This window comes from Rhinopithecus bieti, unplaced genomic scaffold (genome assembly GCF_001698545.2).
Source record: "Rhinopithecus bieti isolate Rb0 unplaced genomic scaffold, ASM169854v2 scaffold_19200, whole genome shotgun sequence".
Taxonomy (NCBI): Eukaryota; Metazoa; Chordata; class Mammalia; order Primates; family Cercopithecidae; genus Rhinopithecus; species Rhinopithecus bieti.
Window position 1 is genome coordinate 363,285 of NW_016809419.1, and position 57,505 is coordinate 420,789.

The 57,505-nt window shown below is 43.5% G+C and overlaps 2 protein-coding genes and 1 pseudogene across 3 annotated transcripts; 1 reads left to right on the top strand and 2 right to left on the bottom strand.

Moving 5' to 3' along the window:
• Window positions 1–22,211: 22,211 nt before the first annotated feature.
• Window positions 22,212–32,631, bottom strand: LOC108540291 (HLA class II histocompatibility antigen, DP beta 1 chain). Its single transcript, XM_017889277.1, has 6 exons — window positions 32,421–32,631; window positions 28,072–28,335; window positions 23,763–24,044; window positions 23,121–23,231; window positions 22,767–22,790; window positions 22,212–22,473 (listed from the first exon to the last, which is right to left on the bottom strand). The coding sequence occupies exons 1-5, from the start codon at window positions 32,518–32,520 to the stop codon at window positions 22,771–22,773; spliced, it is 777 nt and encodes a 258-aa protein (XP_017744766.1). The 5' UTR covers window positions 32,521–32,631; the 3' UTR covers window positions 22,212–22,473; window positions 22,767–22,770.
• On the bottom strand, window positions 28,345–30,059 carry LOC108540293 (60S ribosomal protein L32 pseudogene; annotated as a pseudogene).
• A 153-nt stretch (window positions 32,632–32,784) lies between the features above and the next one.
• Window positions 32,785–44,270, top strand: LOC108540294 (HLA class II histocompatibility antigen, DP alpha 1 chain). 2 transcript variants are annotated; one of them, XR_001888635.1, is made up of 6 exons: window positions 32,785–32,800; window positions 35,247–35,447; window positions 39,393–39,638; window positions 39,966–40,247; window positions 40,460–40,664; window positions 43,924–44,269. XR_001888635.1 is itself a non-coding variant. In XM_017889278.1 (6 exons), coding segments are annotated over exons 1-5 (885 nt in total). In that variant the 5' UTR covers window positions 32,785–32,799; the 3' UTR covers window positions 40,615–40,626; window positions 43,924–44,270. The 2 variants fall into 2 exon arrangements, 1 of the variants encoding a protein (XP_017744767.1); XM_017889278.1 differs by having other exon boundaries at window positions 40,460–40,626; window positions 43,924–44,270.
• Window positions 44,271–57,505: the final 13,235 nt, after the last annotated feature.

The following is a 57,505-nucleotide window of genomic DNA, read 5'->3' on the forward strand; positions in this document are numbered from 1 at the left end:
CTGGAGTGCAGTGGCGTGATCTCGGTTCACTGCAAGCTCCACCTCCCGGGTTTACGCCATTCTCCTGCCTCAGCCTCCCGAGTAGCTGGGACTACAGGTGCCCGCCACCATGCCGGCTAATTTTTTGTATTTTTAGTAGAGATGGGGTTTCACCGTGTTAGTCAGAATGGTCTCGATCTCCTGACCTCGTGATCTGCCCACCTCGGCCTCCAAGAGTGCTGGGATTACAGGCGTGAGCCACCATGCCCCGCTGTGTCTTCTTATTTTACCCTCTTTTCTGATGATGATTCCTTTAAACTGAGAAGGAAGCTAAGTATCCTTGTGAAAAAACATTCTCCCTGTCAGTGTGGTCAAGCACAGACCGGGTCCCTACATGTCAGGGCTGCAAACCCACAGGGAAATCCGTGAATTGGAAGGTGACAGCGGATGAGCCACGTGGTGCCTTCTCACTCTCATGCATTTATCATTCTAAACCTAGAAACTCTCGTGTACACATTCACTGTTTCCTTTAATGATGAGAGTCGCTGGTATCCTCTGATCTTTGCTACTTATTGCCAACTAATAAAGCCTAAGAAACCAAATAAATTAAATCCCACAGGTATTTCAAACTCAGGGTCACTGGGGATGCAGCTCCCTAGTTTGACTAAGCGCTGCCTATCTGCTATCCAGAATGCTTGTGTTCATCTCTGTTTTCTTTGGCAGTGCCTGAAATGTTCTGGAACTCCTGAATGCACATCAACACTGGACATTCTCCATGTTTCTATTTTGCCAATGTCATGTACTTTAAGGAATATGTTGCTTTATTTTGCATTTTTAAATTGCTTAAATTTAGGACTATCTTGTATGCTGGTTTGCCACTTTGGAGTTCCTTTTCAGTTAATTGCTGGTTCCCTATTTTACCCATTTTTGCACTGTGGGCTTCTAGTTTTTTCTTATTGATTTGCGGGAGATCCTTGTATAATCTGGCTAGCAGTCTCTTGACAGTTTTAGGTACTGGAAATGATTTCTCCTAATCTCACTTCTGGCAACCTTCTTCTTGGTTGCCTTTATTGAAGACAAATCCTTAATATTTTGTAATCAAGTTCTATGAATATTTTTGTGTGTGATTTTTAAAAAAGATATCTTCCCCATTCTGTGGTATCAAAAATACTTGTGAAATATCTCCAATAGTTTTAAATTTCACATTTCCTTCTTTAGTTCATCTGGGATTCACCTTTGTGTTTGATGGGGGTCATGTTTTATTTTTCCCCATTTAGAGGGCCTGTGTTCCCACAACTAACGTGGTGGTTCCCACAACCTCCCTTTCCCTATGAGTTGGTGGTGTCCCCTTTGCTATACTGAAGGCTCCCATTAAAGATGGGTCTGTGTCTGAGCTCTGTCTTGTTCCATTTCTGTTTGTCTCTTTTTGTGCCAGTGTCCTAGCATTTTGATTACTGTGACACCATAGTGTGTGTCAAGAGGACATAGGACATATTCTGTCTCCCTTTTAATTTTTCTTTGTTGGTATACTTTTATCATTCTATCTATAATAATTTATAAAGATTTTTAAAAGATATGAAGAGGAAGTACTGAAAGCATGGCTGGGACTAGGGTGATGTGAGGGACACAGTTATCTTAGGTGCAAAATTGAGGGGGATACCAAAAGAACTCAGTAATAAAAGTAAATTGTATTTTAATGAAATACATTGAAAAATCAAAATTAATGCAAAATACATGATTAGTAAAACATCAAAAGAGGAGTATTTGACAAAAATGAAGAAGCAGCAAAGATGCAGGAGAATTAGGTGAATATGTTGTACATAAGCCAAGGAAAGGAATCTTTCCAGGAAGGAGGAAGTACTGAGTAGTGTCAGATGTTCAACAGAAGTCATTTTAGAAAATTTACCTTGGTTTTATTTTACTTTAGTTTGTTTTGAGATGGAGTCTTGCTCTCTTTCCTAGACTGGAGTGCAGTGGCTCGATCTCAGCTCACTGCAACCCCTGCCTCCCGGGTTCAGACGATTCTCCTGCCTCAGCCTCCTGAGTAGCTGGGATTACAGGCATGTGCCACCCTGCCCGGCTACTTTTTATATTTTTAGTAGAGATGGGGTTTCATCATGTTAGCCAGGCTGGTCTTGAAGTCCTGACCTTCAGTGACCCGCCCACCTCAGTCTCCCAAAGTACTGAGATTATAGGTGTCAGCCATTGCATCCAGCCTACCTTGGTTTTTAAAATCCTTTAAGAGAACAGTTTTATACAATGTGTTCAATTATCTTGCCATCGTTGCCATCATTCCACAGTTGAGCTTCTTCTCTGGCCTCAGGATTTGTATCCTTCCACTTATCGGGATATGTTGGAGACGTGATGCATGTGGGATGCCCCCAAAGTCAGCTGAGGTTTGGGAGTGAAATTTAGTGACTTCAGGGAACTCCCTGACTCCTAACTACTGTTCATGTGGAGGACCAGGGCAGGCACAGAGATGACTGCCTACCCTCTGCCTGTGACCTGAACAGGACAGAGAAATGGGAGGATTAGGTATAAAGAGGGTAGGGAAGAGGGATCTGAGCTTACAGTACTGACCCCAGGGAGGAGAGTAACTGTGTATGTCTCGCTGCAGGTGTCAAAATATGTGAAAGGAAGAAGACTTAGGAGAGATCTGAATTCCAGCTGTCCTGCAGACTCCATATCAGCTTCCCGTCTCAATTCATGTGCTCTCTACTGCCATGGTTGATGGAATTGCTGACCCTTCAAGTTTTCTTATCTACACACTTCCCTCCTCCTGCACACTGTTTAGCATCGTCACACACTTCTCCAGTCTCCTCTCTTCCCAGTCTCACCCCTTCCCAGTTCCCAGAGCTGAGCTGTCCTGCTGTGGAGTTCTTAGCAGCCCTGTATGACAAGTACAAGTTATGCTCCCTAGTGATAAAATACCTCCTACTTATTCTCTCCTGAAGGCATGTCCTTTCCCCTGACCCTAATGGGCTCTCCCAGGCGCACCCCTGGTGGATGTGCTCCTGGGCCTGAGGTACTCCCTTCTTCCTGATTGTGTCTGGAGGGCAGGAGGTATCTGTCCACGTACCGAGCATCTGAACCTGCCCAGTTCAGCACACCCAACCTCTAGCTTTTCCCGGGCATGGTGACGTTGTCGGGGAGATCAAACGGTGGGATCTGGGATCAGACACCAGGAAGAAAGGAGTTGTGACTCCGTTTGTCTCTCACTCTGTGTGTATCTCCCTTGGGTATCAGGAGGCTTTCCCAAAGAAAAGCCTTACTGTTGTCCAGACCTACCCTGGTCTGTAAGCTCCCCTCCTGACTCTCAACAGTGCCTGGGGCATCTGACAGCCATGCTGGAGCTGGACTGACCAATCTGCTTCTTGTCTGAGGACCAGACTGGACGACCTCAACCTCCTGCTCAGCCAGTCCTCCGAAGCCTCAGCTCAGCAGTTGGCAAGTACATCTATTTGCTCCTCTGCTCTGCCTGGTCCACACTTTTGGGAGAAAGTACCCCACAACCTGTACTCCCTAAACTGCAAAACCCTGTCTCTTTTTTTTTTTTTTTTTGGCATGCTGCACCTACCCACTGCCCAAACCTGTCACTTCTAGTCCATTGTATGGGCTTTAGTGTCCATACCTCTCTGCATGTGGTGCTAGCCTGTACTTTGAGCAAGCTGCTTAACATTTTTGACTCTCAATTTCTGCATCTGTCAGTAAACTGGACAGGAAATAGAATCAGCACAATCAAGTGAGAAAGTGATGGCATTGTGCCTGGTGCACTGTAAGCACTCAATAAATGGCAGCCATTGTGATTACTGCCCTCATCATCATTGTCTTCCACTCTCATCAACTGCTTTCCAATCCTGTTGACTTCCCCACTTTAGTCAGTCACTTGAACCTCTCACCCCATGAGCAGGTGGCACCATGTGGCTATGGCTGTGAAGGGCGAGTCTGTCACTCTCATTGTTAACTCCAAGAAGTGAGTCACCTGGCCTCTCCCGCAAAGTGCTCAAGGAGTGTTGGACACCCGTGAAAAGGTAAACTTTGGTGCCTGTATCCTGGATGAAGAAGTCTTTGAGGTAACCACAGCAATCATAGACAGGAGTGATTTCTGGTCCCCTATCTTGTGCCCACTCGCCTTCTTGCACCAGTACTCCATCTTCCTATTCCCTAAGCCTTTAGTTTTTTCTGGTGAATTTTTTTTTTTCTATTTCCTCTCTTTAGGGCTAATGTTCTCTGCAGGAGAACTAGATGCCCACTTATGTGGCCAGACAGTCCACCGCCATGTGTTCGGTCCTTATGTCTTCATTAGTTCCCTCATCCATTCATCCCTTCAATGCATCTCTCTCCTCACCCACCCATTCATTCACTCTCTCACCAGCCCAACTATGCACACATCCACCACCCACTCCCCCATCCATTCACTCATCTATACATCACACACCCACGTACTCATGCATGAAGGCTTATATCCACCTGCCCATCCTTCCCCTGCTTAACCACTCTCTCCTTCATTAAACCCATCTATCTATCTATGCTTTCATCCACCTATCCTCTTCATCTCGTCTTCCGTCTGTTCACTCATCTGTGCATTCACCCACCCCATCTACCCATGCATGCGAGAATGCATGTATCCATCAGCCACCCATGTATCCATTATCCTTCCAATAACTAAACCACTCTCTCCCTCAGTGCACTCACCCACCCATCTACTCACCCACTCACTTCCCATCCCACCATTCATTCACCCACAGATTCAATTCCACCCATCTAATTATTCATTCATCTGCTTCCATATACTCTGTACCTCCCATTTATCTACCTGCCAATCCTTGCATGCATAATTCCATTTGCAGAAGTCCTGTTTTACCTGTTTTGTGCCTTTCTTTTCACTCTTGGTCATGGTAACCATGTTATTGTTGAAGATTCACTGTCTGGATCCTCTTTTCTTGGCTACTTCTTGTCTGTACAGCCACTTCCTGTTTGTCCAGCTTGTTTTGTGACCATCTTGGCCATGTTTAATTTTCCTTGGCTCTGTCATCATTTTTGCTTCTAAGGTTTTGTCATTTTGTTCTGTGTCTTTTAGTTGTTCTTATATCCTCCAGTGTTCCCTGTCAGTGAGACTGCTTCCTGTCTACTCCAATCCATCTTCTGCCTGCCTTGCAGTTATGGCTGCCTCCTCTACCCTGCTGCCTCGTCCCACACCTCCCTTCTCTTGTCTCCCCTGATCCTTTGCTGCCTTTCCCTTATGTTACCGTCTGGGTATTTGTGGTTGATAAGGAATTTGGGAGAGTTTTGAAATGGATCATTGCTGTTTTGTCAGGATGAAGGTAGAGAGGGGCATTCTGAAGATCTTTGTTTGAGGGAGTTGGGGTGGTGGTGAATATCTCCCATTCTGCCTGGGTTTATCTTGGCTCTGGCCTTAGATTTTGGAAGAGGTATCTGAGTGTAGGTGTGCAAAGGAAGGAACTGGTGGGCTTGGAGTGTACATGAGGGCCAGAGGAAGGCAAAACATCCTTGCTGGGAGACGAACTGTGGGAGATACTACAGGGGGCTGCTTCGAAGTTTATAAAAATAAGCCCAAGAACCATGTTTTTCCAAAGTCCAGTGCTGAGGCCTGAGTTTGGGATTTCAGTGGTGACTGCCCTCCAAATTTAGTCAGAGTGTGGATGCTTAACCTCTGGGCAGTTTTTAAACTTGTGATCCCTTTGAAATTCCAAATAAAATTCTGTGCATAATGGCATATACTTTTTCTTTCCTGGAGAAAGACTCACAGCTTTGATCAGATCCTCCTATGGGTTCATGTCCTTCTTCTCCCCCAAATAAAAATGTAGCCACAATCTTAGAGAAATTCTTATTTGATGGGTTGGGTTAAGGGTACATAGTTTCTTAAGGTTCTAGGGATTCCTGGAGTCAGAACGGGATGGAGTCCTCTAGAAGCGGGTTTGGGAAGCGTAGGGGTTTGAAATCCCTGAAAGGGTCTGGAGACCTTCCTGAAAGAGGCTCTCAGGGAGATGGAGAGGGTGTGTTGGCTTAAGGTGCTAGGGAGTGGGGTCAGGGAACCCAGAGGTCTTCTTGGCAGGCCTGGGAGCTGTGTGAACAGAGGGTTTTAGGGGAGGGCAGTGGGGCTTGCGGGTAGGGCTGAAGTGGTCTCGAGAGTACCTAAGAATAAAGGTTGGAGTAAGGCTGAGGGCAGGACTGGTGTCCTCACTCCTTACAGATCCCACAGGGTGTTACATGTGTGTCTCCCTCAGGCTGCCTATGAACCCTGGGAACTGAAGGGAGAGAAAGGAGAGCCTGTGGTGCTGGAAGCTGTAAGTCATGCTGGTCACAGAGGTGAGGTGGTGGAAGAAAGAGAAGCAAGTGGGGTTGAGTGTGCTGGCCCTGTCACCTCTGACCTTTGACTCCACAAGATAGGCTCATGGAGGTGCATCCTGGCCCAGAAGGCCCTGTGGTGAGTCTAGCAGTGACCTGGTGGCCATTGTATTGTCAGAGACCCTTTCTACATGTTATCTGAGCCTTCATCACATATGCCCAGGCCTCTCCTCAGAACTCTGGAGCATCCTTCCAATCAACGCTTCCCAGATTCCCATCTTTCATACAGACCACCCCTCAGTCACAGGCCCACAGACCTCTCTTCTGTCTGAACGCCCACACCTGACCTCATACTCATCAATCCCTTGTTTCTCAGGGATTGATTGGTTCCCTTGACATCGAGGGTAACCCATGCCCAATTGGAGATCCTGGAGAGAGGGTAAGGGGGTGTCCTGTGTGTCAGTTGGGGACGGAATGCAGAGGAGCCACTGGTGCCCAACTGGGCTGCCATGCCCAGTAATTCCTTGTTAGCTGACTGACTGATAAAAGAGAGGATGGTTGTGCTTCCCAGCACCCAGAAAAGAAGGCAGACTCTGGTTTGGGAGGGGAGTAATCTGTTTCTCTCCCTCAATTTTCCCCATGGGGGTGCAAAGCTCAGGAAAGATCTAGAGGAGTCTACACTTATTCTGTTGAAGAGGATATTGAAAAATCTTGCTACCATCTTGACGTCCCCCTATCTGTCACCACATCTTTTGCATTCTCTCCCCACTCCAGGGCCCCTATGGCCGAGCAGGACTTCCTGAATTAGCTGGGGCTCCTGGCCCTTATGGCACATTCCCCATGCTCCCAGTGAATTTTCTTCTGGGTTTTGGAATGGGCTGATGGTGAGGACAGGGAATTGTGTTGTGTCACCAAGAAGAAGAAGATCAGGAAAGCTATGGAGGAGTCTCTAAAGATTATCAACCAAAAGTTAGTCTTTGGGGTCGGGGAGATGAGGCCTCTTTAGATGACCTAGAACCAAACATGGATCTTCCAGAACCAAATGGATCATCTAGAACCAGGCAGAGCATCCTATATTTCAGGGATTCTTAGAACCAAAGGAGAGTCTTTTTGGATGCAGGGGCTAGAAAGCAGGGAGGAAGGTAGAAGTTGAGTTCCTGGAATCCTCTAAGTGGTTACCTGGAAGCCATGGGAAATGCTGGATGGGACAGAAGGTGGGGGAAGGAGCAGAAACGCTGGAGGAAGACTCTGGCTTGGAGGGTCTCATGGTTTTCCTGGAAGAGAACCTGGACCTTCTCTCCTTGCCCTCAGTTCTGGCTTGGCAGTGGTGGAGGTGACAAGGGCCCTGTGGTGGCGGCACAGGAGGCTCAGGCCCAGGCAATCCTGCAGCAGGTGAGGGTGAGTGGGGTTGTGAATCTTTGTGTGGGAGGGCTATGCTGGGAAAGGGAAGGCTCTGGGGGCACTGCAAGGGTTGGTTGAAGGGTGAGGCAGGGGAAACCTGGATTGGTTTGGAGTTTATAGGAAGGTTGGGGAGAATCCAGGGCAGTGGACTAGTATCAGCAGAGGGAGGGTGAATTTGGAGGGTGCTGTGGCTGAAAGTTCCCACTGCTTCTCCCTCAGCTCTGCTGTCCCCCTGCTGCCCTAGCTCCCCCTGCTGCCCTGGCTGGCACTCAGTGGACCCCCTGGCCCCATGGAATACACAGGGTGCCTTGGACCCTTGGTGAGTGAACGGGGTGCTCAAGTGGAGGATGCTTTATTTGTGTGTGGGGTGTGGATAGTTCCAGAAAGGGGCTTCTTTTGGGGAACACCCTGAGGTCACTGTTGGGTGTGTCCTTCATCATGGCTATCTTCTCTTTTGTCTCCCAAGGAGAGACCTTGGAGCCCTGGCCTCAAAGGAGAGTCTGGAGACCTAGGACCTCAAGTGACCACCCTCCTCCACTGTGCCCCTATATCTGCTCCCCAGCTCAGTCTCCCCCACTCCCCTACCTACGCCTCCTAACTCCACCCCATGTCTCCTCTCACCAGGGACCCAGAGGACCTCAGGGCCTAATAGGCCCTGCTGGCAAAGGCTGGTTGAAGGGTAAGTACTCCAGAGGTGGATGGGTGTTGTTGGGAGACGGGACCTGCAGTGTGGAGGACTGTGCCCCTGCTTGCTCTGACACTTCCCTTGCACTCCTAGGGCCAGGCAGGCGCTAATGGAGCTTGAGAAATGCCTAGACAACCTGGAATGAAGGTAACAGGCTTGGGCCCCTCCCTGAGGTCTGTAGCCTACAGCTCACCCTGGGACTCATTTGTTGCCTGGAGATGACCTAGTTCCCCATGCTCTCCCAGGATCAGCCCCACCCCACGCAGGGTGCAATAGTGGGGGGTGGGCTTGGATAGGGCTGTGTCCTCACTCTCGCTGCCCCTCCTCCTTCTAGGGTGATCGAGGTGTTGATGGACGCCCAGGGCTCCCTGGAGAGAAGGGATATATGGTGAGTACAGTAGGGGATGGGTATTGTGATTGGGGTGGATCTTCTGTGGGAGAGAGGGGAGTTGTGGAAGGGAGGCTGGAGGCTTGGCAGGAGCTCAGTGAATGTAATGGGTCGGCTAAGTGCAGACGGTCAGTGTCTGCCTGTGTTGGGGGCTCTGAAGCCCCTCTTATCAGTTCAATCATTTTGCAGGGTGATACTGGTGCCCAGGGTCTTCTTGGGCAGCCTGGTGAGGATGGAGAGAGGGTAATGTAGTGGTAAGTGTAGGGGTGGGTGCAGGGGAGGTCTAGAAGGCACAGCAGCTTCACCATGTCCTCTTCCTCCAGGGAGATGATGGGGAGATTGGGCCTTGAGGGCTGCCTGGAGAGTTAGTGAATGTCCAGGGGGTGGAACTGGGGGAGAGCTCTGGGGAAACCAGGAGAGGGACATGGACACTAAAGGGATACATTTTTATCCATTCATTCTGTGTTCTCTCCTCATGCTGAATGTAGAAAACTCGAGGTCTCGTTGGCCCCAAAGGCCCACCTGGCATTCCTAGACCCATGGAGGCCACTCCCTGGCTTTTGACCCTGACATGACCCTTTGACCTGTCCAACTCTCCCCCTTTCTAGCTGCCTTCCTCCTTTCTCTTCCCTCTCCTCACCTTTCTCCTCCCCATGAACTCCCACTCTCTGGCCCCATCCTGCCCTGCTTCAACCTTCATCTTCACATTCCCTGGGAGGGCCATGTGGTGCAGTGCCCCAAGGGATCTGAGTGTAGGGGAAAAATACTCAAGGAAAACAAAATGAAACCCCAGGAACCCCCATGTAGAAATGAGTTAACATATCTGTCCTAACATGACTGTTATGCTTTGAAAGACCTGCTTACAATAATCTCCCTGGCTGGCATCTGGGAACTTGGATTTCAGGAGGGTTTCCACCATTCCCAGAACTGATAAGAATGCTTCATTCATTTTAATGTTAATGCTGTCAGTTGTGCCTGGGTTTCAAGAGGGAGAAGGTATAGAAATGGGTGTCTGCTCCCCCAGCTTCTCATCATTGCCTGAACTAGTTTTTCAGGTGGTTTTTTGTTTGTTTTAATTCCCTTTGGCCAAGATGGGGATCCATTTGGCTGGGGTGGGGGACTTAGAATTTTATTTATTTATTTATTTATTTAAGCTTAGAGTCCCCCTTTTTCTCAAGGTATGCCAGTGGCAGTATTGATTGTCAAACTTTTAATTTGTCCCATATCGATGCCAGGGTGGTGTGTTACCTGCCCCACGTCTGTAATGTCCCTTCTTGAAACTCCTATGGCCAAGGGACCTTAAGTTAAAAGACTTATAGGCAATTAAACATTGTGGGTCGGAGGGGGAATGGAGGTGGGTAGGCACTCATTAACCTTCAAATCCCTTTTAAGAAACATGAGAGCCAAAAAACAAAGCTAAGAGGCAAGGTTACAATATTGATTTATTTATAAATTCTATGCATTGAGCTACTGTAATCTTGGCTTGTGGCAATTAGTTACATAAAACACAAGCGTTTTGTTCAGCTGTTGAGGCATCTATGTGCCTGTCCTTGATTTGGAGGGTTGGAATTAATCTTAGCCCTCAAGACAAAGCTTTACAATCTAACTTGATACCCTGTGGGTTTGGAGAGATTGAATAATTTCAGATTTTGGAGGTGAACATAAGGAATTAACAGTGTCTTAAACAAAAAGGTCATGAGCCTTACCTAGTTCTAAGAACGAGGGAAAAGGAGGCCTATAGGTAGCCAAACATTTAAATTAATCTTAATGTTTATGAATACAGGCCTGTCCTTGTGTCTCATGAAAGGAGTTTACTTTGATTGTCACCTTTGCCCAGGTCTAAAGATGAGGCTTTGGCTAACGGGTTTGGTATCAGATACTGGCAGGATTCAGTGCCTTCTTGAGATAAGATATGTGTCCCCACGTGTCAAAGCCCTGTACCTTAATAGCACAAGGATTAGCTAACGGCACTTGATAAGAACCTATTTCAAGGGGCTGGAGGTGGTGATACTGGGGTCCACGGTCTGACTGGAAGCTGTAAAAGGATTCTAAAACCTTAGAGTGATTACTTTTATAACTTTCATAAGCCCAACAGTAAGACTAAGCCAGAGACTTAATTTAGGATGTAATTCAGAGGTCAACTGTGAAAGATGTTAAAGACTGTCTTTCTATCTCCCTCTCTCTCTCAATCTATCTATCTATATACATATACATGTATATATTTATTTATTCATTTTTTGAGATGGAGTTTCACTCTTGTTGCCCAGACTGAAGTGCAGTGAACAGATATTGGCTCACTGCAGCCTCTGTCTCCCAGGTTCAAATTATTCTCCTGCCTCAACCTCCTGAGTAACTGGGATTACAGGTGCCCATCACCATGCCTGGCTACTTTTTGTATCTGTAGTACAGTTGGGGTTTCACCATGTTGGCCCAGTTAGTCTTCAGCCCCTGACTTCAGGAGACCCACCCGTCTGTCCTCTCAAAGTGTGAGATTACAGGTGTGAGCCACAGCGCCTGGCCTAAGACTCAAAATATTTGATCAAAACAGAAGCACAGGTCATTGTAAAATAATAGTTATTCATTTAAGCAAGAGGGATCATGAAAAAGAGTTTAAAGGCAATACAGATGGTTACATGGATGTAAAACCTTAACTCTTATAAATTTTATTTTCTCATAACCAAAACTTAATAAAATGACATAAATTTGTCATAAAATGACAAATTTTATTTGCCATCCCTGTTCTGCTCAACCATGTCTGACTCCACTTCTGGTTGGGCTGGTGGGTTTCCCTAACCTGCTTTTTCACCCAAGACTCATTTCTGTTGTTCCTGAAGAGTGGTTTGAATTTTTTCTTTTGAAAACAACTGGCTTTCCTCCAGTTGGCTAATTGACAAAGCAAGTATATTTTACACAGGGATGCCTCAAACTGGGTTTTCTATGAGTATGTGGAAATACTACACACTGTACAAATGTCTGAACATCCTAGGATAGAGCTCGAAAGCCTCTGATGTGAAATAAATTATCCACTTTTTAGAACAGATTGTATTATGAACACGTAAGTACTACAGGATAGAAGGAAGGCTGTGTGGGCAGCACAGGAAGGATGTCCTCTGACCAGCTTTGTGGCCTTGGACAAGTTTAGCAACCTCTCATTTGTTTCGTAACCTCTCATTGTTCAACTATGAAAAGGAAAGTTATTATAATCATTGTTTTTCCTTGAAGGACTGCTGAGGAAATGAGTAAGATGTGAATGAATCCATGAGCACAGTGTCCTTCCTCACAACACTGTTTTCGGGAAGGCATTTATTGAGTCCATTTTAGAAATTAAAAGACTGAGGCTCAAAGACATTCATAAATATATCATTTCCCCATGTCCTAGTGTGGAAGAATGAAGAGCCAGGACTCAGCATCCTCTGAGATTCTCTTTCTCTCTTAAAGTGTAGCGGTCAATGTTTTCAAATAGTAGTCTGCAATGTAGCGTTTTTCTTTTCTTTCTCTATCTTTCTCTCTTTCTTTTTTTCATTCTTTCTTTCAACAGCGTCTTGCTCTGTCACCCAGGCTGGAGTGCAATGGCTTGATCACAGCTCACTGCAACCTTGAACTCCCAGACTCAATCCATCCTCCTGCCTCATCCTCTTGGATAGCTGGGACTACAGGTGTCTGCTGCCACATTTAACTAATTACAAAAGAATATTCTCTTAGAGATGGAGTCTCCCTATGTTTCCTAGGCCAGTCTCAAACTCCTGGCCTCAAGCAATCCTCCTGTCTTGGCCTCTCAAAGCATTGACATTACAGGGATGGACCAACATGCCCAACCCATTAGTAACTTTCTCCCATTTCATTCAATCCTCAACCCACTGCATTCTCCCTTTCCTTCCCTGCATCTCTGGTACTGCTCTCAGGGTGGCAACTAATGACCTTTATACAACCCAAAGCAGCAGTCCCTGCTCTGTCTCTATCTCATGTGTCATTTGTATATTTGAGATGCGTCCTCTCCTCTTTCCTGGAACTTTTCTCCTGTCTATTGTCTTTTATGAACCCACTTCCTCTTCATTTTCCTCCTTTCTAGTCCTTTTCAGCCTCTCATGTCTGTCTTTGCCAGGATGTGGGACTACACACTCAGACCCTTGCTATTCTGACTTTATGTACTTTTCTTGGGTGACCTCATTCACATTTAGAACTTCACCTACCAGAAGCCTCCTTCTAGTCTATGTCACTAACCTAGTGTAGCCTGGAATCCATCCACTTATTTCACTGCCCTCAAATCAACTCCGTTTGGCCCCACAGAAGTTCCAATTCAGCATGTCCCAAACAGAACATTTTATCTTTTCTTGATCACTTCATCCTTCATCACCTTTGCAGTCACTGATGCCACAGTTCTCCATGTTGCCTGGTTATTCTAGACTCCGTCATATCCCTACTTCTGGCACATGATTTAGTGATTCCTGTGGCTTCTCGTTTCATTACTGCCATTCAAACTGATCTGCTGTCCTCCTTACCCCATGTTCCTGCCCCTGCCTACAGCCTCATGACTTCCCACCTGATGGCTGAAGAGTCCTATTGGTCTTGCTTTCAAACCAGCCTCCTCCAACCCATCCTTCTTGCTGCCCTCTCCAAACACAAATCTCATCATGTTACTGTCCTGCTTGAGATGCTTCACAACTTCCCATGTCCTGCGGGATAAAAGGCAAACACCTGCTGTCAGCACGCAAGAGAGGTTACAGTGCAGTTCTCCTTGCAACTTCATGTCTCTCTGCTCCTGAACCTGCTTCTCCTGCTGGAAATGCCATTTCCCCTTTCTCTGCTTTGCTAACCTCAGGTGAACACTGTCCCTAGGAACTTTCCCTAAATCTCATTTTGATTTTAATGCCCTCTTCATGCTCCTGAGTAGCACCTGTGTATACATGTGATACTCAGTGGTGATCAAACCACACAAGTAGCAATTCTTTTTTCTTTGTCTCTTTGGTTTGGGATTTCAAACAGCTTCAGGGCAAGGTCCATGTCTTCTGAATTACATCCTTAGGGCCTGGAGAGTAAAAGTTCACAATACCATTTATTTGACTGAATGAAAATCAACATTCGAAGAGGATAGTTTTCTTCAAAATGCACAGACCTTTAGTATTCAGATTTTGTGAGTATAATAAAAATAAAATAACCTAAGCCTAGTGTGTAAGCCATGTTTTTATTTTTCTTTTTTTCTTGGACTTTTTTTCAGTGGCTGAGTAATTCTCTAGACCCTAAACTCAGTGGGAGACTCTCATCGTCCATGTGTGACACTGAACCTGCTGTCACTGGATGCATCCAAGGAGAGGCCTGGCCCTCCCCATGCTGAGCTGGGAGGGGCAATCCTCGCTTAGGGACCATCAACAATTCTGTGTCATTTCACTTCACTTCCTCTTCTATTCTCATGCCCAAATTCTCTCATTTTTTTCTTTTTTTACTGTAATAAGAATACACTTTGGGCCTGGCACGGTGGCTCACGCCTATAATTCCAGCCCTTTGGGAGGCCGAGGCAGGTGGATCATGAGGTCAGGAGATTGAGACCACACTGACTAACACAGTGAAACCCCTCCTCTACTAAAAATACAAAAAAAAAATAGCCGGATGTGGTGGTGGGCGCCTGTAGTCCCAGCTACTCGGGAGGCTGAGGCAGGAGAATGGCATGAACCCAGGAGGCGGAGCTTGCAGTGAGCCCAGATCGCACCACTGCACCCAACCCTGGGCAACAGGGCGAGATTCCATCTAAAAAAAAAAAAAAGAATACACTTTGTTTTCAACCTTTTGCTGCTTCTTATACATCAGGTAAAACTAAGATACTATCCTGTAGGTATTTCAAATACAACAACTTTTATTTTTAGGTGAAACTACACTTGAAAACATATATTAAACAAGAAAATTTGGTGAATGTTATGTGAACAATAATACTTTTTACATTTATTATGCTTAAAATGAAAGTGTTGTGGACAAAATTACACAAGGCACTGCTTCTATTCTAAAAGTAAGAAGGTAACTAGAAGTCGATAAATAGCACTAAGACTGTGGAGGTCTTTTCATGTCCTTCACTACTTTTTCTTCCTCTGAAAAAATTTTCTTCCATCCTCCCACTTCCCTGCCTTGCTCTGTGGCTATATCAGTAATTTTTCATGGCTGGTAGTGTAGGAGTTCTGAGATCCCATGGGAGTGGGGTAGGAGGACAAGTCAGTATTGTTTCTACCAGGAGTTGGTGACTTGAGCAAGTTTCTTTACCTCTGTGGTCAGTTCCCTAATATGTAAAATAATTTCTTCTACATAAGGGTTTGAGGAGTCAATGAGTAAGATGAACACATGGTAGATGTTCAACTAATATTTTCTGATTGTGTTCAATATTATCATTATTATATGGGTGTGACAGATGTGTAAGTCTTCGGGGACAAGGGAAACCACCTAAATCATCCATGGGTCATTTCTGTCTCTGTTTCTTCCCACTGCTTTTCTTCTCATTCATTTTGCATTTCTCATTTTCTGTGTTATTCCTTCGTGTTTCTAATAACATTCCTGTTCCTTGCTTGCTTCCTGCGTTCTGTGTAGCTTCCTACATATTCACCCATTCTCCATCGTCTTCCCCTTCATGCAGCAGACCAGGTGTATGTAGTTTGTAGTTTGTGTAGAAACAAAGTCCTTCTGGGGAGTATATGTATGAATTGGATAAGGATGATGAGTTCTATGTGGACCTGGATAAGGAGATGGTCTGGCATCTGCCAGAGTTTATTTGACTGTGATGCGCAGAGGGGTGTTGATGACATTGTCATGGCAAGGAAGAACTTGAACACTCAGATCCAAGGGTCCAAACAGGCATGGGTAACAAATGGCACTGCCTGTAGCTGCCTATTGCTCCATAGTCCAACTGCAGGGATGGGAGGGCCGCTCTGCCACACAGAGAACAAGAGACCCATATGCCCACTCATGAAGGAGCCCACCCCACGAGTAAGTAGTGTTGGATACACACAGCTGGGTGCTTAGGGCAGCAGAGGAGGAGGCGTTTTCTTCTTACTCAAGAGAAAGGCTGGGCTGAGGGGTCCAGGTCAGGAGCACGAGAAGCTGTAACCCTGTCCAGGAGTCCTGCGGGAGCAGGAGGATGGGCCTGGGAGAGGTGGCCCCTAATCTAGTGTATAGGGGTGGTGGAACCTTTGAGACTCAGCCAATGGCAGTAGGCTCCTTGGGTCCTATCCCCTTTCAGAGCCTCCCGACGTGACTGTGTTTCCCAAGGAGCCTGTGGAACTGGGTCAGTCCAACACCCTTATTTGCCACGTTGACAGGTTCTTTCCGCCGGCGCTGAACATCACGTGTTTGCGCAATGGGGAGCTGATCATTGAGGATATTGCTGAGACCATCTTCCTGCCCACCAAGGAACTCAGATTCTACAGGTTCCCCTACCTGACCCTCCTTCCCACGGCCGAGGACATCTGTAGCCGCCAGGGGGAGCATTGGGGCCTGCACCAGCCGCTTCTCAGGCACTGGGGTATGGAGCGCCCTCCCTCTGCCATCACGGCTTTAGCACCACCTTTATTTCCTGGACCCATCACCCCTCAGCACCTGCTTTCCTCAATCCCATGTTTTATGATCACCTATCCAAACTTTACCATCTCATGGTTTCGAATACCCAGCACCTCCAACACCCAAGGTCAGTCTCTGCTCTCTGCACCTTGTAACTCTGTCTTCCCTTGGTGCACCAGAGGCCCAGGGACTGATTCAGGTGCCTGAGACTGTGGAGACGCTGGTCTGTGCCCTGGGCCTGGTGGTGGGCCTGGCGGGGGTCCTCAATGGCACCATCGTCTCAAAGACCAAGCGATCTGACAGCATCCCTGAGTCCAGGGGCTCCTCTGAGTCATCCCAGAGGTGTATTGGGGACGCAGTGGAAAAGACGAGGTAACAAGTTGCGGTGAAGAATGGGAAAGAGAAACACTTCAGCAGAGGTTCTTCGAGCACTGATGTTTTAGAGTCACTAGGCTGGATAAAAACATTAACAAAAGTAATGAAAAATAACAAATGTAATGAGAAATGATGTTCGTTGAGTTGCTTATAATGTTCCAGGCATGAGTGTTTCTCATGTGTTCACTTATTTACATGTGGATGTTGGTTCTTGTTTATTTTATGTTACAGAGGGGGAATAAGACACCAGGAGAGGTGAAGGTCACACAGTTTTGAAGTGCAGAGCTTGGATCTGAACCCAGGCTTTGGGCCTGCAGTGGCTGCAGTCTTGTCCAGTATATAGATTGTATCATCTGCAGCCACTATCTGTCTTCCTACATTTTTCACAGCCCTGATTTTCTTCTGTGTGCACAGTGATGTTCAGAACCTCCAATTCTATGTTAAACATTTCCAGCAACAAAGGACATCTTATCTTTTGCACAATCTCAAAGGGAATGCACCTAATTTCTTCATAAATATATATGCTACAGATTTTTGGTTCAGTTTCTTTACCATGTCATGGAAATTGATTACATTCTGTCTATGTCTTGAGCTAAATTCAGTTTAAATTAATATGAATTTTGTGGAGTCCACTAATGTGTTAACAACTTTATATATTTTCTGACACTGAAGAATCATTGCATTCCTAAAATAAATCTAAATTGGTCAAAACTCATTGTTTTTATAATGTATTGTTGAATTCGGTGACGTGAGTAAAATTAATCCATAATTCCCTTCTCTTGGACTATTCTTAGCTGGCTCTGGATATATGAATCAACCAATCTCATAAAATGATTTCAAAAACTCTGTTCCATTCTATGTTCTAAAAGCAGACATGTAAGAGCCATGATCTGCTCTTGGAAATGTGGGAGGACGCCCCCAACTGGAATATTATCAGGACAGGGCCCTTTGGAAGGCGATTCTTTGCTTGCCATGACTATTTAATTGATATTCCCAACTCTAGTTTAGTTTTCTATTTCTTCCTGTAGTTTTGACCTTTATATCTTTATAGAAAAGTATCCATCTTATCTAGGTTTTCAAATTTATAGGTATAGAGTTGGTTGTAAGATTTTGTATTTTAAAATGTGTATACATATAATGATTTCCCCTTTTCATTCTGAATCTCCTGTATTTTCCTTAGGAATCTTGCCAGAGGTCTCATTAAGTTTTCGTTGCCTCAAAATTTGATTTTGTTTGTCTTCCCTATTTTTGTATTTCATTGAATTCAGCCCTTGTCCTTATTGCTTACATATATTTTCTTTCTGCTGTTTTTCTACTTTTCCATCCTCGTAATTTAATTAGTTTATTTGTTTTTAGTCAGTTTTCCCTAAAATGTTTAACAGTCTGACATTCTATGCAACATTTTGAACGAACTTATTTCATCTTTCTATAAAGACTAAACATCTATTATGTTTTCAGTTATTTCCTCTCCCTCTACTATTTTCCGGACTTTTTAATTTTATTTTGAGACAGAGTCTCGCTCTGTTGGCCAGGCTGGAGTGCAGTGGCGTGATCTCGGCTCACTGCAAGCTCTGCCTCCTGGGTTCACGTCATTCTCCTGCCCCAGCCTCCCGAGTATCTGGGACTACAGGCGCCCGCCACCACGCCCGGCTAAGTTTTGTATTTTAGTAGAGATGGGGTTTCACCATGTTAGCCAGGATGGTCTCAATCTCCTGACCTCATGATCCGCCCACCTCGGCCTCCCAAAGTGCTGGGATTACAGGCATAAGCCCCTGCGCCCAGCCTATTTCCCTGACTTTCTAGATGTCTAGTTATCAAGATGTCAGATGTCTGTTTCTATCCTTCATTTCTCTTCACTTTTCTTTTACATTTTCTATTGTTTACTCTATCATATTGTCCTTGGAGCAGTTTCTCAGTCTAGCTTTTTGTTTATTAATTACACTTCAGTTGCAAAAGTCCTACTTCTTATCTCAGCTATTGTTTCTTATTCCAACTGTTATCAAAGCTCAGTATTTGTGCTTGAATCAGTAGCTTCTTGCTTTTGCTTAAAATTCCCAAATCCTCCTTTATTTCCCTTTTTAAGCCCCTTTTATTGTGAACTAGGGGACATTTGGAAGAAACACACAAACCAATGGAGTGTACATTGAATGACTGTCACTGCAACCACCTGTGTAACTAGTACCTGGGTGAAGAAATAGACTGTTGCCAGCATCCCGCACCTCTCTTTAGGCCAGCAGGTAGTTTGTAAACTTTTCAGTAGCCAAAGGCTGCTTATACCCATAATGCCTAGCATTGCTTCTGGTACACAGTAGGTCCTCCATAAGTATTTCTTGTAGAAGTATTTTATTATTTATTTAATACGTACTTCTTAAATGTTTTTCACCTTCAAGGATTCCCACTCATTCGAAGTTAGATGCACCCATGTGATTTACATTGGAAAATGAAATGCGAGAAGTGTGTTCTTTCTAGGAGGGATCATTAAGAGCCAGTGAATGATTTCTTAGGTTCCCTTCATTCTTCTGGGGAGGTTCTGGGAGCAGATGTGCAGGAGAAAACCTGTCAGCCTGGCTTCCTGAGTAAGATGATGAGCAGAGCTTCCCGGACAACTTACTTTGGATGTGTAGCATGAGCCAAACCTGGATATCTGGGTATTTATTACTTTAGCACAGCTGATCCTATTCTTACTGTGTAAAAGGAATTGAAGGGAAGGTGCTCAATGAGACTTCAAAGAAGCTGAGGGACAAGAGGACTAGGAGGATGTTTCATCCCATAAGCCAAGTACACAGGACTTTCAGGGACAGTTTACAATGTGACGTGCTCAAAAGGCATCAACTGTGGTAAGTGTTCACTGGCCTGGTAGCAAGTGGTTATTAGAACCCCTTTAAAGAGCATCTTCACAGCCAATGCCCAACTCCCACCTCCTGCCTCTTTCACCATCCCCTGGCTTGGCCTCACTGCTACTTGACAAATGGGCACAAAGGGAGGATGAAATGACTTCTCCTTAGGGTCTCCCTTGATCACCATCTGGGGGTGCATCATCTGTTGGGTGGACCACCTTCTCCTTAGGGGACTGTGAGGGGTAGAAAATGAAGGGACCAGGTGGAAGGGGGTGGGGGATACAACACTCAGCTGGGAGTAAGCCCACGGGGTGTGTTCTACTGCATTCCATCTTTCTGAGTCAGAGGCTGACACAGGGGAGTCACCAGCTTCAGCTCTCCTTTAAAGCTCCAGTTCCAGCTTTCCTTTGAATCTCTGCTCTTCAGCCCCAATGACTGATGTACCTCAAGACTCCTCTGCCTCCTGGCTGCCTTTGATCCTGCTGCACATAGTACTCAGCAAAGGGCCTGACTCTCAGAAAACACTATAAATATTGAAAATTTGAAGTCTAGTGACAAGGTGGTCCCCAATTTGGATGGTCTCTCAGCTCTTGTCTCCTCCGGGACCTCTCTCTGCACTGCATTCTTCCTTAGAAATCCCAGAGTTTCATAAACACCTGCATATGTCACAGTGAGACATGTCTGATGCCTTCCTTGTGTGACTGCAGGGCCTTTCCTTATCTCCTTATACCGTCAGTTCCCTAGGAGCACATAACCTGTTCCTGCAATGTGGGTGCAGATCCCTCAGTTTCTGATCCTGCCGGGTGTTAGTCCAGAGATTGTTCACTCCACTCTGGGTACTGCCCTAACCTGTAACGTGGGTACAGGTGACAAGCATGAAAGAGAACGACTCTGATGGGATATAGTTTGGAATGTTGACTGCTCAGTGGCTCTGAGGATAGGATTTATGTGCTCTGGGTCTGAGGATTTCACAGTCATCTTGATTTGAAGACTTTCTGCTATTCTCATGACCTCCTTCCATCATTGAATCCCTGGATTAAAATCATATTAATTTTCTGCTGCAAAGGTTTCTCACAAGTTTCCTGTTGAAGCCAAAGTGAAAATAAGACAGATAAAGGGTCCTCATTTATTTACTATATACTGGCCTCATTACCCCATTATGTGACAGCTGAAATTACTACACAAAACAAGTCAATAGCATTTTCCTTTATAGTTTTGAGGAAACAAGGCTGAGCAGGGATAAGGATGTTTTTTGTTTGTTTGTTTGTTTTTTTTTTTTTGAGGCGGAGTCTCGCTCTGTCGCCCGGACTGGAGTGCAGTGGCCGGATCTCAGCTCACTGCAAGCTCCGCCTCTCGGGTTTACGCCATTCTCCTGCCTCAGCCTCCCGAGTAGCTGGGACTACAGGAGCCCGTCACCTCGCCCGGCTAGTTTTGTATTTTAGTAGAGATGGGGTTTCACTGTGTTAGCCAGGATGGTCTCGATCTCCTGACCTTGTGATCCGCCCGTCTCGGCCTCCCAAAGTGCTGGGATTACAGGCTTGAGCCACCGCGCCCGGCCAAGGATGTTTTAAAAAGAAAAAATGATTGTGTCCTATTCCCTAGGTTAAGAGGACTATATGAGACATAATTTGTTATCCTTATGGGTGGCTTCTCTTTCCTGACTCCCTCACTTAGTCTATCCTCTCTGTAGACTCCAGCTATATTTACTTATATCTGTGCCAGTGAAGCCCAGTCTGTACCTTCAGCCCCACCTCTCTTGGAATTGAAGGAAGCCGGTCCCTAGATGGTGGATATTATTTGCAAGGGGAGGTCCTGGGCAAGAGGAGCACAGTAGTTTTTGGGAATTGACCAGGGACAGGCGCCCAGGGACACACAAGGCCCAGAAGATGCTTGTAAGAAGCCAGGAAGACTGAAGGCATCAACTGGATGTATCAGAGAGCTGCTGTGCACTGCTTATGTGTATCAGGAGTAAAGAATCCATTCTCTACACAAAAAAGAAAGTTTACAACAAACATGTCCTCTACCTTGACTGAAAGGTATCAATATGAGATGCAAAACATATAACAATGTTGGATTGTTAAAAAAAAAAAAAAGGCCAGTGTTTGAAGAAGAGTGCTACACGTATTTCTTTGCTCTTTCCCTAGTGCGGAGACATTTCTGTCTGTATGAAAATGAAGACAGGAGGTCTAGGCTGGCAGATGAATGCAAACTTAGATGACAAATGACGTCTACTGGATGCATTCGAAAGGCCAAGTCATATTTGATTAAGTAGTATTTGTGATGGCATGCAAAGAAAATGGGTAAAGTGTATTAGATTTATAAAATTTATAATTTTAAATTCTGATATTAATTTAACTTCTTAAAGCTAATGATAAAACGTGCTCTCAGTAAGTTATATGTTGGATCAGAGCTGTGTGAATATGGGTCCTATCAGGCAGATTTGCAGTCCGCTCACCATGAAATAGCTAAGAATAGTGGTCTGAGAGCTAAATGGATGAAGGCACTAAACTTGATTTGCGGGCAGCTCACTGAAATACAGTCAATTCAGAAGAGTGCCATGTCTAACAGGCCTCATTATACAATAGTTAACATATCCCCATTTTCATGGTTCTCTTCTTTCCTACATGTAAACCGAAATGAACTTCTTTATTAACTTCTACTGTTTACTAAAACCCTCAGAGAAAAGTGACGAGAGATGATTTGGTGCATATTTTTAAAGGAAAACAAACACTCATGTTGGATTTTGATTATTTGTGGTGCTAAGAAGAAGGGAACATGGTTGGAGGCCCAGTGAGAGAAACAGTACTTTGGATCAAAGAGCAAAACGATAGAAACTGACTTCAGAGCAACTTCTTGGCAGCAGTATCCTCTTGGGAAGCTGGAGGTCTGTCCTTGAATCAGGTGCTAACGAAACACAGCAAATGCTTGTTCTAAGGCACATTAGTCTTTTAGTGAGGTCAGGAACCCTGTGGGGTAAAGGACAAGTTATCCCAGGTTGCGGGCCTCCTTCCTTTAAGTCCAAGAGAGAAAAATTATGGTGAGAGGCTGTGTCAGGCTGATAAAGAACAGAGTTGATCTCTGCTTCCTTCAGCAATGGAGCCATGCAATGCTCTTTCCCCACTCACCCGAAGGCTGAGGTTGAAAGAGGGATTCAGGCCTGAGATTCTTTTCCTAGAGGTGCCTCAGTGCTACACCGCATAGAAAGGACTCATATACTCCTGCAACCCACCCCACAAGGAAATCAAAGCAGGAATATTACCTGTTTATACAGATCCTCGTTGAACTGAAATGAAAGAGGAAAGGTTATATATTCAGCCATTGAAACCACCTCAGATAATTCGAGAAACATTTCCATCCCACCAAATTCCATTGCCCATTACTCAATGGACGCCTCGCAGGAGCCTGAGTACTTGGGACCTCATGCATCTGGCTGCATTAAGATCCCAGCCTGGGATACCTCTCTCGCTATAGGTTATGTTTGTTCCCCGACTATCTGATTTCAGTGGCCTCTAGAGCTTTCTGACTTTTCTTTTCTGTCTGAACCCCTCATAATGGAGTAAGTGTGAATATGCCAGGGGAAAGTAAGTCCCGCTCACCCTGCAGGCCTTCTCACCTTTCTTCCTCCTCCTGTGCATGAAGATGCCCACTCCACAAATGATGAGCCCCAGCACGAAGCCCCCGGCTCCCGTCAGCGTCTTACTCCGGGCAGAATCAGACTGTGCCTCTGGGAAGGACAGACCCAGGTTTAGTGTCACCTTCACCAGCTGCATGCCTACTCACGTCGTGTGTGAGATTCTGGAGCCTGATGCAGAATATCAGGACGAGGACAGTGCCGGGGGAAAAGCTTGCTTAAGAGGAAATTCAGAAAGAGCCACCCTCATATCTGGAACAGGGGTGTGATCTCAACCAGGTGGCAAATGCTGATTCTGGAAGTTGCCTCTCAAAATGCCTGAGAAGAGGCTACAATGCTGAAGGAAGAGATCCGTTCCTATGTGTGAGGTCACTTCAGGAAGGTGTCTGTCCTTAGATTCTCTGACAAGTGGGGGAACATGAATCCTTAGGACCCCTAGGCCAGGGTCAGGCAAGTCTGCATTGCCCCAGCTTGAAACTACGCTCAGGAGCCAGTATAGAAGAAAGATGGCGCTGGACATGGCCACAGGGTATAGATGCAGAAGACAAGATGAGTGGACCCCAGAGCCAGAGAGTCCCTGCTCTTCAGAGGTGGGCTCTAGAAGGTCATCAGAGACTAACTCACTCCACTCCACGGTGACAGGACTGTCCAGGCTGGGGTGCTCCACTTGGCAGGTGTAGACGTCTCCCTGCTGGGGGGTCATTTCCAGCATCACCAGGATCTGGAAGGTCCAGTCTCCATTACGGATCAGGTTGGTGGACACGACCCCAGCTGTTTCCTCCTGTCCATTCAGGAACCATCGGACTTGAATGCTGCCTGGGTAGAAATCTGTCACATGGCAGACGAGCAGGTTGTGGTGCTGTAAGGGCCCCTTCTTGGAGGGGGCGATGTTCACCCTTGGCTGGACTAGGAGTGGAGAAGAAAAATAATGAAATAGCATTTGATTTTTTCCCTCCCTCCCGCCCTTCCTTCCTTCCTTCCTTCCTTCCTTCCTTCCTTCCTTCCTTCCTTCCTTCCTTTTTTTTGAGGCATAATCTTGCTCTTTCTTTCTTTCATTCTTTCTTTTTGCTGAGATGGAGTCTTGCTCTGTTGCCCAGTCTGGAGTGCAGTGGCGCAATATTGGCTCACTGCAACCTCCAGCTCCTGGGTTCAAGCAATTCTCCTTCCTCAGCCTCCCGAATAGCTGGGATTATAGGTGCCTGCCACCACACCTGGTTAATTTTTGTAATATTAGTAGAGACAAGGTTTCTCCATGTTGGTCAGCCTGGTTCTCTAGGAGCACTTGACCAACTCCTGACCTCAAGGGATCTGCCCGCTCGGCCTCTCAAAGTGCTGGGATTACAGGCCTGAGCCACTGCATCTGGCCAGATCATTATTTCTTAGGCATGTTTACTATGTAATTGATCCTAGATGTTGAAAATAGGAATAATGTGATTAGTGTAGTGGGTAGGGGTAGCACTGAAAAGATAGAAACAGACCTTCAAGTAGAGCATGCATGATCTTGAAAAAAATAATAATTAGTAAGCATATAGGGGAATGGCAGGGAGACAGTCTGCGTGCATTTAGGAGAAATTTTAACCAAAGTAATTTGGGCGAAGAATATTTAACCAACTGTGAAATTACCTATCTTTTCAAAGTTCTATCTTGATACAAAGGATGCAAAATTTACTCAAATAATATCTTGAAATTAAGATATACAGACAATGGAATTATGGTGGCCTGTTAATCTAATAACTTTATTGCATGAAAATTCAAAGAAAATGAAGAGAGCTTGACATGTCTTATTCTGTAAATAACCTATGTATTTTTTTACCTCACCTACAAAAACTCAAAATCTTCGTATTTACAGAATATCCTGAGCCCCCAGATGTTTGAGTAGTAGAAATCCCGTGCTTTCCAAGTTCCTCCTCTGTGCTGTGTCTTCAGGTCCCGTGAAGGTTTCACAGATGACCAGGTGTTGCCTCCCTCTGCATTTCTGGATTTGTGCCCCAGCTTGTTCTGTTGTTCTCGGGTCAATTTCCACACTGCCACCTGCAACTTTTCTTTTGGATCTCTGCCACCACTACCTTTTTCCTCCTCAGAAGGCAGAAAAGGCCAGGCAGGGTGGTCATGCCTATAATCTTAGCACTTTGGGAGGCTGCAGCGTGAGGAGCACTTGAGCCCAGGGTTTCAAGACCAGCCTGGGCAACATAGTGAGAATCCGTCTCTAAAAAGAAAAGTAAATTAACCTGACACGGTGGTACCTGTATCTGTAGTGCTAGCTACATGGGAGGCTGAGGCAGGAGGATCACTTGAGCCCAGGAGGTTGAGGCTGCAGTGAGCCATGGCGGTGCCACAGCACTCCTGCCTGAGAGACAGAGTGAGAACCTGTCTCAAAAACAAACACAAATACAAAACAAAAAACAAACACAGAAAAGGGTCAAGTGCTCCTAGAGAACAGCTCATTCGGGGAAATCCAATAGAGAACAGCTCATTCAGAGGAATCCCCTAGAGAACAGCTCATCAAGAGGAGTGTCTCAAATTAGTGTTCTAGGTCCCTAATCACTCAGTTCTTTCCTTTCTACTTCTGGAGAACACAAATACCCTGACATGGGGCTGGGCCAGGTGAAAGCACCGTCTTGAACTGACCCACAACTCTCACTCCCTGTTGTATTTTTGCCTTGTTTACAGACTGATTCACATTGCCAGCCTCTTCCCTCAATGACAGTTTATTTCAGGGGCACCTGGGTCTCACTACTTCATCACCTCTGTAAACTCAACGTCCACTAGACTATTCAACCCATGTCTAAATCTCAGTTGTGAATTATGTACAATGTCTTCCCCATAGAGCTCCTGGGAGCCATGAAATCAGGGGGAATACTTGACTGTCTGTTTTAAGGTCCCAGAACATTCCATGAGAGGCATCTTGCTCGATATTCTTTGTCAGGAGCAGGTCAGTCTGGAGCACATCAGCAACCTCCAGGGGGTGCTGGAGCTAAGGCTTGATACCCAGTGGCCTCATTTCTGACCCAGTTCAAATACACTTCACCAAGGCAAGGATTCCTGTTTGTTCTAGTTGCCTTCTCTAAAGCCCAGAAAACATTTCTCAATTACTTCTAGTTTTGGGTGGGCATCCACCCTGGAATTGTCACTACTCCTTTCCTCCCCATTCCACCTCTCCCCTGCCTCTGTGTTTTACTTGTTCTAATTCATGCCTTCATGGCAATTTCCCTGACAAATAATAGCAGTTTCCTACCTCATCTCCCTGCCTCTGGTCCCTCCTCTACCCAGCACCCTTAATAGTCTTCTGAAGACACAGCTCCAACCTTGTCTTTTTCATTTTTCAGAAATCTTCAGTGTTCTGACAAGACTTATCTGGCTACATGGGAACCTCTAGGGAGCTGATTATAAACATAGATCCCCAGACCTCCCCACCCAGGAAATCTGAGTCTCGGGACAGTGAGTCTGGGGATCTGTGCATCACAGAAGGTCTCCAGGAGAGTTTTCTGAGAAGTGAGGTTGGGGACCTACAGGTCTAGAGGAGAAACCCACACTCCTTAGGCTGGCATCAGGGCTCTCTGCAATCTGGCAGTTGATTACTGTGAAAGCAAACGCTGCCATGTCGCTGATTTGTGCCTCTACAAAGTCTTAGTAACAGTTTTTGCCAGTTGCATTACTTTTATTTGAACACGTCTCTCAACCATTACCTCAGCAACTTTCCTAAACTCATGTCACTCACCTCATCCCCACCCAATGTGTCCACCTTCTCATTCCTAGCAGGTGCACTTCCTTTCATTTCCCAGGAACAAGGAAATCAAAGATATGATCTCCCCAGCTTCCTCCTCCTCCTCCCTTCATTGTTTCTTCTCTCTAGGAAAAAGCCCCAAGGCTCAGCCCCACGCCCTGATGCTGCTCTCAGTTCCCTCCGGTGGGTGCACCAGGCTCCCCACCCCACAAGTTCACAGGAGGAAGCCAAAGCTCCAAGGCCATCCTGTCTCATCCTTAAGAAATCCTCTGACTGCACACACCTCACCTCTCTCCATCCCTTTACACCCAGACTTTGTGAAGGAAAGGATGAATGAGCTCAGACACTGCCCGGTGCCAGCCATGGGGAGCCCAAGACAAATAAAATCCATCTCAGCCCCGAGGAGGATGTGCCATACTCAGCCTCATCCGACCCCTCCCATTCCAGCTCCCACCTCCGCAGTCAACCTGCTCTCCCCAGGTGTCCCTGGTTTCCAGACCCACTTTCCATCTTCTGTTTTCTGACCTTTCCACGTCACTGGCACCGCTGTCCATTATGCTGCTGAGGTCCCCTCCCCTCAGCTTCCAGGACTCTTCTCTGCAGGCCTCTCCTCACACTGCACTTGGTTATTATTTTGTTTGTTTGTTTGTTTGTTTGTTTTTTGGCTCTTTCACAGGCTTTTCTGTCTTGGCCAAATCACAACTGTCCAGTTCCCGGGATCCAGCCCTTTGCTCTTCCCCCGGGTCCCCTCTCCCTGGGTTGTCTCATGTAGCCCAGTCTCCTCCCTGGCTGCAGACCCTTCTGTTTACCTTCCCTTCAGACCATCCATCTGGCCCCTCAAGCATCTCAAACCCAGCCGTCTCCGCAGGTTTCTTCTCTGCCTGGCCTGCTGTGCCATCTCCACCTCCATCTCCACACCACACCCCTGCAGGCTCTCCTGTGACCTCCTTTCCGCTCATCCCACATGCAGTCAGCTGCCAGGCCTGACGAAGTCCAGGGGGTCTCTCTGCTCCCATCCTCCTCACTCCATGCTCAGCCCAGTCCAGGTCCGAACGCTCCCTCCCCTGACATGCTCCCCCATGAATCCCGAGCCCAAAGTCCGCTTTCCGTCTGGCACCAAGGTCCCTTAGGCCGGCCCGGCTGCTTCTGCGCCCTGGGCACAGGCCCCCGAGGCTGCCCTGGGACCCCCAGCCCAAAGCCCTCACTCACCTCGGCGCTGCAGGGTCACCGCCTCGTTCAGCTCGTAGTTGTGTCTGCACATCCTGTCCACCGCTGCCCGCTTCTCCTCCAGGAGGTCCTTCTGGCTGTTCAAGTTCTCCGCAGCACGCCGTCCCAGCTCCGTCACCGCCCGGAACTCCCCGGCGTCGCTGTCGAAGCGCACGAACTCCTCCCGGTTGTAGATATATCTCTCCAGGTAGCGCTGTGTCCCATTAAACGCGTAGCATTCCTGCCGTCCCTGGAACACGTAATTCTCTGCGGGGAGGGGGCGGACATGAGCAGGGGCGCCACTCTTACCTAATCCCCTTTCTCCCTCTCTCAATTTTAACGATTGTTCCAAAATCTTCCCACTCAGGACTGGATTTTAAAATAGGAGTTTTCCTAGTACCGAGTTCCGTGGTCCTAGGCAGGTCGCTGAGCCTCTCCAGGCCTGTTTTCTCACCACTGCAGTGAGAGGATTTACTGAAAAGAATGAGATTCACTGCTCAGGAGGACTAAGTGATCACCAGGGAGGGGCGAACACTGAGGGGAAGGCAGTCCCTTATTCTGGTGGCTGGAGGAGGGGGGGAGACATTTCACGTGGGGTCGCTGGGAGAAAAAACAGGGGCGGGAGGAGCTGGGGACGTGGAGGGCGGAGCTGCTCCCCCTACTCAACTCCCTGCCTGGCATTTCCATCCTGATATCAGTCCTGGTTCAAATGCCACCTCCTCCAGGAAGCCCTCCCTTCCTTCTTTCTCTTTTCCACAGCTAGACGCTCTCTCTTCTCTACCAGTTTCGGAGAATTCCTCAACCTGTTCCTGTTGTTTTGCATTTAGGAAATGTAGAAATATGTTTCTTAAAACTTTCTTCAACTTTGGTATAAGAAAGACTCTGTAGCCTGAAAGTTAATTTTCAAACATGGCTGCAGAAAGACTTGGTGTCAAAAGATGTGGAAAATATTTTAAACAATGAAAATCACCACAACAACCAGGTACCTGTTGGGGTGGAGTCCTTTGGGTTTAGAGGAATTGATCTAATTTTTTTTGGCAGTTTTTATGGTTTTATTTAAACACAAAACGTGGACGTGAACTTTGTACTCATTTTCTTTGCTGTGCACCCTGGCATTGCAGTTGGTGACTGATGGCCGGCTGGGTGACTCTTTCCACGATGGCTTTGCAGTTCTTGGAGGAAACTTTGTGAGTGATCTCAACACACTAAGATTTGTTGCACATCAGCAGCACTTTCAGCTCCTTGATGTTGTGGACCAGAAACTTCTGGAAGCCACTGGGCAGCATGTGTTTTTTGTTGTTGTTGCTCCCATAAACAATGTTGGGCATCAAGATCTGGCCCTTGAACCTTCTAAGAACCCTGTTGTCAAGACCTCTGGGCTTCTGCCAGTTACACTTAATTTTGACATTTTAGTCTGAGTGGTGCCGCATGAACTTGTTGGTCCTCTTTTTGAGGATTTTGGGCTGCATGAGGAGTCTGAAGGAGGCCATGATGCGGAGGAAGAGATGGCTGCCAGCTGCATAGGCAGCACTGAGGAAGACAGCATTGATGTAATTTGTACATAAATAACTTTGGCAGCCTTTCCCACATGCTGTTCTTCCTAGGGAGCCCAGTGAGCAGTGTCTGGCAGGTGTGTGTCTACACAGAATTATCAGTAACCTGACACATGTTCGTTTCTGTTTGAGTCTCTTCAGGCCTGCTCTGTTCTTGGGCACATTGGGAAATTAAGGTGCTGTGATTGTTCTGCTCATCTGTTTCACGCTCCACAAATTAACTTCTCCAGTTTATTAACATCAACTCTCACAGAAGCTGCACAGCTGATGGCAGAGGACAGTGGAGATGGGGTGGGGCTGTTTGGTCTCCAGTGTCATCGCTAAGGCAAGATCCCAGGCCTTGACTCAGATATCCTGACCTGCCTCTTCTCCTGGTGCCTTGGGCTCCAGCCCCGTAAACTTCCAGGCCCAGCGCCCCGTAGCTCCTTGAGACCAGACTCCTCCTCCTCTGCCATCCACCTGCCCCTACCTGTTCAGTTGCCCCGCTCTGAGTGTGGATTCTCCCATTTTCATTTGTTAGTCTTTGTTTCTCCTTATTCACCAGTAAGAGAACACTTTTCACTCAAGAATAAGAATTTTGAATTTTTTTCTTTGCAATATTTAATTCTTTTTTTATTTACCCAGTCTTAGATAATTTGTTAAGTACATTTAACTTTTGAAATGGAATTTTACCTGCCAAGTAGACATCAGTGATGAGGGGTTTTACGGTATAATTTGAAACCTTCATTTTTGTTTTTGTTTTGTTTTTGTCTATAAGAATCTTGGCCGGGCGCGGTGGCTCAAGCCTGTAATCCCAGCACTTTGGGAGGCCGAGACGGGCGGATCACGAGGTCAGGAGATCGAGATCATCCTGGCTAACACGGTGAAACTCCGTCTCTACTAAAAAAATACAAAAAACTAGCCGGGCGAGGTGGCGGCGCCTGTAGTCCCAGCTACTCGGGAGACTGAGGCAGGAGAATGGCGTAAACCTGGGAGGCGGAGCTTGCAGTGAGCTGAGATCTGGCCACAGCACTCCAGCCTGGGTGACAGAGCGAGACTCCGTCTCAAAAAAAAAAAAAAAAAAAAATCTTTATCCTGTTTGTGGAACCCTTAACAATTGAGTTGCCCAGAGCACAGTTTGAAACCTCTGATCTGGATGAATTCATCTCTCACTCAGAACAGGAGATAGTAAAAACCTCTAACTCCCTATGGGTTGTCTCAGCCAAGCTTTCCTCTCGCAACCTCTTTAAGCCACAGCCTGGCTCTTCAGACCTTTTTTCTTGTGCCCTGTTTGAGGCTGGGGATGTGTGTGGAGTTGGAAGAGCATGCAGGGCATTGTGAAATGGGCCCTGCCCTCTATACCCACTCCCCTATGGCTCCAGCTCTCCCGCCAGCAAGTTTTGATTGAACATTCATTCTACGCAGGGAGCTCCAGTAATGCACCCTGTCACATGGCTCTGCTGCCTCATCTCATTCCCCCTACAAACCTCAACCCAGCCTTTGCCCCTCCTCCCATTCACTGCCCAGCATCACATGCCCCCTTCTGCTCTCTGCTCCCCAACCTCTGGGTTTCCTTGGTGGCTCCCAACACTGTCCCTCATCCCACATGACAGCTCCGCCTATGGAATGGGGGTGCTGCATCCCCTCACCTTCTGCTGGACACAGTTCAGTGTCACCAGGGCTGCTCCAGCCTCCTCTCTCCCCACCCTCATCCCTCTGCATTTCTCAGGGCTGAGCCGTCCTGCTGGTTAGTTCTCAGCACCCCTCTGTGACTACAAGTTCAAGTTCTCCTCCCCTTCCCGGACAATGAATCCAAGGTAATAGATAAGAGGTTTTAGGGTTTGAGGGACTGTATTCAGGAGATTCCAACCTTGCTACCCTGAAAGATGAGGAGGTGACATGATGTCAGTACCTTCTAAGTGTGTCCTAGGAGAGGTGTGGAGGGGTCTAGGAGGAAGGGTGTAAGCAGGAAAGGTGGAAGTCAGTGGAAAACTAAGGTATCTACTTTGAGGTCCTTCCACTCAAAGTGTTGGTGTAAATTTGGACTAGAAATATCCTGAGAGTATCCTGAGAGAAAAACAATGGATCATAGATGCCATAATATCACACTAGCCACAAGCAGGCAGCAGGAAGAAGAGAGTTTTCACTTGGTTACTGCTTCCTTGGCTGTCTGATAACCTGCACTCAATCCCTGTCACGCACCCACACAACCTCATCTCATTCTTCTTACAAGTCTCAACCCCCTCTAGTACTCTCACCAAATTCTGGGGAGGCTGGGAGAAGTACCTTTAATGAGAATGCCTTCAGGGGCTAGAACCTGTCTCCCTCCCATCTTGCCTTCATTGTTCAAGGGGTGTGGGCTTCTGCTCCACCCTGGGGAATGAGAGGCATTCTTCATGAGCACGTAATCCTCAGTGATCCTCAGAGCCTGGACACTCCAGCTTAGGGCTGTCTGCCTGAGTCCCCTCCAGGCTGGACGTGAGCAAGTCCAGGAGCCTGCACTTGCCATCTTCTCTCCCTGTAAACATTGTCCGTCAAGTTTATCCTGCACCTCTTGGCCCACTTTCCCAAAGACAAGCATACTGACCACTGGGCACCTCTCTCTGTTTGCTGTACCCATGTCCTTGGAGAGAGAATAGGCCTGTAGGGTAGCAAGTTAACCTGTAGGGGAAGAACCTCTCTCTCTAACTGGGAAGGGAGGACACTGCCTTAGGGCGGGAGCCCCCACAGTCTGCCTCAGAATTTGATTCCTTAAAGATAAAGTCCCCTAGGAATTGTTCCCTGAGCCAGACCCTCCAGGAATGGCAGCTCTTCTCTTACCTGGAGTGGCCCTGCCCTTGACCACAGATGTGAGCAGCACCATCAGTAACGCCATCAGAGCCACTGTCCCAGGGGCCGCAGAAACCTGCAGAATCATCATGGAGCTGGAAAAGGATGGCAAAATGAAAAGAGCTGCAGTCAGGAAAAGAAGGACTCACTAAAGGGAGCTCCTGTCTGAAATATTAGAGACCATGAACCCAAGTAGTCTTCTGTGACCCGGGGATTGGAGAGAGTCTGAGAAAAGAACCAATGGGCACTGAGCTTTGTATGAGTCATCACTCGCTGGGCAGACGGTTAGTGTGAAAGGTTTGAAAATATAAAGCCTGTGATGGAGTTAAGATGACAGAGGGAGGACAGTGACACTCACTTTAAGCAGTCAAGTAAGTCATGAGGTTGGGGGAGATGATGTGTTTTCTTTGCTCTGACAGTGATCTCAAATATTCTGCTGGCCCATCTACGGGGATTATCATTTCCCCAATTCTGCCACACCTCACACACCCACAGGACATGACCTGTGGTGGAAGAAATGCTATCTCAGTATGTAAAAGGTCATTCAGTGGCATGGTTTAGAGGGATTAGAGTACCCATCCCAGAACTCAAATCAGGCCTGGAGTCTGTCTGTCTTGCCTTTTTCCAAGGGTGTGTTTAAGATTAGCACCCAATCATATTTACTTTCTCCCAGAGGTTTGTGAGTCCTGCAATGTGCAGGAGAGACCAGGTTCTTCCATAGGACTGTCATTAGGGTCAGCAGGGCTCAGTGTGGGAACCTTACACCGGGAGCATGGACACACCACCTACCCTACCATGTAAATATGCAGCTTTAACGACACTGCCTCTTTTGGACTTCAGTTCCTTGACTTCAGTATGAGGATGATATAACCTGCCTTATAACAAAGCTCTTAAGATCGAATGAGATCAATAGGTCTGAAATTGCTTTGGAAAAATAAAGTCCATGGAGACTATAAATTGACCAGTAAATAAGGAAGAAAGTGAAAAAAAAAAAAATCATCAAAGACCCCACCTCCTTCAAAACATCTGATTCTATTTTGTTTACAGTGAATATTTTTACAAACTTTCAAAGAACATTATTTCTTACTTTAGACACGTATAAATGTGATCTTGTTGGACCACCAATTCTAATTTCAAAAAAGAATCAAATTGGCATCATTTCTTTAAATCAGTATTAAAATGTAAACAGAAGGCTAGCACGTAAAATGCAAGAGAAGAAAATAAGTATGTAGTAGAAGGTGTCCAGTAGGATTGTGGGGCCAGGAGAGAATTGTGGAGAAAAACTCAGTTTTTTTTAGTAACTGCCTGGGTGGGACTCTTCTCCTTGTCATTTACCTGCCATAGATAATGAAACAAATACGTAATTCCTGCATGTCTCAGGTAATTTATTTTTACAGTAGACATTAATAATACCACCCTTGGGTTTAATGTGAGGTTTAAATAAGGTAATGCACGCAAAGCACTAATAACAGCATCTCTCATGTACTAATCTGTTAGTAATTATTTATGCAAGGTAAGGCTACCACAAATAAGATAAAATATTAATGTAATATATGTGCTTCATCATTACATTAAATAGTAAATGTTTTGTGATCTTCTCTATGAGTATCAAATAAATAGCTCAAAACTGAAATATTTAAAATGAGTCTAGAAAAGTAATTTTCTTAAATATGGTAAAGAGAATATAAAGTAAAAAATGAACTTTACCTGTAACAGAAAAGCATTAGAGAAACCCTTCTTAAAAACAAGATCAAAATATGGGTGCACATTGTTACCATAGGTAATGCTGTCCTGGGTGTTCTTATATGAAAATGGAATAACATGACTAGTAATTTAAAGATAAAATGTTGTTCTACTGTTTAAATACCAGAAAAGTCAAATACTAAGAAATCTGAATAATAAAAATTATCTAGAAATTTCACTAACAAAGGTAACCAGGAATAGATAAATACTTAAAGATCAACTTCAATCAAGTTAATTAAAACCTCTAAATAGAAATTATAAAACTTAATGCAGAATTGATTAAATAAAAAGGAGATATCTCAGGGAGGTGGACCTGAAAGGAAGATTAATTATATATTTTATTAGATAGAGCATTCATTCTTAATTATCAGCAGAATATTTTTGTAAACTTGACATCGTAACATAAAACATGATTTAAAATATAATGACCGGCCGGGCGCGGTGGCTCAAGCCTGTAATCCCAGCACTTTGGGAGGCCGAGACGGGCGGATCACGAGGTCAGGAGATCGAGACCATCCTGGCTAATACGGTGAAACCCCGTCTCTACTAAAAACTACAAAAAAAAAAAAAACTAGCCGGGCGACGAAGCGGGCGCCTGTAGTCCCAGCTACTCGGGAGGCTGAGACAGGAGAATGGCGTGAACCCGGGAGGCGGAGCTTGCAGTGAGCTGAGAGCCGGCCACTGCACTCCAGCCTGCGCGGCAGAGCAAGACTCCGTCTCAAAAAAAAAAAAAAAAAAAAAAATATATATATGTATATATAATGACCAAAAAACATCAAAGATCATCTAACTGTCTGGGATGGGAGTGGGGGCTGGGAGAAGGAACAAAATGGAAAACATTTGCCATCAGAAGAAGGTGTGACTTATCTTTTTATGTCTCTTTCTCTAACTCTGAAAATGAACTGTGAACTGGAGCTCTCTTGACCATGCTGGTACCTAAAATTCTCCCATCTCTTCCCCAGCACCTTCCAGCATCCTCTTTACCCAGCAACAGAGAATGTCAGCTCTGTTATTCGTCTGATTGGTGAAGTCCAGCCATGCTGACTCCTCTCCACCCATTTTGACCATTTCCAGTGCTAGAAGCCCACAGTTTCAGAGTCTCATCTGCCTCCACCTGGCCTCAGTTCCTCATCACTGTTCCTGTGCTCACAGTCATCAATTATAGACCCCACAACGTGTGCCCTGAAGACAGAATGTTCCAGACCAGAGCTGTGATCTTGAGAACCCTCTCCTTGGCTTTCCTGTTGAGTCTCCGAAGAGCTGGGGCCATCAAGGGTGAGTGCTCAGGAGGACATGAGAGCATCAGGGTGAGTGATGGGGAGGCTCACATCAATTGTTGCTTCAAGAATCAGAGATTTTAGGGGCTCACTGATCTGTCTGGCCCTCATGATAGTCTATGTTCCCTCTGGTCCTCATAATAACAACAGCAATAGCAGCCAGAATTTATGAGATGCCTGCATAGTTTCTTTCCCCATTTACGTCTCACAGGAAACTTCAATGAAGATAATATTCCCTTCATTTAGAAATTATTCCCTTTATTTAGAAATTATTTAGAAAAAAATGAAGCTCAAAAAGATGAATACATTTTCCAAGGTTACACAGCAGATCAACGAGCCAAGTTTGAAGTCCAGACCCAGCTCTGAGGGTCATACACTGCCTTCCCCAGTCTCGCACACAGTGACCTTCTACCAGGGCCCTGCAGGGCCCCACACCCCTCCCATCTCTCTGGGATCCCCACCCTCTGTCTTTTGTGGCTGCTTCACAGGAACTCTGAACTATGGGCTCTGCATTAGGAGAGGAAGTGCTAAGAGTGTTCCTGTATCCTCCCTCTCTCTCCTAGGACCCTATGGCTCTTCCTGGGTCTTTGTGGGTGGTCACAAGCTTTCCTCTCTCAAGACAGCAGTGTTGCATGGTCTTGACAGCCTTGTGATTCGGGTCCTGAGAGATCCAGGACTGCAAGGGAGCCCTAGACTTTGGAGAGCTGCAAGGACTGAGACAGAGATGGACCGTCGTGAATGCTCTTTATTCCTATAGCTGACATCAGGGAGAATGACATCAAGCCTGTGCATGACGCTGTATCCCGAAATCTAGTGATGGGGGAGGTTAGAATCCATAACATACAAGATGCACACTGGCCTCAGACAGTTTTATTTAAGATGTGTAGAATAAACAAGAAGTGAGGCTGGGGAGAATCAGAAATATCTATTGCCCTGTTCATGGTCACCTGGGTTATTTCTAATGTTATGTTATAATAAACACTACAATGGGCATCTCTTCATAGATTTGAATACTTTTTAGGATTCTTTGTAAAAATTCCTAATAGCTCAGTTGTCTCCTCAGGGTTTCCCTGCCCAGTGGTTCCTTGTCTCTTCATATATATATATATATATATATATATAGCTATATATATATATATATTTTTTTTTTTTTTGAGACGGAGTCTTGCTCTGTTGCTCAGGCTGGAATGCAGTGGCACAATTTTGGCTCACTGCAAGTTCTGCCTCCTGGGTTCACGCCATTCTCCTGCCTCAGCCTCCTGAGTAGCTGGAACTACAGGCGCCTGCTACCACGCCTGGCTAATTTTTTTATATTTTTAGTACAGACGGGGTTTCACTGTGGTCTCGATCTTCTGACCTCGTGATCCGCCCGCCTCGGCCTCCCAAAGTGCTGGGATTACAGGCATGAGCCACTGCGCCTGGCTGTCTCTTAACATTTAAACATATCCTTTACCTTAAAAGCGTAAATGCAAGCTAACTGATAAAAAACAACTGTGACTTCAGTCTGCATCCTACCCTAGAGACACTTTCTTTGTGTCCTCCCACTTGGCGCTAAGCTTCTGACTTTTGTCTCCAGTACATCCCTAAGGATCCTCTCATCATGGCCATCAGGAACCTCTGCAGAAAGTCAAATCCAGTGGGTTCTTCTCAGTGCCTCTGACTTGAGTTACTAATAACATTTGCACTGTAATCCATTTCTTTCTGATGAACCACCCTGTCCTTATTTTTCTCCTGTTTCCCTGGATCCCCCTTATCATCCTTTAAATCACCTCTTAATTATCACATTCTCTCATTAAACTCTGAGATCTCTGCAATTCTGACTTTTGGCACTCTTCCTGGAAAATCTCATCTAACCTGCACCTGCCTCTAATGACTCTCAATTCTTTGGCCTAAACTCCTCTCCTGAGACCACCCATCATCCACAAATGTCTATGTATTATTTCTCCTTAGATGACTTCCAGATCGTCTACTGCAATAGCCCCACAGTGAACTCAGGATCTTCTCCTGGTCAGGCTGCCTTCCCCGTGAGAAGTGGCTTTTGCCCTGTTTTCTGAATGCCTACATTGAAGCTATCTGTTCCCCAGGAAACCTTCCCTGATGTGCTGTTTGATCACATGTTGTGCATACCCACGTATCTGCACTTATCCTTCTGAACCTGCTGTTGTCTTGTCACTTGTGTTTCCATCTGTGAATTGTACGCGTCTGCAGAACAGGACCGATGTATTATTTTTATTTGAATATTTAGCATCTAACAGTGTTTGACATGTAGTAGTCTTTTAATACTTATTTTTGTCTGAATGGAAATGATATTTTGAAGTAAAATAATCTGTTCCATATCTGGCTGATCTTTAGACTACAGAACTTGCGAAAGTGTTTTTTAAAAAGCATTTATAAAAGTACAAGGAACATTCATGTATTAAGAAGATGAGTTCCCAGTAATTGCTAGAGGACTTTGTCTTTTATTTTACCCTCTTTTCCTGATGGGTCCTTTGAGTCCTTTAAACTAAGAAGGAAGCTAAGTTTCCTTGTGAAACACCTATAGGATTTATTTTGTTTAGTTGGAAATACCACTCTTTGCTTGGCCACTTACTGTGATAGGGAGTCATTCTCAGTGAAAAATAAGACACAGACCCTATCCTCCAGACACAGTTACAGTGACAGAAAGTCATTCTCCCTGTCATTCTCCCTGTCACTGTAAGTGGCCAAGCACAGACTGGGTCCCCACATGTCAGGGCTGCAAACTCACAGGGAAATCTGTGAGTTGGGAAGTGAAAGTGGATGAGCCCCATAGTTCCTTCTCATTCTCATGTATTTATCATTCTAAACCCAGACTTTCACATACACATTCATTGTTTTCTTTTATGATAATAGCTGCTTTTTTCCTCTTATCTCTGCTACTTCTTGTAAACTAATAAAGACTAAAAAACAAAATAAATTAAAACCTACAGGTGTTCCAAACTCAGCAATAATTTCTAGTTGGCCTCTAAAACAAAAATCAAAATATAAATGTAAGAAGAGTTTAGAATGCTTAGTACCTGGGTGGTGAAATAATCTGTACACTAAACCCCCGAGTCATGAGTTTACCTGTATAGCAAACCTGCACATGTGCCCCTGAACATAAATGTTGAAATATTTTAAAAAAGGAAACAAAAGTTTGGAACAAATGCTAAAATAACTGTACTGTATTTTTGAATTTATATGCCCCAAATGAAAAATATTATCAACAAAGCTACACATTATACAGTTTCATGTTCATAAACTAAGACAGAAACTTTAAAACTGTCAAGAGCACTAAAATTTGAAGGATATTTCTTCTTCCTCTCAATTTTGTATTTTTTTCTCCCTTTTCTGTAATAAGAAAAGAAAATGCCCACTCCCCACCCCATGACTCTAAAATCAATTTTACATCTGTGTCCTAGAAGAATTAAGATCTTAAGGGGAGAAAAAATCTCTCTGCTAGTTCCACCAGTAGCTGTATGACCTTGGCAAGTTATTAATATATAACCTCTCTGCATTTCCTTACCTGTAAAATAGTATGCTATGTATTTGCTTCATAGGGTTATTGTGACAATTCAATGAGGAAATATGTAAAGTACTTAGAAGGATGTCTGGTGCAAGTAAGTGCTCAGCAAATGTTCGCTGTCATTGTTACAATTACTATTGTGTAGGGTCAGGATGCCCAGACTTTCAAAGACCAGGAAGCAGCTTGACTTATCAGTGATAAACTTCATTTTGTTCTTCACTCCCTTTTTTTATAACTGCTCATCTGCTCTGTATGATTTCCTTGATGCTGTTGCTCCTTCTTCTTCCCCTATATGTCCTTCCTTTGACCTCTTACCTTCTTCCTTTTTATATTCATAAGTCTTTATTCATTCTCGAGCTTTCACCACTTGCATATTCAAATTGACATTTTGTCATGTTTTTCTCTACTTTCTTTATGCAGCGGACCATGTGTCCACTTATGCCGCGTTTGTACAGACACATAGACCAACAGGGGAGTATATGTATGAGTTTGATGAAGATGAAATGTTCTTTGTGGATCTGGACAAGAAGGAGACCGTCTGGCATCTGGAGGAGTTTGGCCGAGCCTTTTCCTATGAGGCTCAGGGCGGGCTGGCTAACATTGCTATATTGAACCACAACTTGAATGTCACGATCCAGCATTCCAACCACACTCAGGCCACCAATGGTATTGCCTATCTTTGCCTCTTACTCTGTAGCCCAACTGGAAGGGATGAGAGGGCCTCTCTGCCACCCTCAGACTAGGAAGCCTAAGTGCCCCCTGTTGTGTGATCTTCATCCCCTAGTGGCCATGGGCTGATCCCACTAAAGCAGGGGCTTGCATCCTCTCTTTTCCGGAGAGAGAAAGGTGAGCAGAGTGAGGCTGGTCAGTGGTGTGATTCGGGAACCCAGAACTGCCATAAAATCTAAGGCTGAGGTAGATGATCCTCCCAGAGGTGGAGCCTCTGTGATTCATCCCAGAACAGGGTCCTCACCTGCTCCTGTCTCCTCCCAGATCCCCCTGAGGTGACCGTGTTTCCCAAGGAGCCTGTGGAGCTGGGCCAACCCAACACCCTCATCTGCCACATTGACAAGTTCTTCCCTCCAGTGCTCAATGTCACGTGGCTGTGCAACGGGCAGCCAGTCACTGAGGGTGTCACTGAGAGCCTCTTCCTGCCCAGAACAGACTACAGCTTCCACAAGTTCCATTACCTGACCTTTGTGCCCTCAGCCGAGGACTACTATGACTGCAGGGTGGAACACTGGGGCTTGGATCAGCCGCTCCTCAAGCACTGGGGTATGCAACTGCTTCTCTCCATAATCTCCTGGCATCCTCTATTCCAAAGACCTGGTGTCCTCTGCACCAGATTTCCCCACTGACCAGGTCTCAGTCCTCTCCTTGTCCTAACATCCAATTAACCGGTCCACAACCTTCAATTCCCACAACCATCCCAGGCCAGAACAACCCTCACTGCACCTCCTGACCCTATCTCTTCATTCTTCCCCCAGAGGCCCAAGAGCCAATCCAGATGCCTGAGACAACGGAGACTGTGCTCTGTGCCCTGGGCCTGGTGCTAGGCCTAGTGGGCATCATCGTGGGCACCGTCCTCATCATAAAGTCTCTGCGTTCTGGCCATGACCCCCGGGCCCAGGGGCCCCTGTGAAATACTGTAAAGGTGGGAATGTAAACAGGAGGCCCTAGGAATTGTAGAATGTAAGGAAGGGAGGAAAAATTCAATCCAATAAGTGTTCATTGATCTTCTAATGGGTTAAAAGCATTCAGCCACATAACAACAACAACACTGATAACTAACTGAGTAGTTAATATGCTCAGGCGCTATTCTAAGCATTTACATTTATTAATTCACTTTATTCTCACAAAGAATCTCTGAAGTAGGTACTATTATTTTCACCATTTCATATGAGAGATACTTACATCTTTTTACATACACAGAGACCTTAAGCACCTTGATCAAGTTCCCACAGCTATGAAGTAGTAGGGCTAGCTTCCAGTCCAGAAAGTGGATCCGAGACTGTTTATCCACTGTCCTATACACCCTATTTTGTGAAGGAAATGACCAAGTTCAAATTCTCCAAGAGTCCATTGTCTAATAATGGAGCCAGATCTATATTTCTATACATAATTACAACACAGTGTGGTGGGTGCCTGTAACTATTTACTGTCTCTACTTGGACTCATTCCATGGCAATGCTCATACCAATAATGCCCCTCCTGAGACCTTATGGGTTTCTATTTATCATAACACTCACCATGTTTTATATTTGTATATGTTTTGGGAATTCTCTTAGCATTAGACAGTGAACTTCCCTGCAGATGACCACATCTAATTCATTATTATTATTGTTATTAATGCTGGACCTCAGGTACAAAAGGTTAAGAACTTCTCAGTTCATTATACTGTCATCATTGGTGCCTCCGAGCTCTCTCTCTTGATTTATTTGGTCCCTTTTATCTCCAGTCCTTATTCCCATATCTAACCTCTGACCCTTACCTCATAGGTAAACATTTTAATGAATTTGATGTTTCCTTTTATTTGCATAGATCCTCTATAATATGTAGTAATGTCCAGTGTACATGTATTTTTTAATTAACCAAAATGGCATTAAATTATAGATCTAATTTTGTACATCCAGTTTGCTAATTTTGTACATCCAGTTTGTTTTTTCCACATCTCCCATAATATTTTACTCTATATGTCCATGCATTAGTCCATTTTGCATTGCTGTAAAGAAATATATGAAGTTACCTAATTTATGAAGAAAAGAACTTTAATTGGCTTACAGATCCACAGGCTCTACATGAAACATGGCACCAGCATCTGCTTCTGTTAGGGGATTCTGGGGGGGTTCTGGAAGCTTTTACTCATGGTGGAAGGCAAGGGGAGCCGGTGCATCACATGGTCATAGAGGGAGAAAGAGAGAGAGAAAGAGGTGCCAGGCTCTTTTTAACAACCAGGTTTCATGTGCACTAATAGAGTGAGAACTCACTCATTACCCTGGAGAGGGCACCAAACCATTCATGAGGGAGTCTCCTCCATGATTCAGGCCCCATCTGCAACACTGGGGATCAATTTTCAACATGAGACTTGGAAGGGACAAATATCCAAATCATATTAATCCACATATCTATATTGCTCCTGGGATCCCTGGTTCTCTACTATTGCAAGCAATGCTTGTATCTCACATGAAACTACATATGCTCGTGGGCCTGACCTGCATCCCTGGAATGTATGTATCCTAGAAAGGGGTTGCAGGGTTACTGGAGATGCAGCTCCTTAATTTGACTAAATACTGCTCATCTTATTATCAGAATGGCTGTACTCATCTGTACTTCCTTAGTCAATACCTGAAATGTCCTGCAACTCCTAAATGCACTTCAATACTGGACATTATTCAGTTTTCTAACTTTTGCCAATTTCATGTGCATAAAGAAATATGTTGTTTTATTTTGCATTTCTTTAATTACTAATAATTGGGGCTATAATTAGGACTGATTAGGCACTTGGGAGTTCCTTTTCTATAAATTGCCTGTTCACATTCATTGCCCATTTTTGTACTATGTGCTTCTATCATTTTCTTGTTGATTTGCAGGTGATTCTTATATAGTCCTGCTAGTAGTCCCTTGTCAGTTTTAGGCATTGCAAGTGTTTTCCCCTAATCTGACTTCTGGCAACTTTCTCCTTGGTTTCCTTTATTGAAGAGAAATCCTTAATATTTTGTAATGAAGTCCATCAACTGTATCTTTGTTTGTGTGTCTTTTTTAAAAGAAGTCTTCCGTATACTGAGATATCAAAGATATTTTTAAAACATCTCCTACAGTTTTAAATTTCACATGTACTACTTTAATTCATCTGGGATTCATCTTTGTGTTTGATGGGGATCATGTTTTATTTTTCTCTATATAATGGGCAAATGTGTTCTCACAACTACTAAATAGTTCACCTTTTCCCCATAAGTTTGTGGTGTCTCCTTTGCTATACTGAAAGCTCCCATTACAGATAGGCCTGTGTCTGAGTTCCATCTTGTTCCACTGTTCTGTTTGTCTCTTCTTGTGCCAGTGTCCTAATGTTTTGATTACTATGACATTGTAGTGTTGTTAGTATCCAGTAGGACAAATTTTTCTTTATTTTTCTTTGTTCACACACATTTATAATTATATATATAATGATTTGTAACAGAATGAAGTGAATGTAGAATGTTAGATGTTAAGAGGAAGAATGGAAAGGAGGGCTGGGACTAGGGTCATGTAAGGGATGCACTTGACTTAGGTGCAAAATTTGGGGGATACCAAAAGAACTCAGTAATACATCATACTTTAATGAAATATCTTGAAAGAGCAAAATTAATGCAAAGATACATGATTAACAAAGTATCAAAAGAGGAATATTTAACGAAAATGGAGAAGAAGCAGAGAGGCAGAAGAATTAGGAGAATATGTTGTCACATAAGCCAAGGAATTAAAGAATTCCAGGAATGAGGAAGTGCTGCTGTCAGATGTTCAACAGAGGTCATTTTAGAAAATTGACCTTGGTTTTGAAATCCTTTCAAAGATCAGTTTACATAATATGAGTAAGTATCCTTCCTTCATTGCCGTCATTTATATGGTTTGGATATTTGTCCCTTCCAATTCTTATTCCAGGGTTAAGCTTCTTCTCTGCCCTCAGTAATGTGACCTTTCCCCTTGTCGGGATATTTTGGAGACATGAAGCATGTGGGATGCCCTCAAAGTCAGCTGGGGTTTGAGGGTGAAATTCAATGACTTTAGTGAACTCCTTGGCTCCTATGTGCTGTTCACCTGGAGGACCAGGGCATGTGCAGGGATGACCACCTTCTCCCTGGGACCTGAACAGGGCAGAGAAATGGGAAGCTTGGGTGCAAAGGGAGTGGGGAAGATGGCTCTGGGCTTACAGTACTGAACCCAGGAACGACAGTAACTGTGTGTGTTGCTGCAGGTGACAAAATATCTGAACAGAAGAGGACTTAGGAGAGATCTGAACTCCAGCTGCCCTACAAACTCCATCTCAGCTTTTCTTCTCACTTCATATGAAAACTACTCCAGTGGCTGACTGAATTGCTGACCCTTCAAGCTCTGTCCTTATCCATTACTTTAAAGCAGTCATTCCTTAGTAAAGTTTCCAACAAATACAAGTTAATGAATAAATGTTGACACTTTGGTAGCACTGATATGGAGATAATCCCTTCATTAAGTCTTTTATCCTCTGGTCTCCTTTGAAGAACCCTTCCACTTTCACCTTCCCGAGAATACCCTAAGACCAATAAACACTTCCGTATTTCAGAGCTGAGAGACTCTGAGTCATTCTTACTGGAAGTCTAGGATCAGGTCACATGTGAACACTACTTCTTGAAGGTATGGTTTCAACCTCTGTTGCAGATGTAGTTACTAAAGGCTCTGATCCCACCTGAATGGAAAAGTCTGAGGATAGTGATTCAGCCCCTGGGTTCTTCCCTAACTACAGGATAGGGTGGAGTAGAGAAAGGATATTGGGGGGAAATTTTACTTGGATAAAGATTTTCTTGGATGTAGTTTGAAGACTGCAGTGTTTGAAGTCTCTGAGGGAAGAGATTAAGTCTGTCTGGATCAAGATTTCAGGCAGATTAGGATTTCATTCACAGCCCCTGAACTCCCTTCCCAAGGCTGGATTGTAATTACAGCAATATCTCATGGAGGATTTTTCTACATGATAAACTAAGAGCCAAGAAATAAAATTTTAAAAATGCCCTCATTCATTGCAGTTTTTACCAACTATAGTCACTCCATGTGGTAGAACTTAAATCATTATTACCAGAGCTTTCAAAGATTTGAGAACAGTGGTGATTATGAAGAAAAATATCTTATTTGAGCAACGATTTTGTTTCTTTATGAGTGTTCATTAGATATTAAGATGAAAAAAGCATGAGATGGTAAAATGCAGATAAATATAACAACATGTTTTCTAGTATTTTTTTTTTATTTTAAGTTAAAAAAGGAATTGTTTAAAATGAAAATTATTTGGGGATTTATAACATACCTAGCAGTAAAATATGATGACCATGGCACAAAGAATAGAAGGGAGAAATGGAAGTATAATGTTGTAAGTTTCTTATACATGTGAAGTGGGTATGTTATTATTTGAAGGTAGAATGTATTAAGATGAATATTCAAAACTCCTGACAACTACTGAAAAAAAAGAGGTATAGCTAAGAGGCCAACGGAGAAGATAAAATAGAACACTAAGCATAATTAATTCAAAATAAAGAAGTAAAAAAGGGAAAATCTGAGAAGACAAAGAGAAAACAATCTGTAAGATGGTAGAGTTTAAAACAACCATACTAATAATTGAATTAAATGCACATGGCCTAACCACTCTAATGAAAAGGCAAAGATTGTCAGAATGCACAGAAAAATGTACAGGCCAACGTTATGCTCTCTACATAATGCCCTCTTTAAATATGAAGGCAAAGACAGGTAAAAAGTAAAAGAATGGGAAAATACGCATTTATCATGGAATACTATGCAGCCATAAAAAATGAGTTCATGTTGTTTGCGGGGACGTGGATGAAGCTGGAAGCTATCATTCACAGCAAACTAACACAGGAACAGAAAACCAAACACCACACATTCTCACTCATAAGTGGGAGCTGAACAATGAGAACACATGGACACAGGGAGTGGAACACCACACACCAGGGCCTGTCGGGGAATGGGGAGTAAGGGGAGGGAGAGCATTAGGATATGTACCAAATGTATGCATGGCTTAAAACCTAGATGATGGGTTGATAGGTGCAGCAAACTACATGGCACATGTATACTTATGTAACAAACCTGCACATTCTGTACATGTATCCCAGAACTTAAAGTAAAAAAAAAAAAAAAAAGGAAAATAATGCCAACCATGGAAATGTTGGTGGCTGTATTAATATCAGAAATATAGAACTCAGAATAAGAAATATTATCAAGGAGAAAGAAGGATAGTTCATAATGATAAAAGGATCATTTTATTACCAACATATAACAATCCTAAATGTGTATGTTTTAGAAAATATGTCTTAAATCATGTTATGCCAAAATGATAAAATAAATCAGAAATATACAAATTCACAATCATATTTTAGTATTCTAGCCCTCAGTAATCAGTAACATATTTAGGAAAAAACTCAATGAGGACGTGGAAGATGTGAATAACATTATCAATGAACCAATGTGATCTAATCAAGATCTATAGAATACTCCACCCAATAGTGGCAGAATACACATTATTTTCAAATGCTCAAGAATATTCCACAAGACAGACTATACACTGGGTCATAAACACATATAAATAAATGTCTAAACAAATAAATAAATGTCTCTGTTGAAATCATACAGAATACATTCTTGGACCACAATGGCATTAAATTAGAAACCAATAACAGAAAAATACCTTGAAAGTCCCAAACACCTAGAAATTAAAAAGCATAGTGCTAAACAGCACCTGGATTTAAAAAGAGTCAGAAGGAAAATTAGAAAATACTTTGAACTGAATGAACATGAAAGCACACTATATCAAAATTAGTATGATACAATAAGTAGAGAATAATTTATAACTTTATATAATTGGAAAGGAGGGAAACTCTAAAATCAACCATCTATGTTCCCATCTTAAGAAGCTAGAAAAAACGGTCAAATTAATCCCAAGATTAATAAGATCAGAAATAAATGCAATAAAATGGACAAACAATAAAGAAAATAAACAAAGTCAATTACTAGTTTTCAAAAAGGCTCAATACATTCATGAATCTCTAGCTAATGGATCAATAAAAAGAGGTAAGACTCAAATCCCCAATATCAGGAATAGAAGTGGGTATATCACAACAAATCATACAGACATTAAAAGTATAATGACAGAATACTATGAAAATGCCAATAAACAAAAATGACAATAAATTTGACAATTTTACATTGTTAAATTAAATTAAATGTGATGTAAAGCTTTCTTCATATCTTGAATTCCTACATAGCAAACTAACCTAACTTAACATAACTGCATTATGCAAACAACCTACAGCCTAACTTAAGAGTGTTGTAATAAACAGCTGAGTCTCAGCCAATCACAGGCTGCCAAGTGATCATACTATGTCCCCCATAAGGCACATACCTCATCACACCATGCCCATATAAGGCAAACACTGAGCTGTAACAAATCGACTGGTTTTGAGCATCACTTCCTGTTTTTTTCTATAAACACTGCCTTCACATGTTGCTGGATAGAGCTCTCTGAATCTTTCTGGGTTCTGAGTGCTGCCCAATTCATGAATTGTTCTTTGCTAAATAAACTCTGTTAAATTCAACTTGTCTACAATTTTATTTTAAAACATGAAATAGAAACATTTCTTGAATGATTCAAATTACCAAAACTAAATCAAGAAGAAATCTCAATCAATGGAAGAAATTAAGTTTGTTAATTTTAAAAATCCTTCTCACAGAGAAGGCCAAATGGTTTCCAGGTCAGATGACTTCATTGATTAATTCTATTATACATTTAAGAAAGAAACAATATCAACTCAATACAAACTCTTTCAATAAAAGAGCAGAAGAAAACACATCCCAATAATTTACAAGTCCAATATACTAACACCAAACAATGACATGAAAGGAAAAGGAAACTAAAGACATGCATCCCTCACAAACATAGCCACAAAAATGTTTAACAAAATATTATAAAATTGAATTCAATAATATATTAAAACGGATGACATAACATGATCATGAAAGTTTATGCCAGGAATGGAAGGCATGCTTAACATGCAAAAAAATCAATGTGATTCCACATTTTGACAGAATACAAAAGAAAAATTATATAATTATATAAATGGATGCAGAAAAAGGCATTTGCTCATCCATGATAAAAAGTCCTAGAAAACTAGGAATAAAAGGGAATTACTTCACCTGATAAGGTGTGTCGATGAAAATCAACAACTGAAATTTTCAATTTTGGCGGGGGGTGGGCATTTTACTTCCTCCATAACACTATTAAATTATCTAATGTGAGAGTGGAATTCAGTGAAGAAATGTTCCCTATTGCAAAAACACAAAATGCTGGATATTCTGTGAATGGTCTCTATGCACTCTGTATAAATGAAACTATTAACTATATAATACATTTATTGAAAAAAGATGACCTTCTTTTTTTTCCCCAATGGCTGTTGAATTTATTTGCTTGATCAATAATGGTCCTGGAAAAAATTAACCAATGCTGAGACATTTGTAATGAAATACTAATTTTAAAATTCCATGACAACTTGATAGAAATTAGAGTTTACACAAATAAAAAAGGAACCTTCGATATTGCCAGCAGCTGTAAGGTGAATGTACTGAGACTGATAGGACAGTAAGAAGGCATTTGCACATTTATATCTGACACCTGACCATACTTTCAGTCACCAGAATATCTTCTCTCCAGATTTTAAAAAATAGTATGTTGATTTCTACAACAAAGCTTTTTTTTTTCATACAAAAATCAAATAATGGGCAGAAGACATCCTTTTTAAAGTGGATACCAGATGAGCATGCTGAACACAAAGCATGGTTTGCAGAGAAGAGATGTTTCTAACAAAAAAATGAAGGACAGAGTTTGAGGTAATGATGAAACATCCAGATGGATGTGCCAAGTACACACACTAAGATGAAGCCAGACACTATACACCAATGGGTTTTCTGTGGCATAATGATTGATGCCATGAGGGTGACCGAGATCTGCAAGAGAATGAGTGTACAGAGATGAGCAAAGGACTGAAGATTATGCCTTGAGTATGTCTCCATTTAAAAATGAGAAATGGAGGAGCAGTGCACAAAGGAGTATGCATTATTTCCTGCCTGAGCATTTTGGGGTAAATAGGGTAAGGAAGAGAGGGCTATGGGAAGAGAATGACCTGTCTCTCCATCTCACTTATAACTATCTGGTTGACCACCAACTGGATAAGATCCAATAGTTTGATATACCTGTCAAAAGACTTAATATAACATTAGTCTGCATTAATGTTAGCAATATTTCTGTAATAAGGAAGGTGATAGATCTCCTATTCCCTGCTTGAACTTTACTTGAAGCTCTGTACACTGAGACATAGATTTTTAAGAAAAATCTGTACCACCTGGACAGTGGTGTAAAGGAAAATGGAAAACAACAGTAAAACAGTTCAAAGTGTTGTGATTTTGGAGCCATTAAAGAATCTGCTTAAGTGTGGTCTGGTGAAGTGAAAAAAGCAGAACCAGGATTGGTTTAAGAATCTCTGACTCCAAATAACTATACCTCAATTATGGAGGTCCTAGGAAGTCAGGCAGGGGTGTGTTGCTTTATTTATGAGAAAAGTGTACTCACATATCTCTAAATATGTAAGGTATATGATTGATTCCTTTTTTATTGTCTTGAGTAGGATGATCTGTTCCTAGCAATGTGCAGATGGGACTTATGTAAGCCTTAAGCACTCGTGTATGACAGAGGAAGAAAAGGCTCTTCCTTAGGCTGAAAGAACTTCAAGCAAGATTACTCCAGCCCATCCTCCCATTTGCTCTCTCTTTCTGTTTTCAGCTCACATAGAAAAGCCCTTTTTGGTGTTTAAGCTCAATTGCTCTTATTGCGGGACAGTGGAGGCTGTGTATTACACCCATAAAAACTATTTGTCTCTATTTCCTCTCTGAAAAGGTAGCATTGCAACATTTCCCTCTTTGCTTTCCCTTCTCTCTCTTAGCCTGGGGCACTATTGCTAAGGGTTAGAATACACAGTCAACTAAAAAAATCTGTCCCAGAAAGGGGCTGTTGAACACTCAACTGTCTGCTTGATGGTTGAAGCTAAACTCTAAGAGTGAGAGTAAAATGCTGATGAAGCAGGTTTGGAGAAAGCTGTGATGACAAGAATTATCGCTTCTGCTTAATGACTTTCCCTCCAGTCAACGAGATTTGAGTGTGAAGTATCCTCGCTTGTGACCAGGTAATAGAGGTACTGAGATTGTCCTGAGTGAGTTGCAGAGAAGGGAACGGTATGGCACGCTATCAAGAGAACAGTTTTGTTTCATAGTGGGAAAATGTATCAGAGGTGTCACATGGACATAGAAATGAGAGAACTGAGGGTTGAAGTGGGTTCTTGGGAAGGTCACGTCCTCTGCTGTTCAGAAAATCTGAGTGTATACCAACTAGGGTTAGAATTGCTGCCTCACAGGAAGTACTGCTCCCTGCAGCCACCAATTAAAACTGCCCTGCCTGGATCCTTTTAGTATTTTGGGATTGATAAACAGGTATGAATAAAAAATGAGCAAACCCAGGCAAGGTAAAACTAAGGAGAAAACATAGAAATAGTGCATGGAAACGAGATAGAAAAAAATAAAACAGAATATAAGTATGAGTCTCCATACCTGTCGGCATATGGGAATAGTTTTGGTGTGTGCTAAAATAGTTTTTCCTTGGAGCTTCAGGTTGTAAATTGCTAAGGAAAGTCTGCTTGGTGCTGGAGTCCAGAGTCTTTACTTTTCTTCTAGTTACAGCTCTCAGAGGCCTGTTCAATTTCTCAGAAGCATAGTACCCATTAGCTACTTTGTTAGATCCACTGTCAAATTTGGCTTCCATATCCGGTTTTACAATTTAATGTTGGATCAAAAAGACTGGTTGGTCTCCTAGAAGCCTTTCTAAATTCTACTGAGCTAGAAAATGTTAGAGAAAGAGCTTTTTACTCTCTGAGGAGCACTTTTGAATTACTTCTACTTCACAGGTTCTAACCTGTCATCAAGCCATTCCATTTCAAGTTGCCAGCTGTTTCCTTTCCTTGAGACAAACTCTGACTTAACTCAGATTTGATTCTCCAGCTTTCTCCAAAGAACTGATCTGGTCTGGCATGGTGGCTCATGCCTGTAATTTCAGCACTTTAGAAGGCTGAGGTGGGAAAATCTCCTGAGTCCAGAAGTTTGAGTTCAGCCTGGCTAATATGGTGAAATCCCATTTCTACAAAAAATAAAAATAAAAATTAGGTGAGGTGGCATGTGCCTGTGATCCCAACTACTCTGGAGGCTGAGGTGGGAGAATTGCTTTTCTCCCCAGTGAAAGCAAACTCAAAAAAATTGGAAAAAGTGACTATTACACGAGATGTGCAAATATAAATGTAAAGACACTGGAAGCATGAAAAAGCAAGGAAATATGACACTTCCAAAGGAACACAATAATTCTCCAGAAACAGAGTCTGATAAAAAAGAAATTCACAAAATCCCAGAAAAAGAATTCAAAATTGTGATACTAACAAAGCTTAGGGAGATACAAGAGAACTCCAAGAAACAAAATAAATAAATCTGAAAAGCAATTGGAGATTTAAATGAGAAAATTACCAAAGAGATAGATAACATAACAAAAGAACCAAAGAGAAATTCTGGAACTGAAGAAGTCCTTAAATGAAATACAAAATGCATTTGAAAACCTTAACAATCAACTAGACCAAGAAGAGGAAGAACCTCAGAACTTGAAGAAATGTCTTTTTAAATAACCCAGTCAGACAAAAATAATGAAAAAAAGACTTTTAACAATGAGCAACGCAGGCCAGGTTGCAGTGGCTCACACCTGTAATCCCAGAACTTTGGGAGGCCGAGGCAGGTGAATCGCTTGAGCCTGGACTTTGAGACCAGCTGGGCAACATAGCGAGACTTCATCTCTACAAAAAATACAAAAATTGGCCAGGCAGGGTGCTGTGCACCTGTAGTCCCAGCTACTCAGAGGCTGAGGTGGGAGGATCTCTTGAACCCAGGAGGCAGAGGTTGCAGTGAGTGGAGATTGCACCACTCACTCCAGCCTGGGTGACAGAGAGAGACCCTATCTTTAAAATACAAATAAATAATAGAAAATTTTAAAAAAGAAAAAGAGGAAATCCTTCATGACATATGGAACACCATAAAGTGATCAAATATTTGAAGTATCAGTGTCCCAGAAGGCAAAAAAAAAAGCACAAAAGGGTTAGGAACCTGTTTAACAAAATAATAGGTGAAAATATCTCATGTCTAGCAAGAGATTTAGACATCTGGATATACCCAAAAAATACCAATACAGATATAATGCAAAATAGTCTTCTTTCCAACACATTATATTCAGACTGTCTAAAGTCAAAGACAAAGAGAGAATTCTAAAAACATCAAGAGAAAAGCATTCAGTCATTTGTAAAGATACTCCTATCAGACTAACAGTGGATTTCCCAGTAGAAACCTTGCAGACTGGAAGAAAAATGGTATGTTATATTCAAAGTTCTAAGAGAATAAAACTGCCAGTAAGGGTACTATACCCAGAAAATTATCCTTCATAAATGAATGAGAAACAAAATCTTTCCCTGAGAAGAAAAAGTTGAGGAAATTCATTACTTATTAGACTGATTCTACAAGAAATGCACAAGAGACTTCTGAACTTGGAAGTGAATAGATGACATTTACCATCATGAAAAACACATGAAAATATAGAACTCACTCTTAAGCAAACACAAAAATGAGGATGAGAAACCACGCAAATGGTGTGACTACTGAAAAACCATGATGAAAAACAATAAGAGAAAAAAATATGAAGAATATACAAAACAATGAAGAAACAATTAACAATATGACAGAAACAAAACATCATGTATCAATAATCACTTTGAATGTAAATGAATTTTTTAAATTCTCCACTTAAAAGATACAGACTGGGCCAGATGCAGTGGCTCACATATGTAATCCCAGCACTTTGGGAGGCCAAGGGGGGTGCATTGCTTGAGGTCAGGAGTTTGAGACCAGCCTGGCCAACGTGGTAAAACCACGTCTCTACCAAAAAAAAAGAAAAGAAAAAGAAAAACAAAATTAGCCAGGTGTGGTGGCATGGATCTGTAATCCCAGCTACTTGGGAGGCTGAGGGATGAGAATCACTTGAACCAGGGAGGTGGAGGTTGCAGTGAACCAAGATCATGCCAGTGCACTCCAGCCTGGATGACAGAGTGAAACTGGGTCAACAAAGGAAAGGAAGGAAGGAAGGAAGGAAGGAAGGAAGGAAGGAAGGAAGGAAGGAGAGAAAGAAAGAAAAAGGAAGGAAGGAAGGAAAGAAGGAAAGGAAGGAAGAAAGAAAGAGAGAAAGAGAGAGAGAAAGAAAGAGAAAGAGAGAGATAAAGAAAGAGAGAAAGAAGAAAAAAGAAAGAAAAGAAAGAGAAAGAAAGAAAGAAAGAGAAAGGAAGAAAGAGAAAGAGAGAGAAAAGAAAAGAAAAAATAAAAGAAAGAAAGAAAAAGAGAAGGAGGAAGGGAGGAAGGAAGGAAAGAAGGAAAGGAAGGAAGAAAGAAAGAAAGAAGAAAAGAAAAAAGAAAGAAAAGAGAAAGGGAGAGAGGGATGGAGGGAGGAAGGAAGGGAAGGAAAGAAGGAAAGGAAGGAGAAAGACAGGAAAGGGAAGGGAAGGAAAAGAAGGAAAGGGAAAGAGCAGAAAGAAGGGAAGGAAGGAAGAGAGATGACGATAGAAGGAGAAAGAGAGAAAAAGAAAGAACGAAAGAGAAAGAAAGAAAGAAAAGAAAGAAAGAGGAAGGAAGAAGGAAGGAAAGAAAAGAGGAAGGAAGAGACTGGTATGAATGGGTGAGAAAGCATGATCCAACTCTATGCTGGCCTACCAAGAAATGGCATTTTACTAGAGAAGTACTCAGTGATACACTGGAATAGTAAAGGGATAGGGAAAAAGATATTTCAATGCAATAAGAAAGAGCAAGAGTTAGCTATTTTACTGTGATAATCAGATAAAACATAGTTTTAATGCAAAAGCAGGTAAACAGGGACGAGGACCGTCATTACATAATGAGCAAGAGGATTAATCCAGAAGAGAAGTATAACAGATTGTTACTATGTATACCACACACTTGGAGCACCAGATTTATAAACGCAAATATGCTAGATCTAAAAAGAGAGATCAAATTTCCAATAAAATATTGAGTGGGAGACTTCAACACCCCCGCACTCTCCAGCAATAGGTCAGACTCATTTAGGGGAAGCAGGAACAATCACAAATAACAGTATTAGACATAAAATCTGTCTTTAGACCAGATGACCTAACAGACATTTACAGGATTTTATCCAGTGACTGTAGAATACACAATCGTTCTCATTAGCACATGAACACTTCTCATAGGAGGTAGGACTCAGGTATATGTCGGCACGAGAAGAAAGCCTAAACATAATTAGAAAATATTGATAGATGTTATACAAACTATGTCCTCATACGACAATGGGTTAAAATTTAGAAACGGAATATCCTCTAAGAGAATAGCCTTTAAATTAATTATACAAACACTATGGAAATTAAACAATGTGGCTCTGAATGACCACTGGTGTAAATAAAGATAATTAAGGAGGGAGCCTATGGGCGTGGTGGCTCGAGCCTGTAATCCAACACTTTGGGGAGGCTGATGGTGGGTGGATCATGAAGGTCAGATTCCAAGGGCCAGCCCTGGCGCAATATGTGAAACCCCATCTCTACTAAAAATAGCTAAGGATAGCTAAGCATGGTGTTAGTGTGTCTCCGTGAGTCCCAGCCTGCTCAGGAGGCTTGAGGCAGGAGAATTGCTTGGTACCTGGAAGAGGTGGGACGCGCGTTCAGTGAGGTGAGGTCGTGCCACTGCACTCCAGTGCCTGGTGGTGACAAGGTGAAACTCTGCCTCGCAAACAGAAAAAAGAAGGAAAGAAAAAAAGAAAAAGAAAAAAAAAAAGACAATAAAAGGGGGAAATCAAAAAATTCTTGAACAAATAAAAATGAGAAATATAACATACACAAACTCGTGGAATACAACAAAAGAAAACTAAAAGGGAGTTTTATAGCAAGTAAACACCTACCATTCAAGAAAACGTACAAAATGTCAAACATAGACAATCTAACAATGCACTTACAACAAAATAGCCACAGAAGACACACAAAAATGCCAAATCCTCATGAGGAAAAAACATAATAAAGATTCAGAGCAGAACAAAATATATATAAAAAAATATATTAAAAAATACAAAGGATCAATGAAAGAAAAAGTTGGTTCTTTTTATTTTTTTTATTTTTATTGTATTTATTTATTTTTTTTTTTTTTTTGAGACGGGAGGCTCGCTGGGCCGCCCAGGCTGGAGTGCAGTGGCCGGATCTCAGCTCACTGCAAGCTCCGCCTCCCGGGTTCACGCCATTCTCCTGCCTCAGCCTCCCAAGTAGCTGGGACTACAGGCGCCCGCCATGTCGCCCGGCTAGTTTTTTGTATTTTTAGTAGAGACAGGGTTTCACCATGTTAGCCAGGATGGTCTCGATCTCCTGACCTTGTGATCCGCCCGTCTCGGCCTCCCAAAGTGCTGGGATTACAGGCTTGAGCCACCGCGTCTTTGAAAGGATAAACCAATTGATAAACTGCTAACCAGACTGTGGGCATCTGACCCGCAGACCCTTGACCCAGCAATGGATTAGAGGTGTACACTGACACAGATATCTTGCTTGTCAGTTCGGCTGAGAGTCCGGGCCACACAGAGACATCAAGGAAGTTGCTGTAAAGAGTTGCAACCACGGCCCTGATCAGCCAGCGAAGCTCACATTTGTTCAGTAAAGATTAAATGACAGAGGTCGTGAGTAAACACCACTAGAGGGTAATTGGCTTGGTTGCCAACCACCCCTCCACGTTCCCCCAGTAGAGAGCAATTATGCACCTGCAGTTGATCACATGTTGGTCTTATGACCATACAAGTAAACAAGTTATTTAGATAAACTACTGTACATCCCTTTGTATTGGCTTCCCAAGCAATTAATTCAAGGTAAGGATTACACTGCTTTCAGCCATAACCCTATCTTGAGACTTTTGCAATTACCTTCTGGTCTTCTAAGAAGTTTTGTGTCTGTATCTTATAATTTTACAATTTCTCCCACATCTTGACTGAACCCCCACATCTCCCCCTTTTCTGTTTTTTTTTTTTTTTTTTTTTTTGCATTGGGTTCTGTTGACTGCTGAAGCATACAGATGTGCGCAGCAACAGGTCTGTCAGGCGAGGCAGTCATCGCATTTATTCCAGCTTTGCATCCTAGAATTAGCAAATAACATAAGACAGTCATGAGTATAATTAGCAACATTCTTTTTCAGTCAAAGAGTGAACCCCAGGAGTGGGGCTCTAACCAAGTGAGATGATCTTGCACATCCTTCCATATGGCTGTTTGTTGGGTGTGCAGATCTATAGTGGGAAGGGATTCTAAAATTTTAGTTTTAAGCTGCTTTACATCTGCTGTTAAATTGTCATGAATGCTTCCCCAGAGGTGTTGTTTCACCTCATCCCAACTATGTATTGATTGATTCTATGGTAGAGAAGTGACACAGATATGTTTATGCTCCCAGTGGCAGTTTAATTGCTGTCAGGATGCCAGTGCATCTTGTTGCTCCCCCGTATATTCCAGGGCAGCCTCAAGGGCCTCAAGGGCTTGCAGACATGCAAGAATCTTTTAATATATACCCTGCTGTAAGAGAAGTTCATTAGACACATTTCTGACCAAATCATCTACAAAAGCACCTGTTTGTACTGATTCAGTAATAGATGCTACAGCCAGACTAGCAGTTGCTAGGATGACTATGGCTGAGACTATAAAGGCTATAAGTGTGCCTATGAATCTTCTGGGTCTGGCCTAGGACAGGGCACATTCTTAGGTGGCAAGGGCAGAGGAACCTTGCCAATTGCATATCAAATTGACTGCTGGGAATGCCTCAGATTGTCTCCTTAATACCATGACACTAGTAATATTTAAATTAGATATACCGTAATTAGTGATACATGAGGCACACCAAGCCTGTCCCTGCACCTGGGTCACAAATGCAAAGTTTTGGGGTGTAATGAAAATACCAGTTCTCATAAGGAAAACATGTATGGGTAGTGCAAATTAGGCACTGATCAGTGTGATTATGAATAAAGGTTGTAGTGTATTTGCCACTGGAATTATGACATGTCCCATGCCAGGTGAAAAGGAGGTGCTAAGATGTACCAGGTACCATAAAGTGTCTTGGGGTGGCATGGACTTTACTTGGGATCTGGTATAACCCATCCCCCAATTGGCCCAAATCATAGGGGAACGTGATGAGGCTACAAAACTGTGATTGAAGCCATGATGGGTGAGGACATCAGTAAGGCTGCCCTGCAAATGACCCTGAGGGCTCCAGTCTAAGGTGTTATAATGGCCTAGCTGGAGGCTACGGGCTTATTCCCTGTGAAAGACCTCCCAGCTAAAGTGGAATCTATTACTTTCCCAGCTTTGTTCTTTAGCACAGGAAGGAATGTTTGGGAAAGAGTCATAGATTGCATTACCCGGTTTGAAGCTACCTGCAGCTAAGACTTTAAAGGTATTTCTTTTGCCATGATGTAGCCATAATTGTGTTTGGGCAGGTACACAGTAAGGGTTATAATCTTTATAACTTACACACAGTGGGAGGATAGTGGAGTGATATGTAGTGTTTTCTGGCACCTTAGTCTGTGGGGAAAAGAGAGGTCAGCTTGTTACTGTGTTTATATAGAAAGAAGTAAATTTAAGAGA

What these genes read in the sequence shown, in the direction of transcription:
- LOC108540291 (XM_017889277.1), bottom strand. Translation starts at nt 32,520, where the DNA reads ATGATGATTCTGCAGGTTTCTGCGGCCCCTGGGACAGTGGCTCTGATG. An exon ending in CAAGGGCAGGGCCACTCCAG is followed by an intron (nt 28,336 to 32,420) that starts GTAAGAGAAGAG and finishes CCCTCCCCGCAG; the next exon opens with AGAATTACGTGTTCCAGGGA. An exon ending in TCCTGTCACCGTGGAGTGGA is followed by an intron (nt 23,232 to 23,762) that starts GTGAGTTAGTCT and finishes TGTCCTTCCCAG; the next exon opens with AGGCACAGTCTGATTCTGCC.
- LOC108540294 (XM_017889278.1), top strand. An exon ending in AAGAGCTGGGGCCATCAAGG is followed by an intron (nt 35,448 to 39,392) that starts GTGAGTGCTCAG and finishes TTCTTTATGCAG; the next exon opens with CGGACCATGTGTCCACTTAT. An exon ending in CCACACTCAGGCCACCAATG is followed by an intron (nt 39,639 to 39,965) that starts GTATTGCCTATC and finishes GTCTCCTCCCAG; the next exon opens with ATCCCCCTGAGGTGACCGTG.